This window comes from Lissotriton helveticus, chromosome 9 (genome assembly GCF_964261635.1).
Source record: "Lissotriton helveticus chromosome 9, aLisHel1.1, whole genome shotgun sequence".
In the NCBI taxonomy this organism is placed as follows: Eukaryota; Metazoa; Chordata; class Amphibia; order Caudata; family Salamandridae; genus Lissotriton; species Lissotriton helveticus.
Window position 1 is genome coordinate 535,467,794 of NC_136070.1, and position 65,014 is coordinate 535,532,807.

Sequence of the window (65,014 nt, forward strand, 5' to 3'; positions counted from 1 at the left end):
TGCTGCCGGGCGGTGATGTGGGGTGGGGCAGGGTGAGGGGTAGAAAACTATGGAATACGGCCAAATACAGGTAAGTAAACATAAAAATAAATAAAATGAATTTCATTGCACGCACTGCATCGCCAAATGCGATGCAGTGCGCACAACAAAATGTGTTTTATTTATTTTCATGTTCTTAAAATGTGTATTATGATGATGTAACAATTGAATTACTGCACAGTGAATATTTAAGATTGGCAGGTATTATCGGTCTTTATTGAGATAGAGGGTGAATCGAAGAAAAACAAGAAAATAAACTAAAAATCTACAAATAAGCTTACAAACCTGTCTACAATACACATACTCCCAATCCAAACCTAGGACATGGTAGACATATTCGGCCATCATCTGTTTTTACAGTACTGCAGACTTCTTTAGAAAGGCCGATCCTACCCCTTGACTGGATGTAGTAGAAGTGGGCCCCATATGCTTCAAACATCATCCCGGACAGGGACACCCCACCTGTGGCACCACTGGCCGGGGCCACTCTGCAGATAAGGGGGCGTGTTCTGCTTCACATCAGCATCACATCTCTTGCAAGGACATGCCAGGGCCACCACCGCCTCAAGGCCACTTGCTGAGAATGTGGCTACGATCTGCTTCGCAACAGCATTACTTGGAAGTACCACCCATCCATAGTACCTCTGCTTCGCAACAGCATCACTTGCAAGTACCACCCATCCATAGCACCTCTGCTTCGCAACAACATCACTTGTAAGTACCACCCATCCATAGTGCCTCTGCTTCGAAACAGCATCACTTGCAAGTACCACCCATCCATAGTACCTCTGCTTCTCAACAGCATCACTTGCAAGTACCACCCATCCATAGTACCTCTGCTTCTCAACAGCATCACTTGCAAGTACCACCCATCCATAGTACCTCTGCTTCTCAACAGCATCACTTGCAAGTACCACCCATCCATAGCGCCTCTGCTTCGCAACAGCATCACTTGCAAGTCCCACCCATCCATAGCACCTCTGCTTCTCAACAGCATCACTTGCAAGTACTACCCATCCATAGCACCTCTGCTTCTCAACAGCATCACTTGCAAGTACCACCCATCCATAGCGCCTCTGCTTCGCAACAGCATCACTTGTAAGTACCACCCATCCATAGTCCCTCTGCTTCGCAACAGCATCACTTGCAAGTACCACCCATCCATAGCACCTCTGCTTCTCAACAGCATCACTTGCAAGTACCACCCATCCATAGTACCTCTGCTTCTCAACAGCATCACTTGCAAGTACCACCCATCCATAGTACCTCTGCTTCGCAACAGCATCACTTGCAAGTACCACCCATCCATAGCGCCTCTGCTTCGCAACAGCATCACTTGCAAGTCCCACCCATCCATAGCACCTCTGCTTCGCAACAACATCACTTGCAAGTACCACCCATCCATAGTACCTCTGCTTCGCAACAGCATCACTTGCAAGTACCACCCATCCATAGCACCTCTTCTTCTCAACAGCATCACTTGCAAGTACCACCCATCCATAGTACCTCTGCTTCTCAACAGCATCACTTGCAAGTACCACCCATCCATAGTGCCTCTGCTTCGCAACAGCATCACTTGCAAGTACCACCCATCCATAGCACCTCTGCTTCTCAACAGCATCACTTGCAAGTACCACCCATCCATAGCACCTCTGCTTTGCAACAACATCACTTGCAAGTACCACCCATCCATAGTACCTCTGCTTCGCAACAGCATCACTTGCAAGTACCACCCATCCATAGCACCTCTTCTTCTCAACAGCATCACTTGCAAGTACCACCCATCCATAGTACCTCTGCTTCTCAACAGCATCACTTGCAAGCACCACCCATCCATAGTGCCTCTGCTTCGCAACAGCATCACTTGCAAGTACCACCCATCCATAGCGCCTCTGCTTCGCAACAGCATCACTTGCAAGTACCACCCATCCATAGCACCTCTGCTTCGCAACAGCATCACTTGCAAGTACCACCCATCCATAGTACCTCTGCTTCTCAACAGCATCACTTGCAAGTACCACCCATCCATAGTATCTCTGCTTCGCAACAGCATCACTTGCAAGTACCACCCATCCATAGCTCCTCTGCTTCGCAACAGCATCACTTGCAAGTAACACCCATCTATAGTACCACTGTCCGGCCCACTCAGCAGACACGGGGGCAGGTATGTGTGGCATCACTACCCCAAGCCCGCACAGCTGAACTGAGGCCTAGCACGCACCCCTGACCACCACCTCCATCACACTTGTGGTGTAAGGTGAGGACACACCAGGTGTTGCAAAACTTCACAGCCATAATTCTCAACGCAGGATCTCAGCTCTCACTTCACCATGTTACCCTACAGCCCACCCAGGAGTGCAGAAACCAAATCAAAGCACCTACATCCATCGATGCAAACATTGTGGGGAACCAGGGCCTAACATTTTATTTCCAACCAAGTAACACCCTTCAGTGGCAAGATTTGTTAAAAATAATAAAATCGGATTGATCATAGAACGGACCAGTCAAGCATTAAATTAAAGAGTTGCTTTCCCCTCGGCTGCTAGCACCTTCCTATTAGAAGTTGGGCCACTGTTGACAGCATCTGGTGACAGCCCCACCCCAGGCACCAACTGTAGGTGCTTCCATTCTCCCTACCTCAATGTGCCGCTTTCATAGCTAGCACGAGCACTGAAACCAGTGCCAAAACCCACTAGGAGCTATATCCGTGCTTACGCACATTCACAGCTCCTCTCCACCCCAACAATCCCTTCCAACCAATGAAGGGGCCATAGGACGCAATGAGCAGCACTATCGTGCACCCCTATTCACTGTGTCCAGTCAGGAAACTGACAATGCTTGTAAACCTGAAGTGTAATGGCGCACAGCGGCGGGTCGCATAAAGAATGACCGTACATTACCCACAGGACGCGAGTGTGGTGCTCTTCACAGAGCCCTCTAACATTTACCATTGCAATGTGTCTCCCCTCCTCACGTAGATCTGCGGTTTGAGCAACGCTCCAAGTACAGGCTGGATACAAGTAAGGACAGCTCCTAAGGAAAAAAAATCAGTTGAGGTGTTCCTCGAAAAGCTGTGTCCAAAATGCCCAGGGCAGGCGGGGCCTCACTTGAGAGAGTGTGAAGATGTGCACAGCAGGGGTAAAGGGATGGCCAGTGCAGGTGACGCTTTTCCTTTGTAAAGGAATTCCTGCTGGCGTCATATCTCCCTGCTGTGCACATCTTCACACTCCATGATGCACAGCACATCAAACGTGCTTAAGTGAAATCTCCTGCTTCAGGCAAGGAAATCACCTCGGTGGCACCCCTCTGAAAGAAAACAAAAGGTAGGGGGCAGGGAGGGTTGCTGAAACCGTCAGAGGATAGCTGCCTCCGGCTGGTTCTGGGCCTCTCTGAAGGGGTCATTAAAATCACAATCTCGGATTCTAAACCATCCGAGAATAAATGTGGAGCCTTAATGCAAATGAAAGTGGGAAAACGGTTTTCATACTTTCCTTATTTTACATCATTGTAAATCAGGAAAGTATGTTGTGCTGTCATCTGAACTTTGGCAGCCCGGGCTGGAGATTACGACGGGGGGGGCTGAAGCCCGCTCAGCCCAATGGGTGTTGCGCGCCTGTCCATAGCGGTGTACGTATTGGGCACGCGCAGGACATTCTGTGGCGTTGCCTATCCGAGATGCGTGGGTCTCGAGATGTATCATGTGTGTACACATGCTTGTTTGGGAGATTGCGCGCAGGATGCTTTTGCACCTGTTCGTGTCAGCATCCAGCATTCAGTTCCCGGTCACACCCCCCGTTGGTGGTTCACTCCTGGCGCCTCCCATCTCCTGGCTCACCCCGTCGCCCTTCCCTGTCTGCTGCAGTTAGACCCGGGTAGCCCCAGGTGGGCGATGGCCGTACCCGGCTGGCTCTGCTGACAGGACTGTATGCCTGAGTTGTGCATATCTGGGAGCCTCCAACGCAATATTTCTCACTTCCCACATACATACATATACATACATATGCATAGTATGTACATAAACGTAAAAAAAACACTAATAAAAGCAAAGCTAAAAGCGACCTAATTACAAACAGAATTGCTTAAGCTTAACTAAAGCCGAGACTGTTGCATTTCAAATGCTTGTTGAACATCCCTCTAAGTAGATCGAGTAACTGTTCCACCACTCAATTGGAAAGTGTGGTTTCCTTCTGTGACCCGGCCTGCTAAGATGGCCAATCCACCTATCTTCAAAGTAATTTAGAAGTGGGGCCAATTTGTCCTCATCTTGGGTAAACAAAAGATCGGATTTTATAATTGAGGTGTATAATTTGTCTACACATTCAGGGGGTACAAAATACAACGCAGTTAGTTTCTTAAGTTCATAGTGAAGTTTACTGCTTTGCATGTATTACTTAACTGAGAATGTTTTTTGATTTTCTCTCCATTATGCCTGGGCAAAGCGAACAATCATCCTAGAATTTGGGTATCTGAGTAAATTTTAATTAATAGTATTAGTAATTTGTCATAATGAGTCAATTATTATTTTTCTGGGATTTTTCATAATTGTTTTGGTTTTTATAACTGATAAAAATGTAGTATATGTTGAGGAATTTTGTATGACAGTAAGCTATATATTAAAGGGATGTTTGTGTTATTTATATTTGCATGAATATTATAAATGTAGACGAATGGATGGGGTGTTGATTTAAAAGATCTATCCTTCATCCAAATCTCACTATTCTCAAGCGTAACTGTATTGTGAAGCGTACTGAAAATTAGTATGCATTTGAGAGGATTTTCATTATCATCTAGTAGGAAAGGTTCTTGGTTGAGGGTTTTAGTAACTTCAGGAGGAATGTTAATATCTGAGTAGGTCCTGAGGGTTACTCTCATCGGATTACACTCCTGTTTTTTTTCGTTGTATCATTATTCTCAAATTGGAGATCGTGGGCATACTACTCGCTACATGCATGGGGATGTTCTGGGACACCTCCCTCAAAACTGAGCCACAGGGTACATTGGAGGTGGCAGCTAGAGTTTTGATGGAGAAGCGTGGCTCAGTGGTTAGAGGCGGCAGACCTGGAAGCTGAGATTGGCCGTGGACCAGGGTTCGATTCCCTGCCTCGGCGGGTCTTGGGCTCAAAAATTCCACAGACTTGACAATTCTCGCTCCGGTGCCTACTCGACTCACGGGGTCACACTCTGCACAATAGCTTGCTTAATCTCCACTACGGCCCCTCGCGGCGGGATGCCTGGCTTTCACCTTGTCCATACCCTGCCGGGGTATCTCACAGGGGAATACCAGGACAGGTTCCCTAAGCAAGCGCTTAGATACCGTGTCGGTGATTTGCGCTATATAAATACATTTACATTTACAATATGCTGTACATTTTCTCCAACCTCAATCTCCGTTGCAGAGGAAAAGTGGTTATATTCAGTGGTTCTTTCAACCATATTACCAAGGGTAACCATTCTAATTTTGTAACGGGATGAGAAATACTCAACAGACCCTCCAACGACTCCTGGGTTCAGTTAATCCCTCCTAAAATAAAGGTAACATTGTATTTCAAAAGTCAATTTCTTCACTGTTTCAGCACATATGCAGCTTGTCGTTTTTCCATTTTCTTAAAATAAAAAGTTTTAGTAAAATATTTTGTAAAGGTTTTACATTAGTTGCCTGGAACCTCTGCTGCACCTATGATTTAAAAAAATATATTTATTAGTTTCAAAAACATGTTTGAATTGAAATATCATAGTGTATTTGCTGGCAAAAAGCAAGTCTTCTGAACTTTAAAAAAAAGCGTTTTAAAGTTGATATTTTTACAAATAGTAATTACGTTTTTGAAATGAAGGTTTGGTCTATCCTGCTGAAGTTCTTTTTCCACTTTGATTGGTGATTTCGGTTCTTCAAGATGAGATGATTCCTCGAGGATCTGTTATGACTTAAACATGGAAAAAGAATGTTTAATTTTTAATAATGTATTAAATAAAAAAAGTATTTTCTTGTTGAGCTGTCAGGAATGATTTGGGTTAATTTGTTCCCGTGGGATTGAATAGTTATTACCTGTGAGAGTTTTGCTTTAAAGTTATTGTAAGCAGGTTTTTCACTAGTTTTTCTTTATCATGGAGGTTTTTTTTTCAACTAAATGAGAGAAATATATATGAATGGTATATTAATATAAGATCAAAAATGTATATTTTAATTTTGTTTCTTAAAGTTTTTATTTATGTTTTATGCATCCTGTAATACACGTAAATCTGCCCCCAGCCACTGTCCAGGACTTTCCCTGAGGTAAGTACTTGGCAGAGTTAGAATAGTAAGTCTGCCCCCCATTCACCGACAAGCACCTTCGCTGAGGTAACACATATTGGAGTTGGAACAGTAATTGGTTCACACAGTTACTTTATGGTTTCTTCTTGGATTACATTTTGTTTGCGGAAAAATAATAGAAAATTATGTTTTTTCCCTATTATATTGCAGGCTATTGTTTTGCTATTTGAAATGTAATTTCAAAATGTATTGAGACTTAGTTATTACAAATTTCTACATATTGACACATTTAAATGTTCCTACAAGCAGTAGGCTAAAATTCATTATCTATAGTATGTTTTTGTCCTTTAGCACCTACTAACATCTATATTTATACTCACTGTGACAGTTAAATGGCACTGTTTTGAACAGTGTCTCAGTAGTAGTCCTGCTTACTCTCGTGCGTGTCGTCACTTCAGAAGGCAGTGTACCACTGATAACAAAATGGCGAACACCTGTTTTTATATGTTTAGTAAGGTTTAACTACAATTTTCAGTAAAATAATTTTTATAATCTGTGTTTTTGGTGAACAAATATGCGACTAAAATTATAATTATTTTGTATGTTTTTTAATAAATATTTGACCATCCTCAGAGAGTTTGCCTGAAATTTTGGTTGGGAACAGAGCTTCACGCTGTGTAGAAATGGAAACCATATTACTTTTATTTGCATAATGTTGTGATGTTTTTTCTTGTTTTGAGTTGTGTTGTTTTCTGTTACACACATATGTGCAGCACAAGAGTACTTTTTATTTTTGTAAAAATATTTGTACATATATATAAATGCATTTGGCTGAGTATAAAAATAAAAATTCTACATCTAATTATCATTTTTACAATTTACATAAAGCGTGGTAAAGGTATGCGGTGTAAAGGCATTGTGTGGTAAAGGTATGCATGGTAAAGGTTATTTTAATGTTATCCTATGTAGGCTCATGGTAAAGATATGCGTGGTAAAGATATGCTAGTTATGGTATATGTGTTTTGTAAAGACTGTGTGGTAAAGGCATGTATGGTAAAGGCATGCGTTGTTCTATCATACATACATCAATCACAGTGCTGTATACCGTGCTGGATGGAAGCAAACTATCAATGGCAGTTAAACAGATCAATGGATGAGGAAGGCTTACACAAAGATGCTCGATTTCTTTTATAGGTAAGACATTTTATTTATGATTTTTTTACATAAAGCTGGCAAAACTGCACATACTGCCTCTAGGCCAGACCTAAAAACTATGATAAATGCTCATTGTCAGTCGCTGATAGATGGCCTTGGTTACTTGGAACCTCTGGGATCTCCGACATCTATCAGCTCAGAGTGTGTTCAATGCTGTCCATCTAATTTCCTAAGATCCCTCTCCAGCACAACGTTGACAGCTATGCGTCCACCTTACTAAAAAGAATTTAATCTCAAAGGTTGACAAAGGAGAAAACTTCACAAATCATCCTGTGGAGGTTAGCAGTTCGGGCTGGACTGTTCCCATGAGGAGCAGGGTCAAGATAGATTTGCACATAGCTGGGTCCAAACTGGGGTGGCGTGGTGAGCAAAAAGATGATGATTAAAGCCAGATCTTTGTGACTGAAGGTGAATGTTTGAATAATTCTGTCCATCATTTGCTCTTTTTGTTTTTGTCCCCCTAGTGGGAAGGGTATGCCCAGACGTGGGTCCCGTACTCACTGCGCAACTTGATTCAAGCTAGCCTGGCTGATAAGAGGTGTTACCCCGAAACCGGACCCAGTATGCTTGTTTCCAGTCCATGGAGGATCTGGCTTGGTAGTTTGTGCTAGACTGTTACTATGAGGTGCAGGGCAAGACTGATTTGCATATGGCCGGTTCCAAACTGTAGTGGTGTGGTGAGCAAAAAAAAGATGGATTAAACCCAGATCTTTGTGACTGGGGTGAATGTTTGCATTGTTCAGCATTCCATCCATCATTTTTTTTTTCTTTTTGATGTTAACATACTAACAACACTGCACAGAAATATTACTTTAATTTATTAGCAGTTGAGCTGAGTAATGTGTGTTCAGACTGGGCAGAGTTATGTGTGCTGCATAGTGAGTGGTTGCAGGAAAGTCAATCAGCAAAGCAGTGGCGGCTTCTACCGAATGTAGGTCGTGGTGTGGGGAGGGATGAAAAAAAATATATAGCAGTTACCTGGGAACTACCTCCGTCCTCTTCTCTTCTGACTCCCGGCAGCAGGAAAGCCCACAGGCTCCCATACTCCCCAAGTCAATTACGGCGCTGCTGTCACCAGCATGACAGGAGCGTTGTGATTGGTCTGAGAGGCCTAGTTCGGCGCGCAGACAGGGAGTGGTAGCCTGTGCATGTTGCTGAACCACCTGTGCAATACAGATGGGTGGAGAAATACTAAGGGCTCCATTAGGATGACGGGCGGACTTTGTCCGCCAGCCACCCTATCGGTAAGGGCGGGGGGTCCCGTGGGAGCAATTAGGATGCGCCCGCCACAGTGGCAGGTGCATCCAGCATTCCTGTTATTGTGGCGGGCGGTGCACTCAGCACCACCCGCCACAATGCCAGAAAGGCATGTTGTGCACTTCCATGCACAACATGGCAGGCACCGCGCAGTGCCTGCCATGTTGTGCATGGAACTGCTGGGGGGTACCATTGGTACCCCCCATGTGCACCCCCCACCCCCCAGAGTCCCTGGGGGCCCGCAACGGTGGCGAGCAGGGTAGGATCACGGGCGGATCGCCACCAGTACGGGCGGTGACGATCCGCCCGTGATCCTAATGGGTCCCTAAGTGTGCCTGACTCTTTGGCCCAAGACAGCCAGCCAAATTGTCATGCGCACTTAGAGAGTGCCCACCACTCCTCCCCCTGCTCTGGCCAGCATAGCTCCTAGTACCTAGAAGTAAACCAACTGAGCCAGTACGGAAAAATAAAATGATAATTACAATGCGGTATTATCATTTTATTTTTCCTTTTTGAACTGCTCAGAGAGCAGTGGGGCGACGCTCCTCTGCCTTTAGTGGAAGAGTCCCTTGCTGCAGCACAAGCCACTCCTTCACCCAGCCTCTCTTAAGAGAATCCCTCAAGCATGTGTGCACTCTTATGTGTACAAATATGCAAAAAGCATCTGTGGAAAAGTGTGAAAGTTCAACTATCTTGAAATCAGGATTCAGAAAGGGATGCTTGAGGTAGAATGGTCTTTTACATAGCGATTCACAAATTGTAGCTGAAGGGAGATATGCACATGTGGGACAGAGACCTAGGGCTTTAAATGGGGCGGGTCCTGCCAAGTCTCAGACCCGTAATGAAAAACTGACTTTGAAACGGGTCACCATCAGGCCTAATATTCATGGCCTTAAATTTACAGAGAAAAAACTTTATCTGATTTATCAAGAGATCCATGTCTGTAATCAGTGGTTAATTTGTAAAATAGTGCTGGTCTCTCATCAGGAGGCCGCTGGCACCAGCCCATTTCTCCTGTTAGTGCCGCCAAAACCAGAACTAGCTACTAACTATGCAAGTGGGGGGTAGGATGTGGCGTAATGGCCGGAGCTGCTGACCTTGGAACTGGGGAACCAGGTTTGAGTCACGCTTTTGGCTCAACATCCTGTGATTCTGGAAAAATCAAGTAATCTCCCCATAAATAAATGTGTACTTAACTGGTGCTCATGAAAAGCGCCAGTGTTGATGATTAAGTGCTGGTGCTGAAACCACTGGCTCAAATTAAGCACTGTCTGTAATTCATGTCATTGATGTCGTCCGTGCTTACATTTCACAGGTATTACCAAAGAGTATTTCGGTTTTTCCAGATGTGTTTCTGTAGTTTTTTTAAGCAAGATATTACTTGTATAGTGCATACAGTGAACCAAGTCATCTCCAGGTCTCTCAAGTAAATTCAGATTGAGATTGGGTGTTTATGACACTTCACAATTGAGAGCTCAGGAACTGAGGCAGAAGGCAGTTGAGTATATCAAAGTGGTTCTCAGTGGATCATAGAGGTATTCAGACTACATACACTTACAATCCTTGGCCTTTCTGCAGGGAATAAAGACCAATGGTCACATATATGCCATTTGTAATTGCGCTTCTATGGGATAGGGTGTGAAAGAGGTACAGATATCAGCAGCAGCAAAGGGAAAGAAAATGCAGTGCCTACAGGTGAGTGGGTGGGTTGCGTGTGTAGGGAGATGGTGAAGTGGAGGAGATAAAAGAAAGTATGTTCAGAAGAAGAAATGAATAGACAGTGCCAAAGAGGAAAAATAGGATCTCGAGAGTGAAAAGAAGAAAAGCTTACCTAAGTGAGAGACTTCAGAGTAGAATGTTGAGAAGAGAACAGGCGTGTCTTAGACACACCGAAGACCACTACCCGTTCCACAGACGTTAGAAATGTTTATTTTACAGTCTCCTTTTTTCACAATGGAAACATTTTCAGTTCTGTTTATTCACAACGAATTAATTATTGTTACTCATTTATTTGATACTACTAACCAGCATTAGCAAAGTAAACATGCCTGGCTTGTTTCAAGAGCACTGCAAAGACCCCACTTATTTCAATTAGCTTGTTGAGGAGAAATACTTGGAATACTGTTTGATTTTTTAAATTATTATTTTTGGCAGTGTCTAAGCAACTTTAAACTTTGTTCCTGTAGATTTTCCCTTTTTTATTACAAAAAAGTTAAAATATTTCACACATTTCATTTATTTTTTAGGCTCCTTTAACTGTGTATGCCAATCAGTAAGTGTTACACAAGTCCAAACGAATACAAACTAGGCATTCATCCACATTATTAAGGCAAATTTCCCTCATAAGTATATTATTTTAGTTTGTTCAAATATTATAAACATAAACTCACATGACTTATACAAAACTCATTAGCATACGTAGGGCCTAATTAGAGTTCAGTGGACGGGTTACTCCCTCATAAACGCAATGGATTCCATATCCCCTGTATTACATATAAGTGCATTATATCCAATGGTTTTTGTAATACGGCAGGCGGGATATCCATCAGCCAAACACTTAATCATGTCCTTACTATGCTGTGGTTGCATTACTGTATTGTATATATGGCCCAAAGACCAGTTGGTTCAGAAGCAGACTGGTAGCACCATTGTGTGCACTGACTTCTTCCTTGCTAGCCAACAAGCATTGGTACCAACAAATACATTTCATTTTATTCCTGAGCAACTGCTGTGTATTGTGTGTTTCTTTCATTGCTCCTGGGAGGATGTAAAACAAATTCCCTGACACTTACCTTCACATACGCACAGGCATTCATTCATTCATTTATTGTCTTTATTCGATCTTCCAATGGCAGATCATAAAAGATACACAAGCGATATCATGCAATAAAAACATTAAAATTCCAAATTCCTTCAATGAAAACCTTAGGTGACATACATACAAAAAATTTAAAATATGTAAAGCTTAATTTAGAGATCACACTTATGAAGGTGGTAACATTATTGTGCAACAATACCCGTGTCTCCCAGGAGCAGCATTGATTATTGTGCAACAATACCCGTGTCTCCCAGGAGCAGCATTGGAGGATTTAAAGTGCAAATGGCCAAGTGCAGCATCATAAAAAGAAAGATCAACAATTTATAATATAGGGGAGTATAAATATACATTATTATTAAAACTTCATGCTCCTTCTTTGTGCTAAAATGCACTTCAAAAAACTAGCAACTGAACAACATGTATCGCAATCATTGAGTTGCAGTAAAAAGAATAGAGCAGCTTAACTCTTCGAAAATGTATACCTGCGCACCAGCTGTAATAGAAACCTCCTTGTATACGGCTGATAATATTTGCAGAAAAATACAAAATGTAATAAAGTTTGTCTGGATTGCTCGTCACATGGGCAATTGCTAATGCAAGTGAAGGAGTATTGAAATAGATGGAAACATATGAGCCAACAGATGGAACCTAACCTAAATCTAGCCAATAAGGTTCTCTCATAAACGTGTGTCACATATAAAAGATATGGGGCAGTCTTTGGCACCATCTTAATAATGCAATAATCCCTAACCAGGCTTTTGGCCACTTAGGTTAATTCCCTGGTGGTCTGTCCATGCTTGACAAAACTATCCTGTACCCAGTATTTATTCTTTTTCAAGATAGTCTCGGGGTGCTCAAACAGATGGGCACAACCAAGGTCCTGGAAGCTGTCTTTGATTTATTTTAGCCAAGGAAATGCCAAACCACGGTCACAATGCAAACAATCTCTAATGACTGCCCAGTTGAGATGAGCTTTCTTATTTGCCCATATTGCACACTAGAGGGCCATAGGGGTAGCATTATTAGTATCTTGCACATAATCCATGCCTAACTTTTGAAGCAGGGAGAAATGTGGGGTCGAGGGGGGAACGCCCATTAACCAGTAACCGAATCTAGTTTCCTCCTTCTGCATAACCCACACATCCTTGCATGCCCAAATACCCATCTAATAAGTTAAAATTGACAAACATTTCCGATTATATATCTCAAAGATTGGTGCAATAGTTTTTTTACCAACAATCATGGAGAGCAAAGTGGTAGTGCCTATTGCTCGTCTATAGGGCAGGGGCGGCTGGTGACATTTGAAAGTGGTGGGCCGTAAACTAATTTGCATATTGCACCGCAGCGAGCACAGCGAGCGAGCCCGAACCACCTTGCATCCATCCATACATCATTCATGCATCCACCCATCCATCCATCCATCCACCCACCCATCCTACATCCATACATCATTCATTCATTCATGCATCCACCCATCCATCAATTCTGCATCCATCATTCATTCATGCATCCACCCATCCATCCATCCATCCTGCATCCATCATTCATTCATGCATCCACCCATCCATCCATCCATCCTGCATCCATTCATCCATTCACCCATCCATTCATCCATCCATCCATCCATCCATCCATCCTGCATCCATCATTCATTCATGCATCCACCCATCCATCCACCCATCCATCCTGCATCCATCATTCATTCATCCACCCATCCATCCACCCATCCATCATCCATCCTGCATCCATTCCTGCATCCATTCATCCATTCACCCATCCATCATCCATCCTGCATCCATTCATCCATTCACCCATCCATCCATCCATCCTGCATCCATCATTCATTCATGCATCCACCCATCCATCCACCCATCCATCATCCACCATTCATTCATGCATCCACCCATCCACCCATCCTGCATCCATCATCCATCCATCCACCCATCCATCCTGCATCCTTTCCTGCATCCATTCACCCATCCATTCATCCATCCATCCATCCATCCATCCTGCATCCATCATTCATTCATGCATCCACCCATCCATCCACCCATCCATCATCCACCATTCATTCATGCATCCACCCATCCACCCATCCTGCATCCATCATCCATCCATCATCCATCCATCCACCCATCCATCCTGCATCCTTTCCTGCATCCATTCACCCATCCATTCATCCATCCATCCATCCTGCATCATTCATTCATGCATCCACCCATCCATCCACCCATCCATCATCCACCATTCATTCATGCATCCACCCATCCACCCATCCTGCATCCATCATCCATCCATCATCCATCCATCCACCCATCCGTCCTGCATCCTTTCCTGCATCCATTCACCCATCCATTCATCCATCCATCCATCCTGCATCCATCATTCATTCATGCATCCACCCACCTGTATGCGTGTAGTTACACGCATACAGATGGGTGACGTAAATGCTACTATTTCCTCAGAAACCCACATTCTTTTTCTGTTTTATTTTAAGTTCCGTGATTTATTGAAGCGTAAATCTTTGCTCAAACTGAGCCCTATTTGTCTTGGTAAATCGGGCAGACTCCTGCTTATAAAGTCCAATAAGAGTAACAAGGTGAATGAATAAAATGGCTTTGACAAGAGTGTGAACATCCTTCCGACTACAGCGTGACAGTGATAACCGGCCTCAATTCATACGTCTGATTTCCACCTGAACTTCTTTTCTTGCTTTGCTCTCTGAAGCGTCTGCTCTCTGAAGCAGTTCACTGCCGACCACATTTTTAATCCCATTGAATGCTACTTTTCACGATGAAACAATAAAACTTCGAGTTTAAATATGTGCCAATTCTTCTGACACAAATCTATACATTCTCCTCCCATTTCACGATTATTTACAATAAGAGGCTCGAACCTGGTTTCCCAGCACCAAAGTCGGCCGCGCTAACCGTCAGGATTGGCTGGGGGGGCACCATGACTCCTCGCCCAGTCCCCCTGGTTAACCCCGGGGGCTGCGGCCCGCCCCCAGGTCCTCTCTCTAAAGGGAAATGCACAGGGAATCAATCTGCGCATGCGCGAACATGATTCTGCCCATAAATCAACTTGCGCACATGCAGCAGGCCCATCCGCCCCCCCCCCCCCGCACAGAAAAGTCGGGTTTCCCGGGCGGCAGGTAGCGAGCAAGATTACTTCAGTATTTGTTGTATTTGTATTTTCGTGACGACGCGGTGGGTCCATGGGGCTTAGTGGGGCTACGCCCCTACGCCCCAATGGACGCACCGCGCCTGCTATAGGGAGTCATCCTATTTTTGATGCAAGTTGACCAGTTACACCTATCATCAAACTCCCAGCCCAAATATGTAAACGAACTTACCCTATCTAATTTTGTGAACGTTTTAGCTAGATTAGTCTCCAAATCCAGATCTCTCATACAACAAACATAATTAAAGATCAGGCTCTTAAGGCTATTGGCCATCCTTGCCAGTATAACAGTGCAGGCATAGCTTTTTGCCCGACACAAGGGATGTCCACCTCAACGATAGCCAATGACCTGTCCAACCCGTTTGTGTATAACAGGAAGAGAATAGGGGCAAGGACACATCCCATGCGCATTCCACGCTCAACTCTAAAGGATTCTGTGCATTCACCAGCATTACCAAATCTTACTACTGCAGTAAAATTATAGTGTAGGAGTCTTAAGAATGAAACCAAGCCCCCTTCAACACCAATACTCTCTAAAATAGACCACAGCTTGGATCTACATACATAATCAAAGGCACTTGACAGGTCAATACACACCAGGTGTGTAGGGACACCCTTGGAGTATTTATATTTAGCCACCATTAGATGGAGGTTGAGACACTGTTTGATGGTCCCGAGACCCTTTCTGAACCCATATTGGGTTTGGGAGAGGATATTGTTTTTATGTATCCAAACTAAAAGACGATTCAAAACTATTCTCCCAATCAATTAGTCTGTAGTGTCTGGAAGGGATATCGGGCGGTAACACTTTACATCATGCACATTTCAATTTTTTTAAAATAGGGACAATTGTTGAGGTGCGCCACAATGTAGGAACACCCAAACTGCAAACAGCGTTAAACACACAGGTGAGCACAGGCATTCAGAACACCAGAATTTTCCCAAATAAATCAAGGGGACACCACCCAGGCCCAGCGCCTTCTTGCACCGACTATCAGTAATCGCCTTAAACACCTCTTCCTCTCTAAAGTCAAGTTTTAAACAAGAGGGATCGACCATGGGCGCTTCTTTAGCAACCCTATTATAAGTGTCATACATCCCTGAAAAATGTGCCAGCAAGGCCTCTGCGTTAATGTGGACTGTTACTTTATCTTGTGATGTCGGAGGAGATAAAACTGACGGCACAACCTTTCAAAAAGCTTGGGAATCTTTGAACCGGCAAGCTCTAACTACAGATTCCCATTTCTCCTCCTTCATGGCCACTTTCCTGTTTTTTTAGGTCTCGCTGAGCCAGCGCATGCGCTGCACCGAGACATTTAGTATCAGGGTTTTCAAAGTGCTTCCACAGCAGGTTTTTGGTGGCCTAGCGCTTGCGTTCACGCAAGCGTGCATGCGCGTAGCTGCCATCTGCCTCCTGCAGGTGCACATCACCGTCCTATCTCCTCAATTATAATATACTTTTTTTCTGTTGTGATGTCATGAATTGATGGGTCTTTCATGGTTTATGATGTTACGTAGCACGTATTACCGAAAGACATACAATCTTTAATTATTTATGCAACTTCAGTGATTGTTTTTGAGTGATTACTTGGTGGTTTTTGCTAATTGAGTTCTCAATAGCAATCTTGAGCGCCACCTGCTTTTGGGCATTGTCACATTGCACTCAGGCTTTCCCTCTATTACTGTTAATTAAATCCTGACCATACTCGCCCTAAAGAGCCTTTCATAGACTCTCTCCCAGACACTCTTCACAGACACTCTCTCACAGACACTCTCTCACAGACTCACTCTCACTCTCTCTCTCACTGAGTGACTCTCTCTCACTGAGTGACTCACTCTCACTGAGTGACTCACTCTCACTGACTGACTCACTCTCTCTCACTGATTCACTCTCACTGACTGACTCTCTCTCACTGACTGACTCTCTCTCTCTGACTGACTCTCTCTCACTGAATGACTCTCACTGAATAACTCTCTCTCACGGACTCTCTCTCTCTCACGGACTCTCTCTCTCACGGACTCTCTCACTGACTCTCTCTCACTAACTGACTCTCTCTCACTGACTGACTCTCTCTCACTGACTGACTCTCACTGACTGACTCTCTCTCACTGACTGACTCTTTTCACTGACTGACACTCTCTCTCACTGACTGACTCTCGCTAAAAGATTGACTTTTGCTAAAAGATTGACTCTCGCTTAAAGACTGACTCACTCACTGACTATCTCACTGACTCACTCTCTTTCACTCACTGACTGGCTCACTCTCTCACTCTCATTCACTGTCACTGACTGACTCTCACTCTCACTGACCGACTCTCTCACTCTCTCACTGACTCTCACTCTCGTTGTCTAACTAACTCTCTCACTCTCACTGACTGACTGACTGACCTTCACCCTCCTATTATTTATGCCCCCATAACAAAATAAAACACGACAAGCAACCATTGGGAAAGGCAGATACAAGTTGCCAGCATTGAAAGGACAAAAAACCTCAAGACATTATTTTTTATACTTTTTTAATATGGTCGTTTAGTTGTACATAATGCTTTTTTGGTCATATCTAAGGTAACTAAAATGCTTCTGACACTTCTTTATTATAACTTTTCAGCATGCTGCAAACTTATGTACAGCACAGCTTAAAGACATAGGTAAAGTCAATATCTCTGGCTAAACACTTATAAGTTCCCAAAGGCGAGACCTATTGGCTATGCCAATGCTTGTTAATGCCAGTTGATACGTCTTTCTGCAGGCTGCAATAACACACGGGTCTCTTGGGGATTGTTTCAATGCCCAATGCAAAGATTCATTCGCCGTTCTGCACTCTTTGTCAAACCAGGATTTGACATGAAAACATGGCAGTGTAATAAGTCTAGATAACAGCCCTTTGATCCACGTTAAGAGGACAATATAGTGACTTAGAGTAAGGGCTGGATCATGTATTTCTAAATTGCAGCAGTTAGTCAATGCCATGCAGTTGCAGTCAACCTGGGTCATAATATGCTTCAAATTTGCACTTCGCCAAGCCACTCTGCGCCCGCATCCTTTACAATGAGAACTTGTGGAGGGGTGGGCCTAGGCTTATGTCATCGTTGCAAGGCCGCAATTTGCACTGCAATAGTGTTATGGTCACTATATATCTGTGCAAGCACCCTGCTGCTGTTAATGGCTGAAGACATACCCTGAGATGTGAAGACGTACTCCTGGCACCTCTCCCGATAAAGATTGGGATTTCAGGGCCAGCATAATTAGAGACCTTATTAACTAGATCATGCGCGGCCAGTAGAAAGGATAGACTACAACCCCTGACACCCATTGCATTATACTCAGTATTTCGGGCGAGTGGATCAAAAATAGTTGGTGATAAAGGGGGCATATGACCTAATTTGGCATTAAAATCACCTGCCACCAGCAGGTTAAAGGGGCGCTCTGTACGAGCCTCCTTTTCAACTAACAGGTCGATTACAGAAAACACACTCTGGAAATTACAATCACCCTTGCTGGAAAAGTTGTTATCATAAAAGTTTATCATATATACCGTATGGTTACCATTCCAGCAGAGGCAAAAGACTTGAACCTCACCCTCGTCAGGAAGTACAGGACTAATAGAGCAACCAATGTTAACTTTAAACCACGCCGACAGCCCCCCTTTGGCTCGTCCAGCTGGCGATGCTACCGCTGGCAGGCTAAAACACATATATACATTAAAAGCTACCTCTTTCAGATCCCAGGGTTCCTGAATAAAAATAACATTATAGTCAAGGATAAAGGATTGCCAACCTTCAATTGAGATTTTTGAAGTTAGGCCGGTAACATTTCAATTTAGAAGATTGACATAGGAAGGATGTTCACCATCGTCTACCCCAGATACTCTCATATCAGGCCCTTCCTGTATATTTGGATGAAAGACATGGCTGCCACCCTATTCAGGTTACCATGACTTAATAGAGGGGGGGCAGTAGACAGGTGGGCTACAGATATCTCTCACTTAAGCCTATCTCCATTTTCCAAGGCGCCAGTTCGATCACGCTCCTTACTATGTAGTCAATCATTGTCTTCCAAACCTACCAACACCGAAAATCCATTTCTCAGGGGTACTGTCGGGTATAATAAAGGTCTAAAGAGGTATCTCTTTGGAGCCTTTGCCCCTTCTGGGCTAAGTGTAGAAGTCGCCAGATGCCTGTAAAAGAAACCAAGTGACAGGATTTTCACAGAACTGGATTTAACCATGCCAGGCCGAGCTAGGCTTAATATTTCATTTACAACACAGGGTTACGGAAGTTAATCACTTTATCATCACTATTGTACCGTTTGCCCATTCCTCCAACCCCCCCACAAGTCTTACCAGAAAGATCTCTTTAGAGAAGTCCCAAAAGATATACACATTAGTGTTCAGCCAGTGTATAGATTTGTTCTTGAGACCCTTGTGGTTTCCACATCATCAACTGGAGGGCTGGGCACATTAGTTAAAATATTTACATAGGGAGAGGATGCAGGTGGGAGGTCAATCACAAGAAGAGTGGCTGGACTGGGGTGTCGACTTAATACCTGCTTGATATTCTGCTTAGCTGTTGAGGGTTGCTCTTCATGAAGCCATAAAATTACATTTAATTCTAGACCATCATCAGAAACAGGGACTTGGTTGATAGCCACCCTCCCACCCTCCTTATCATGGACCTGAGTTGATGGAATCAACGGAAGGCACTGGATTTCTTGGGCCCTGACAGCAGATGACTTTGCCAGTGTAGCCTCGATGTGATCAAGGTGATCAAAAATAGGACGCAATTTGACGTCCAACAAGTCACCTATATGAATTCTCAGTTGCTTGCAGGATTCTTCTGAGATTGCAGATGGTGACGCTAGCACATCCTCCTTACAAGGCTTTTTGCGAGGTGCAGGTTTGCTCTTAGTTGCTGGAGGTTTGTCTTTTACAGGTTTCACAGATTTCCTCCTGCGCTTTGATTTTGGCCCAATTTCTAGGTCTGAGTCTTAGTCAGGTCCCAGCATACATGTAGGATTTAACTCAACTACTTGACCCTTTGCAGGAGCATGTGATTTATCCCTTATGCCTGCTAGTGTCTCGTTATTAATTAAGCCTTCAGCGACATAGGAAACTACAGCAATTGGGGCAACAAGGGGGCTTGACATAGGAATAAAAGATGACCTCGACGAAGAAGGCTCGGGGGCCACCTGAGACATTGGGAGTGACCTGAGTAATGGTTCGAGCTGGAGCGAATTCCTCAGTAGAGGGGGATAAGCGTTGCTCCACCAATCTAATTTCTTTGGAGACCATATCCACAATCCGCGTCAGATAATCATCAATTGCGAAGAACGTACATGGTGGAGGACGACAGGGACCTCAGTTGTGCCCTTCCTTTTACCCATAATCAAACAGTCAGCTTTGACACTATATGATGCAGCAAACATTAAAAGACCCACAAAAAAAATGCCACAAGCTGTCAAAAACAAACAAATCAGATGACCAGTACCTCTGTGTACAACCTCCTCTTCACAGCTGTCCCAATGCAAGGCTTCAGAGAGATTGACCAGCCCAGTCTAATCCGGGCTATGATGGGCTAAAACGGGCACGTCTTGGCCCGGTCTTCACCCAGGCAAAGCCCGGGCATACCCCGCATGCGTCCCGTGCTGCAGGACGCCTCCCGCGTTTTTATGGCGCTCCGGCACCTGCTGGCTGTGTCGCCCCACCCACCACCCAGGGCCAGCACGGCAGAAAAAAAGCTGGCGCGGCAGGCAAAGGAGGCTGCCATGCTGTCGGACGCCCCCGTGATTTTATGGTGCTCTGGCACCCACTGGTTGCATCGCGGCCCCTCCCCAGGGTCGGCAAGGCCGAAAAAAGCTGGTGTGGCAGGCAAAGGAGGCTCCCCATGCAAGTGCATTGTTCTGCAGTGAGCACAAAAAGATGGATTTAGGCCCAGATCTCTGTACTAGGGGGAATGTATGACATTGTTCTACATTCTATCCATCAATTGTTGTTTTTGTCCCATGCAAGTAAGACAGCTCAGTGCGTTCAGGGCTCTCTGCTGAGATCTGTGTGTAATGTGCAGTCACTGATTTCAATGCTAGCAGGGATGATTCAGCCCCTCATCCTTCAAAGGTCAATGTATGAAATACCAATGAGTTGGGTAAGTGAGCAGAGTGCTTAATTTGTAATTTAAAAAAATGCCAGGGCCAAGGTATTTCACAAGAGGACACTGCAGATTGTACACCATACCAGCGCTGCCAAGTGCCATTACTAGCGTTACCTTCTAACCATCGCACTCCAACAACTGTGACCATTTGGATTAGTGAATCTCACCAAAGCTGTAAAATACTCTGGATGAAGTATTGTAATCTTGATTTATATTGAATTTTAAAACACTCCTTTGATGTGCTTTTTTCAATAATATACAGCCAGCACCACCATATTGTGGGGCTGTCAGAAATAAGTGCCTGTGTCGACAAATTAGTCTAGGTGTCGGACACCGGCACAAATTGAGCACTGATGTGGTACCCCAATATCGATTCTGAAATATCGACCCGCAATAATATTGGCTGCAAGATAATTTATTGTACAATATCATCGCGATAAGCAGATGTGGAGTTGAAATAGTAAATCTAAAGACTCCTAAGTACGTGACGATATTATGCAAGTTGGATATTTTGCAGTCAATATTGTTGCAATTGGATGTGACTGTCAATATTATGGCATACAACCCTTGGTACTACTAGCGCATGTCATGCAAGGGAGCTTTGTTACCTGGTTCCTTAGTTAAGCACACCCTGCCAAGCTAGCTCCAAAGGTTGTTCACGAAGATCTCGTCCCTTGCAGAGATCTTATCCCAATTGACCCTCATAAAGATTCCTTCTCAGGGAAATTTCAAAAGAGGCTTGGTCATTATTCATCCTTCTCATCTTGCTCCCTTTAGCAAGATATATAGTTGCCCTAGTGCCTATGTTGCTACGACCAGGTGTATTGCTGCCACGGCAGCCGGGGAACAGTTAGTCTCTGAATTCGTCCCCGAGCCTTCAGCCTGGCTGTTTGCGTGTCTCTCCACACTGTATTGGGTTTATCATTTATGACCTCGCAGGTAAGTACATCAGGAGTCATTCATTCACAGCCACTACATCATCAATCACTATATCAGGAGTTCCTTTACATCACAACGTTGCAGATGATGGGCCCAGGGAGGCACCTAGTTACTTGGATATACAAAGCTATACGATCCCTTAAGCAACCCTCACTTGCATCCCTCAGGGAACAATGGGAAGACGACTTTTGCGGGCCATTACATGACAGGGAATGAGTCAAAGCACTAGCATACACCAAGAAGGTATCCCGCAACTACCGCTTCAAAAACATACAATTACATATCCTACATTGGGCATATCTTACTCCTGCAAAGCTCCAGAAGGTTTTCCCTGATGGTACCTTCGCCTGCCCAAGATGTCAGAAGCCCGCTGCCTCCTTTTTCCACATGTCGTGGGACTGTCCGTCCCTCCACAGCTATTGGTGTACCGTCCATACTACTCTTGGAACGGTCACTGGCCTCTGGGATGTTTACACGTGGGAAGCCAGCGCCCTTGGTATCGGTAAGCGTCACAAGCACATGAAAGTCGAAATGCGATTTGCTTCCCCAGTGCTCTTCCTGGCCAAATGATGCATCACAATGCACTGGAAGGCACCTGATGCCCCCCCTGGCGGCGTGGGTGGGTGCAGTAAAGAAGTGGGGTGCAGCGGAAGAGGGAATACTGCAGGGGGAGAAAGCCCAAGGAATCCGCAAACATCCAATCTCCATGCCATGGGCCATGCTACTTCACTCCTTTACACATGAAGCGGCGACAGTGGCAGAAACGCCGGGGGTGGTTCCCCTTGGCCCTCTATAGCCCCGGGGAATGCCCAAGTGGGAATGCAACGGGCCCAAGCAGTCCAAATAGCAGTCATCGACCCACCGCCACACTACCACGCAGATAGCTCCTAGCGTTGTCCCTCCTCCTTCTCCAGTCCGATTCAGCGCAAGTACATCATGGTATCCCACAATAGTGCAGCTCTCAGGCGTCCCCAAGCACGCAACTCCAGCATACGACACAGTTGCTACGCCAAGTTTATTTACAGTTTAAATAAGGCAGAAATTTCTAATCCCCTACGAGCTCGCGTGGGGGGGAGACAATGCACCAGACATCCCTTGTGTGACCTGGCAAGCAACATTTGCGTAGGCTACCTGCATATGGACACAGACTCCTGAGGGTCATTGCCAATTAATTAACTGAATGACAAGGCATAATAGCCTTCAACCCATATGTTGATGTGTCATAGTAGTCAGGCCCCATATGGGATCAATTGAAGGTCACAATCATCGAAAACGAAAGATATGATGTATGTTATAATGAAAAAACCAATAAAAATGTTTTACAAAAAAAATCACAACGTTGCAGATGTGTTTATATTTTTATATAGGTATATATATATATATATATGTATAACTTTATTTTTGTGTAAACATATATGTTTATTTTTAGCGTAATATTCAATTTAAATGAACATATATTTACATGAACATATATATATATATATATATATATATAATTTGTATATACTCTTTTATAAATGTAATGTTATATATATGATGTCCTAAAGCGTAAAACCAAACGTGTGTGTGTGTGTGTGTGTATATAAACATATATTTATACAGATGTGGCTAGATATATAGATACATATTCCTTCTTATAATCCCTATTATTTTTTTGCTTTATCCCTAGTTTTATTTGTTTTTTATTGTAGGATTGTCTGCAATAATATTATCATTATTATACACTTGTATTTTGATTATTTGTCTAATATTATTACATTTAAAAAGTTATATTTTTTAACATAACTTTTTATTATTTCTTTATGTAAATTATTTTAAATGCAGTACATATTTTAAATTCACTTAGTTTGAATAATGCTTTATGTTTTGCTAATAATTATGGTGCAGTTTTACGAATCTTCCTACAATTTCTCCCCAATAATTTAGTCCACCTTGGCTCCTTCATGCAAAGTTTTGCGCTAACCTCTCTGCCAGGAGAAATATTCTACTCTGACCAGTCTCCTGCTGATAGGATAATGAAACAAATAAACGTATGTATGCTGATTTTAATGATGCATTTTATTATTAAAATAAGTACAAAAGTAAGGCATACTTAAGCTTTGAAGCCTCCAGTCAGGCTGTTTCCTGTGCAGTTAAAGTAAAAATTATTTTGAAAAAAATTAGATTCACATGTTTGAAGAATTAAATGTTATTTCACTGACAAGTTCACCTGTAAAACAGCTTTTGAGGAACACTGAACACATATTAATGATTTTTGTATCACTTGTATCTTCAACAATTAAGCATCGGCCCACTAAACAGGCAAGGCAGATATGATGAGGAAAAGACAATGCCAAAAGAACTTTGGCTCTCTGAACTTATAGCAGATCTCATGACTGATGCTGAGCAGGTGCATGCTTCGTCTAGCATAAGTGGCAGCTGGATGGCATGACCCCATGCGGCAGCGGTTTGCTGAAGAGTCATCTCCGATGGTTCTAGATGGAGACAGCCGAGGTGATTGCCTTTCTTCAGATGACCACACCAGTGAAGCAGTACCTACTGGCAGTAAAAGTCCCACTGCTGTAAAGAAAATGAATAACAATTAAAATTGCGAACTGTAAATTGTGATATTGTTTTGTATGTTTATGCTATTTTGCATTTATCCTCTGGCACCATCTTCTAAGTAGGGCTTGGTGTGATATGGGAGCTTTCTGCGATGATTTGCAGGGCGTGTGGAGGGTGTAATTCCAGCCATGATGAGAGTTACAATAGAATGGGTTAACAAAATTTCCATGCTGACATAGGCTAGTACACATGAATAGTGAATAAACCATAAACTAGTGATAAAATACTATGTGCACAAAAGAAATATTCATTTTTGTGTTCAAATTATCAAGGGTTGTTCTTTGTATGATTCTTTGTACCCATCACGGGGTTTAATGTGTGTGTAAGTGTCTATATGTAAATGGGAATGTGTGTAGTTATGTGGGTGAAGGCGTGTGGGAGTAGATATGTGCTATAGGAGAGTGGGTGCAAGTATGTAAAATGTAGTTGTCCTTAAGGGTGCGGATGTAGGTGTTTTGGTATAGATGTGTGTGTTCTAGTTCAATTTTCAAGTTTATTTTTATTAGCGTAGTTACTTAAAACCATTGCTACAAAATATATCAATAAAAAGACATTTCATTGTACGTTATATTATAGGTAAAAATTAAAAAGAGTTTGGTTACAAAAGTTGCACGTTCATTTGCACTGTAGTTTATAATGAGCGATTCATTTGCTGAATGACCGTATCGTAATTATAGCATTTTCTTCCCTACCTGCCTCAGAAACATCACCAGGCGGCAGTTCAGCTGCGGGTCCTCTGGTGCAAAGCAGACCAGTCAAAACAACAGAAGAGTGTTGATTCTTTAGAAAGCCCTCACTCACCAACCTAGTTGGTGACATGCTTCATCATCGGGCCCCACCAGGAAGGCCAAGTGCCTCCCCGGTGTGCTTCAGCACCAGAATTGCTGCGGAGCAGGTTAGTGTTGTCTAAGTGACAAGTAAAAGTGATTGTGAAGTGAGTAAAGTGCCTAGATTGTGTCAAAAAATATTTTTATTTGTTGTCCAACCAGACACGAGTAAAAACAAAGTGAGCGATGTATGAGCTGGATAGATTGATCAGCTATGTCTCACTGTGTGTGGTCAACATGTTTCTGCCTATATAATGCTAATGGCTAGGCGTTCGTCAGGACTAAAGTGTGGACCTCGGCGGTATGAGGGCGCTAAGGCTCACCCTAACCAAGAGGTCCAAAGTGTGAAAAGGGAACAAAACTTTATAGTAACCTGCTGTTACTGAAGGATCCTTCTTATTTGTAGGAACCCAACATATATATGTGGTGTAACAATTAATCACACCATGGGTCTTGGGAGGGGAGTGGTGGCTAGTAGGCACACCGCCGGCAAAGCCAAGCACCTGCTCGGTACCTGGTGCTGCCCTCAAATGACCGGACCCCGTCTTGTCTCTGTGCACACATGCCTCTTTGGTTACAAAATGGTTTTAATAGTTGTTTTCGTTCAGCCTTCAGTTCCTTACAAGTGCTGAGTAGGTGCAACATGTCCTCCTGAGCTGTGCCATATAAGCAGCAGGTGGAGTCAATTTGGGCCTTCAGCCAATGTGGAAAGTGCTTTGTGCAGGGTAGCAGACCTAGTCGATACTTTAAGAATTGGATTTTGGTAGATCTAGCATACCCCAGGGCTAGATATTTTTGAGTGGCGGGAGTGGGATAGGTGCTCAGAGTCATCCAGCCATGTGACCTTTCTGATAGGGATGCTTTATCCACGACCCATGATAACATTTTTACTGTTTTCCATGTAAATTTTTTGAAAAGGTAGTGATTGGTTAGGGCCAGTGTGGTCTGGCTTGTTTGTCGATATTTTGCAGCTGATGATGATGCTTGCTGTTGTATCTCTAACTACAAGTGCCAGTTGAGAGTTCCTGGTCCAGATTTTCGTACCTTGTTCTAAAAAATGACATATGCTCCTTGTCTAGCCAGGGTCTGCTTTTGAACGCCAAACTCTATCCTGATCTGTGCAGGAGAAGTGTATTTAGGCAAGCCAAAAATTATTCGATACACTGTTACAACCGTGCTGTCCAGTAGTTTAAAGCCCCTGCCCCTTTGTGCCTCGCTGCTGTAGGTTATTGTCAGTAAGAGATTTGCCTGTATGACTTCGATCAATGGAAGGAGTGATGGGCCACTGAGTTTAGAGTTGAGATTTCTTATTGAAACTGCCAGGGCTGTGCCCTTTCTCCTAATTGAGTCCCTTTGAGCAGTGAAGTGGCGGCCTTTGTCGATAACCGCTCCTAAGTATTTATATTCTGATACGGAGTCAATGCGGGTGTACCCCCAGAACCAGGCCAGAAATTTATTTGGATTCTTTTTCATTACCATAGTCTTAGTTTTCTCCAGGTTTATGTTCAAACTGTTGGTTTTGGAGTATTCATATGTGGTATTAAGGAGATGCTGTAAACCCACCTTTGTCTGGTTAATTAAGACTTAGTCGTCTGCATAGAGTAGGCATGGTAGTGCTGAGTTCCCTAGCCTTGGGGTATGTGAATTGCTGGAAATTAGTAGCAGGACAAGGTCCAGATTGAAAAGGGCTGGTGCCAGCACACAACCTTGCTTAAGTCCTTTAGTTGTTGGTATCCGTCTTGAAAGGGCTGATCTGTCTTGCAGTTTTATTTGGATCCAGGTGTCAGTATGCAAGTTGGTTAACAAGTCAAGCAATGGCTGTGGTATGCCCCACTTGGCCAATTTTGCCCATAATCCTTTGCGGTTTACATGGTCAAAGGCAGCCCTATAATCGATGAAACATAAGTATAGTGGCATCTTTGTTTTTTCTGCCTTATCGATCAGCAGCGCCATAGTCATTATATTTGTTACTGTTCCAACAGATTTAGAGAAGCCAGTCTGATTTAGAGGAAGGATCAAATTGCCTTCGGCCCATAGCTGGAGTTCCTCCAGGAGAGTACCGGCAAAAACCTTTGCCTCGTTGTCCAAAAGCGCAACTAAGCGGTAGTTCTTTGGCAGGGCTTTGTCTCCTGACTTAAAAATTGACGAAATTATCAAGGCCCTCCAGGAGGGGAGTAGTTGGCAGGTTTGCAGTATTTCAGTGAAGAGAGGGGTGAGTGCTTTTTCCCCAATAATCTACATCTTGTTTGTAAAGCACAGGCGGGATTACAGTTGGGCCCAGTGCCCCTTCTTTTCTTCCCTTTCCTATTTGTTGTTTGATTACTTTGTAGTGATTTCTTGGGAGTAAAGCTCCTGGCGTTATGCCTTCTTCCCCTTGCAGTCCTATTGTGCTCCCCTCGACATGTCTGGTCTCAGTGGGGTTGTTCTCAGAGTTACAGTTGGCCTTGCTCCTGTAGGCAGTGAAATGACATCTTGATGGAAGTATTTTCCAAGATATGTTGCCCAATCCTCTTCTGATATAGTGGATGATAATTCCTCATGTGCAGGACGAATTAGTCGATTTATTGTCCCCCAGAATCTTGCACTGTCACTCTGTTTAATATCGGCGTGCAGTTTCACCCAGACAGCGTCTTCTGCTGCTCTCTTGGCTGCCCATGTTACTTGCTTTGGCTTAACTTTCTGCTGGCGTAATGCGGCTAAATATGTAAAGTCGTTTGGATTTCGTCTGAGGTACTGCAGCACGCGATTGATTATATTTTTTATGGATCTTATCTCGATTTTGTGTTTTTGTGAAGTTGGTTACGTTGCTATATCTAGGCTGCTCTCTTGATTTAATTGGGGTGGCAAAGGTCTCTCCCAGTAAAGTTGTAAAGTTGACCCATTTCTCTTTTTCGTTGATCCCTTCCTGTGCCTCAAATAAAAGTGCCACAGTTTGCAAGAAGCTCCTTTGTGATGCTTGCACAAATGTTATTTTCCTGTAATCAATTGTAAAGGCCACTCCTTGTAGGAGGTGTGATTTCTCGAACTTGGGCATGTTTGTATAGAGTGTAATTTCCTGGGGGCGATGGTCACTGTCCGCTTTGTCGCCCATGTTAAATGTGTAAATTTCATTAAGCAGGGGTAGGGACACGAATGTACAGTTTAATGTCGAGTTTTTAGTTGATGAGCAGTGAGTGATTGCCGGGGGGTTGTCGCCTGTGCTTTTGCCACTTACTGCTCTAACATTGAGGTGCTCGAGGTCCTCTAAGAGATGCTGGCCAGTTTTGGTAGGCTGTCCTGATGGGCTTTTCCCCTGTGGTCGAATGTTCCATATCCGGTTTTGTATAGACACTTCCTCCGCTGTCGATGAGCCAATTAGATGTAGATTGAGTATCATATCCAATGTATTAACCTAAATTATGCATGACTCTAAGAAATCAGTTAGTTGTTTAACTGCCTTGGTTTTTCTATTTGGGTGCATATAAGCATTTATTATTACAATGTCCTTACACCTTTCCCTGGTGGCACCCTCGGTGCAGATATTTTTATTGCAATAATGTCTGATGTTGTTGGGCCAACCGAACCTGCTGCGGTTGTACATGTGTTGGTGACATAAATTGCGAGGCCTCCCTGCCGGTGTCCGTATCTTGCCCCTTTAACTGCTGGTGTGAAAAAACAGAGATATCCTTGAAAATGTGGTGGATCAATCAACCAAGTCTCCTGCAGAGCGATGATGTGAAATGTCCTTTGATAGTTGATGAAATCCAAATCTGTTATCTTGCTGGCCAGACCATTTATGTTCCATTAGCATATCCGTAGCAGGTTGGTTTCTCCTGTTAGTAAGGGTTGGTGGCTGATTGGTTACTTATTTCTTGCTTAGTTATTTATTGTCCTTGAGAACCATCCCAGATCTTCAAACCGGTTCACTTGATTTGCAGGTTCTTGGCTTGTTCTGTGTGTCTCCTGTGAATGCCCATTTGTGAGAGGAGAGTGCCCGCTTGTGCCTTTTAATACAGATCTTGGGATGTTTTTCCGAACTGTCGGTGTTTTGTCTGAATACTCCATGGCCAATGGAAAAGGGAAGCCAGGAACGCTGATGGGGATGATCTTTATCCCCCAGCCTTTGAATGTGGAGCTTTCCAGGAGTATTTCTTGTGCGATAGTTGGCTGTCTCCATGTGGTCATTGTATCCTCTGGGCCTTTGCGATTGATGAATTCAACTGAATCCAGCTCTGCGGTAGTTACATCTTTCAGTGTTGGTATGTGCGACATTAGGCAGGGGATATTTCCTCAGTTTAATATATTGTGTGGGCCTCTTGATCTATATTCTGGTACAAACTTGAGGGTGTTTCCTTCCTCATTTAAGTTGCCAGCTGTGTAGGCCACATTCTGGTTGGTAGTAAGCCGATAGTTGTTATTTCCTGGGTTGTCCGATGTTAGCGGACCTTCGGTATCAAGCCTGCGCCAAACGCTCTGAGTTATGTTTGCGACCAATCCAGTGCTGGACAGATGATACCTTTTTTCCGCTAAGATGTTCCTAAAGCCGGACCACCCTAGCTTTGGCAGGATCAAGTTTGCTGGCTTCTCAGCCCTTGTTGTTGATTAATCGAGTTCAGTCGAGAGTTGGATTGCCATTTCCGGATGAAGCTCCCTTGGGACTAGATGAAGTGTTGAGGCAGAGACAGCCTGGGGAATCTTTGCACCTTGATAGACTGTTGTTGGAGTTGGTGAAAAATGGTTCAGAATTTTTGTTGCTTCCTTCGTTCTGCATGTCGTTTGGCCACATGCTTCTGCCTCCTTTCTGAAGTCGTTGTGATTGAATGAATGTTTGCCATCATCTCCAACCTGCGTTGGTTGCCATGGTGGTCTTGGGGTGGTAGATTGTTCGTTGAGTTTAGAAATTGTCCCCTTTTCTGCAGTCTTGGGGTTCTTATTCCGTGTCTCCGCTGAAGCTGGGAGGTTGTTGATTTGTGGGTGCAGACATCTCAGAAAGTGTCAACTTGAATAGGAGGGCAAAGTCTTTCTGGTTCGAGATGACCTATTGGTTCCGGCCCTTCCTCCTTTGGGCACGTCTTCGCATTGCGTTTGAGTTGTCATTTGATTTTATTACTTTAGTGTCTGGATCTGTTCTAGGCCCCCGATCAGGCCCAATTGCCTGTTCCAGTGCTGTTGCTTTATTACGTCCATCAATTTTGACTTCGTTTCTTGTTGCTGTTTTGAGAGAGAGAGGCTTTTGGACCGGACTCTCTGCGCAGTATGTTCTCATTCTGTTTTGTGCCTGTATAGGAGGAACTTCCTTTGGATGGGGCTTAATAGGACTCCGGGCTTCGTTTTTAATGTGCGTGCACAGGTTGCTCAACATTGAGGGAAGGAAGGTTAGTTTGTTGACTATTGGGCCACAGCCACAGCTTGGTTCCCTGTCTTGAGTTTACCCCATATGCTCTGGAGGAAGGTGTTTAGAGCTCCTAGTTTCCCATTGATCGCTACTACAAAGACTGCCAAGGTGTTTAGTACGGTTAACTGAGTGTCCATTTTGTCAGATTAGTACTGGAGGGCTTCCACCAGGAGTTGCACTGTTTTGAGTTGACTTGCCCATGTGCTTTCAGAGTTCAATTTTTGCTGGTGCTTTATTGGACTTTACAGTTCAGTCCCTAGTTCTAGGTCCTCTGTCCCCTGGTTCCCTCTTGCCTCCGGGTGCTCCAGAGCTTCGTAGCTTTGAGAACTGGTCTTAGATTCTGCTGATGGCTCTTGTATGTATATTGCTAGCAGTTCCTCCCATTCCTTTGCATTGAGGTAAGAGTGCTGTTCATAGTCTCCGGTCTCATGTCCCGATTCTGGTTCTAAATCTGATGCTGGTCGATGTTGGTGTTAACAGTGTGTGAAGCTTGGCGTTAGATTCTTTTGATGTCAAGATCAGGTTAGGCTTTGCTTCGTTGATGGAAGACCAGGCCGATTTCTGCGTCCTCTGGCTGCCTAGCTCTATTATTGACAGGTCCTTGTGTATGATACAATTACTTTGAATCTTGTTGTTATGGGCCCCCTCTCCCGGCGGCTCTGTCTCTCTTCTGACCTTCTCTGTTTTTGGTCCTTGTTCGCTGGTTGCTATTACTTCTGCTACTACTCCTGCCGTAGTCGTCTTAGCAGGCCACTGAGGGTCGTGTAACGAAAGTGTGGCTTGATTTTGTGAGCCTGGTCTTGAAGCTATTACACTAGGTAGGATGGGCTCGGGCACGGATTGTATTTCTGGTCTGGGTGTTGTACTTGGCCCAAGAGCCAGACCATTCCTACTGCTTCCATTATCTAGTAGGCCCTGGGCTGCAATTGTATTCTAAAGGAGAGCATCCCCCGCATTTTTCAAAAACTGAAATTTGGTGTAGGTCTTAGGCGGTGACAGTATAGGACAGCTCTGGGAGGTTTTCACCTCATGTTGTTGACCCCCCATGGCGATGCCCTTTCCTGAAGTAGAGTCGCCCGATTCTGAGCCTGGTCTGTTTTTAGGGTAGGGTTCAGCTCAACTGCCCTGCGGCGACAGAGATCTTCTTTTACGTTTCTTGTTTTTTGTCTTGAGCAGGCGACCCCCTCTCACCCTGCCTGATCTCACTTTCCCATTGTGCTAATTTCCCTTCTTCCCTTATTTCTCCGGCCTCCTCCACCGCCAATGGCGCCGCTATCTCCTCTGGCCCCCACTCTCTTCTGTGCTGTCTTGTCCTGTCCTGAACACTAGTCGCAGGTAGCGTGTTCTGATGGTTGACGTGGGCGAGTGGCGTTGCTGTAGCTAACAACCAGCTAGACAGACAGACTGGGGCAATCTGCAGCAGACTGGGGAGATGATTTAGTTCCACCCACTGCTTATTCTGGCTACTTCTGGCCAACCATAGTCTGCCTTCTGTATCCTTAGTCTGCAGCCCCTGGTGTCCCAATGTCCTAGGTGTCCCAATGTCCCTGGTCGGCCTCAGATGTACTTGGGCTGCACACAGCCAAAGCGGGATGGGAGCAAGATGGGGCTGAGGAGGTAGTCGTATTCAGTGGCAGTGACAGTGGTAGAAAGGGGAGAGGGGAAGAGAGAAGCCAGAGAGGCCAGGGAGATGCAGAGAGATGCAGAGGGTGTAGGTGGAGCTGGTTGGGGTGGGTGGGTCACCTTCCCTGTGCAGCCCAACCTCAGCTCCCAGTGCCTACTGCTCACTACTGCCCCCTGTTACTACTTTCTTCTGAGGTCGGCACTGAGGGGTTGTGGGGGCCAAGTGGGCAAGTGAGCAGGGCACACTGGTGAGACGCAAGCTGCGCACAACCTAGTTAGTCAACTTCTGCGGACTCACCGGGCTCGCACTCGGCGGCCGCTCCTAATAGCGGCCATGCTCACTACTCACTCACTCACTTCTCTCCATTGCTCCCCGCCTTACCCCTCCGTTTCAGTAGAGAGTTTGCGGGCTGCCTTGCTATGCGGTGTCACGGCCTTTTCGGAGGACCACCCGGTTTTCGGGTTTTACAGGCTTTTGCCGCTTTTGATTTTGCTGCGGCCCCTACAGCCACTCTGCTGTGCTTCGCAGCTTCGCTCTGGGCAGTGCTCTGTTGCGTCACGTCACTTCCGGATGCAAAACGCGTGTGTTCTGATAAATAGGCATAGGTAGGTCTGCGTATGCCTGTGTGTTTCTGGGTGTGTGGGTTTGCCGATTTTTAGGTTTATATGTGGGAGTGTTGAGTATTGTCACAGGTGTACACATGAAGAGCTGTGTGTTTGGTGTATATATGTGTGTACTATCATGTGTGTGTGTGTGTGTGTGTGTGTGTGTGTGTGTGTGTGTGTGTGTGTGTGTGCGTTCAGTGGTGAGTGTAGGGTTGAGTGTGGAAATATTTTGTAAAAGTGTGGGTCTGTATGTGATGTGGAGTAAGAATATATGTGTTGCGTTGTATGTGATTACACACACATGTGGATTGATAGTAATGTGTACAGGTAAGTGTGTATCTTAGTAAAGTTATATGTATATGTGTGTTTGTGTGTGCATGTGTGTGTCTGTGTGTAGAGCTAGAGATGTGTGCAGAGGTATATAAAGTAGTATGTGTGCAGCAACGTCTATGAATGTGAGCAGTTGTGTGTGTGTATGTAGAGGTGTGTGAGAAAGAGAGATGTGGGTGTTGTCTTTCTGATTGTTCCCTCTCGCCGTTGCCAATTATATAGTTTGCCATTTTTCCCACAAAGATTAGCACAATATGCATAATGCAATGCAGACACATGTTGTGTGTGTGTGTACAATGTTGACATTACTGTGCATTTCTATGTTCATACATGCATGTGCAGGTGAGTGTAGATGTGTGTGAAGATTTCTGTTGAACTTTTTGTCAGATTATAAAAGACGGTGTGAGTAAGACTGTACAAGGAAGTGTGCAGATGTTGATTTGGAAATGTGTGCATAGTGACAAATGCAATGTGTAGAGATAGGTGAGTGTATTAATAAAGGTAGTTGTATTAGTCTATATATATATATACATATATATGTGTTTGTTGGTGTGTGTTGGGGGTGTATGTGTACAGCAAGCACTGTGGGGGAAGTGTATAGGGGAGTGTGTGTTTATCAAAGTCTTTAAACAATTGTTATATGTGGGCATGTAGCGGTAGGTATTTTGTGTTTTATGTTAGGTTACTAACATTTGTATAATAGAGTGCAAAGATGGATGTACGATTGCATTTAGAGGTAGAGAAAGTGTTTGTATGAATGTGCATAGAGCTGTGTGTGGGTCTGCCTCTGAATGTTTATCCTTGATATCATCCACTGATGTAGCAACTTGTAACACTTGGAAACAACGGGTGTGTGGGGGGTCGAAGGGGGAATATTTACTGACCTTCCTGCTCGCTCCCCTATGCCTAGATACAAAACACAAAAAAGAGCAGGTAAGGTCTACACATGATGTGTATCTACAATAGTGACTGCGCGGCACTGTTGGTGCGCGTATGAGACACAGGGTCTGTCAAGACAGATTACTAAGGGTCACATAAAGGGCTAAAATAATTCCCATCAGACCACCCATGTGGTGGAGTTTGCGTCATATGGGAACAATTGGTCAGCCTATTGTAGATACACATCATGTGTAGACCTTACCTGCTCTTTTTTGTGTTTTGCAACTTGTAACACACCAGAAATGTCTTTCTGTGTTTTAAGTGCTATTTGTATCACATGGTCCAGTGACCAGCAGTCACAAAGTATTCTCAGTTGCTAGTGATCTCCTTGCCCCTTTCTATCTGTACTCTACAACTAGTGTGTGTGCTAAGTGACAATGTCACAGGCCTAAAGTGTGGTGACCCCATTGTTTCATTATCTCTTTACCATGTAGCTTGTTTTTGGCAATCTTGAGTCATTTTGCATTCCAACACGTGTGAGTGTTAGCTGAAGCTGTGCTGGAGCTCCAATAGCCCTTCTCTGTGTGTGGTGCACTTAAATATTTGCCTGTACTGCATGCAATGGTGGACCACATTTGATTCCCGGAAAAGAAGCACAGATGGTCACACCACCATTAAATCCAAACAAGAGGTCTTCATAGACAACCAAACATGAGGTCTTAATAGACAACCAAACAAGAGGTCTTCATACACAATCAAACAAGAGGTCTTCATAGACAACCAAACAAGAGGTCTTCATAGACAACCAAACATGAGGTCTTAATAGACAACCAAACAAGAGTTCTTCATAGACAATCAAACAAGAGGTCTTCATAGACAACAAAACAAGAGGTCTTCATACACAACCAAACAAGAGGTCTTCATAGACAACCAAACAAGAGGTCTTCATAGACAACCAAACAAGAGGTCTTCATACACAATCAAACAAGAGGTCTTCATAGACAACCAAACAAGAGGTCTTCATAGACAACCAAACATGAGGTCTTAATAGACAACCAAACAAGAGTTATTTATAAACAATCAAACAAGAGGTCTTCATAGACAACCAAACAAGAGGTCTTCCTACACAACCAAAGAAGAGGTCTTCATAGACAACCAAACAAGAGGTCTTCATAGACAACCAAACATGAGGTCTTAACCCCTTGGCCGCTGCGGTAATTCCGCCGCGGCGCGTGGGGGGAGGAGGGGCCGCGCGGCGCCGGCATGCTCGTGACGGAACCACTCCGTCACGAGCCACGGACGCGTTGTGCTTGTGACAGAGTGGTTCCGTCACGGCCCCGCCCGCTCAATAAAACCACCGTGCAGGCGTGGAATCGCGGCAGCATGGGTGGAGCGGGCGCGCCGTGACGGAACCACTCCGTCACCAGGACAGCGCGTCCGTGGCTCGTGACGGAGTGGTTCCGTCACGAGCGCTCAAAGGGTTAATAGACAACCAAACAAGAGTTCTTCATAAACAATCAAACAAGAGGTCTTCATAAACAATCAAACAAGAGGTCTTCATAGACAACCAAGCAAGAGGTCTTCATACACAATAAAACAAGAGGTCTTCACAGACAACCAAACATGAGGTCTTCATAAACAATCAAACAAGAGGTCTTCATAGACAACCAAACAAGAGGTCTTCATACACAATCAAACAAGAGGTCTTCATAGACAACCAAACATGAGGTCTTCATAAACAATCAAACAAGAGTTCTTCATAGACAACCAAACAAGAGGTCTTCATACACAATCAAACAAGAGGTCTTCATAGACAACCAAACATGAGGTCTTCATAAACAATCAAACAAGAGTTCTTCATAGACAACCAAACAAGAGTATTTATAGACAACCAAACAAGAGGTCTTCATACACAACCAAACAAGAGGTCTTCATACACAACCAAGCAAGAGGTCTTCATAGACAACCAAACACGAGGTCTTCATAGACAACCAAACAAGAGGTCTTCATAAACAACCAAACAAGAGGTTTTCATATACAACCAAGCAAGAGTTCTTCATAGACAATCAAACAAGAGGTCTTCATAGACAACCTAACAAGAGGTCTTCATACACAACCAAGCAAGAGTTCTTCATAGACAACCAAACAAGAGGTCTTCATAGACAACCAAACAAGAGGTCTTCATACACAATCAAACAAGAGGTCTTCATAGACAACCAAACAAGAGGTCTTCATAGACAACCAAACAAGAGGTCTTCATAGACAACCAAACATGAGGTCTTAATAGACAACCAAACATGAGGTCTTAATAGACAACCAAACAAGAGTTATTTATTTTTCATTGGCTTGTGTTATTGTCCACTGTAAACTGTGGCTTTTCCTTGGTCAGAAGGCTTAGTAGTCCCTCCTTAGTACAGCCCTGTCTCATATTGTAACATCCCATCGCAACACCCCCTGTTATGTGTGTTGTTGCTCGGTTGGCTTTAATTAGAGCCTCCGAGCACTATTTTCTCAAATAGCTTTATCATGTCTGCTGTTGCAAGCAGGACACGCTCTCTCCTAACACATTTTTATGGCATGCATTTGCAATGTAATAGGTCTCGCATTTGCGAGAGTTTAAGGTATTGGCATTGTAAATGACAATGCCTTTTATTTATATATTTTCAAAACAGCACATAAATAAAAGGCATTGTCATTTACATTGCAAATAGCTCAAACTCTCATAAATGCGAGACCTATTGTATTGCAAATGCTTGTTTACTTTGATCTCAGCAAATGTGTTTTTAAGTTGATGTGTTTTATTGTGAATGATTTTTATCAATACAATAAAGAAAGTAGGAAGATTTCCGAGGCACTCATAATTGGACCCTAAATGTCAAATCTGATTATTTCTGACACTCCACTAGATTCCAACAGAATTGGTGAGTTTCCATTTGTCACTTAGGTATAGAAAAGACTTGTACTTTGCCTTCTGCTTTGACCAATTGTAACTTTGTAGACGCTGGGCTCACCTTCTTACATGACATAAGAGTTCCCGATGAAATTTGCAGCAACTTTGTGTTTTAAGTATTTTGATGTAGAAGGTTTCCTAAAATGCTAAAAGTTGTATATTTTTAGGTCGAGCCTAGAACAGCGGGCATGCGCTGCTCTGCGAGGCCTTTAGTATCTCCTCTCTGGGATTAATCACGCCTCTTGTCCCCCATTCGTTCCTTTGCGTGCTTGTATGAATTTAATTGGATTCATTGGTCAATCATTACATTTGTCCCTCCTTTCTGGGGGTGGTTCCTCTCCCTGGTGACTGGCCCTGTTGCAAGTATTATTGTTCCTTTGTTATCGTGTTCAGTTTTTATGCACTTCTGTTTTTTCTTTTGAGTTTCCATCGGTAAAACCCGGCAGTGGGAGCTTTATGGATTGGGTTGTTTTTTTTGTTGCTGAATTTGTTTGATCTGCGAAAATATGGGGAACCTGACAGTGGGATGCGCCGCATTATTCCTTCATCAGCGCGGCACAGCGCTTTATCTTTAAACATGGTGGGCTCGCCATGACATACAGGACTGTGCACACTGCTGCAGATGAAAAAATACAACTCTCGGTGTTGGGGAGAGTCCTGGATAAATGGGTGTGTGTTCCATTCTACTCCTCCCTATTTATGTTTTTCTCGTCTTCAGTACTTTGTTTTGCTCGCGACAAAGTGTCACTTATAGTCGTTGAATGTCACCCATAATTACTCAGAAATTATTAAAATGTCACACATAAGCAATCTGAAACCTTGGCAGCTATGAGACTGGTTAGCTATAGCCTATTAAACTCAACTGTTTGGCTACAAACCGGTCTGAACTTTGGTCATAGGTTTTAGGTGAACTCTGACATGAACCAATTTGCTCCCAGAGTAGGTATGTGTAGTGTGCGTCAAGGGAGTCAACTCTCTCTACTTTGAGTAGATTCTACATAATTTACTCATTCAGCCTCCTGAGCATGGCCATTGCTCTGACTTTAATGACTTGCTATTGACTCCTGGTGCATTGCCTGTGCATTCTGTCAGTGGAGGGGAGGGAAGTTGCTGCCCTGTGGGATGCCCCTCAAATGAGCTCCCGTTTTGACCAGCCTCCTAATTTTTGTTGGGGTCTATGCTTGGCCTGATATTCAGTGCTATTTCTCTGTGCATGACCCCATTTTTAATTTGGCTTCTATTCTGTCTTCATTTGTTGTGTGTCAGAACTATGAGCTGGGTAAAGCAGTGTCTATCTTGAAAAAGAACGCCTTATTATTTTTGGGCCTTACAGAATTCCTGGGAGTATATCTTGAGTGTTGAAATAATATGGCACTGTGAGCATTATAGGTTTCAGGCAAGCATGTATTCCCGAATCACACTGTATGACCCAGTGTGTAGTAATTGCATAGCTCATCAATCCCTGGCGGGACAGCACCCAGGATAATGTGCTGCATGGCTAATCACTTACAAGGTCCCAAAGGCGAGACCTATTGGCTATGCCAATGCTTGTTAGTATTTGAGGTCTATGAACAACCAGTATTTCTGTGAATATATACAGGGGTTCTAACAACAGCTCTGAGGAGTTATGTGTGAGGCTAAGAGAATGTGAGTAGTTAGGGCTCTATCAGAATCAGCCTTCCTTACCAGCTCTTCCTTACGGCCCGGCTCCTCTCCATGCTTTGACTGGTCCTGTTGTTGAGGAAGGACTCGACATAAGCTAATCCTGGCACAGGCTAGTCATCTACGAACTTTTGTGGGTCAATGTCATTTCCATTAGCGCTGTTCTGAGATGATTTAGCCTCACTTCAGAAGAACTGTGATGGATGAATAGAAGTGTGAATGGTAAATCTTACCAGTGTCTGGTATCTTCAGGGTTCCACCCACAGGCTATGGATAGTGCAAGCACCTTATCAGAGCAGTTATAGTTCTATTTCCTGATGTAGTGCATACCTATCCCTGCACACGAGTTCCTGTGATTATATTTCCAGTTCTGATGCACAAAGGCTATCCAGGCAGGGATCTACAGCTCACATGTGTTGGAGTGCTACCCGGTGGTTAGACTTACTACAAGCAGCCTCCCATCATCTTTTTTTTTGTTTTATGAACCACCTTTAGAGGTATGGGTAAGTCTGGGCATAGGTCTCATGCTAACAGTGTCCCTGGGACCAAGCTGTACCTGGCTGATGAGCCCATAACTAGGGCGAAAACGGTCCTGGGTTGCTTATGTTCCAGTTCAGGGAGGACCTGGCTTGGCAGTTCAGGCTGGGCTGTTCCCATGAGGAGCAGGGTCAAGACCGATTTGCATATGGATGTGGCTAGGCTGAGGTGGCATGGTGGGAAAAAGAATGATAGGCTAGAGTGCTACTCCAAGATATTGCCAGTGTTCAGACTTATTGCAAGCAGCCTCCCATCACTGTTTGTGTGCTTTGACCTTTTGGACAAGTAACTCAACAGTAGCTAAGTTACCATTATGCTACACTTTTAATACATCTCTAACTTTTCTCCAACTACTTTTGTATAATATTTTAGGTTGTTAATGAAAAGGTCTTCACTGCCCACGTAGTGAGGCTCGTGCTAAGTAAATAAAATACATATGAAACTCAACCAACTGAGCTAACCTGGAATCCATCAAGAACAGAGCCCAGACACACCATTGTGAGCAGTGATCTAGAGATTTATATTTCAAGATGGGGAGTAAGTACCACCTGATCACATTCATGAGGGACATGTAAAAAGTGGATTCTACCATCTGTTTCTTGATTCCATCATAATTTACGAAGTATAAAGATATGCAGATTTTAATAATAATTTGGTACTTCAAAGAATACATTTTAAGAACAATGCCTAGGTAAAGAATGAAAAATACATTTTTTGTGAAATATTCTAAATTCAGAAACTTGAACAAAATGCTTCGAGTGCAAAATCTTTAAGAACCTATTTTTGAAAGGTGGTACTAGAAGGAATGCTCATATTTCATTTATTAGCGATCAAATAATTTCATATTTCCGCACGCGGAACCAAAATGTAAGAATGTTTTAGGTTCTAGAATGAAAGAAATGGACTTTATGAGAAAGGCAAGAACTGAGATAAAGGCAACGTAGCAACATAGAGCGGGACACACCTTCAGCAGGCTGTGCTGCTATGCTCCCTGAGAAGGACCTAAAGGCAGCGTAATCCGCTCCCTTATCTGCTCACTCCAGCTCTTACCCTACCATCAGCTTTGACTTTCGTAATTAAGAAATCATTCCTTGGCTCAGGCCTATGCACTTACATCAGTTTTGACCTCCACCTTCCCAGGCATCAGGTACTGGTCCTCGCGAACGATGCTGCTTGGGAAGTACCCCAGTCGTGCTGCTTGTTCACCATAGTATTCACCTTGAACCTGTGAAGATATAAAAAGTCAGAAAAGAGCAATGTGCATGTAGTAGGATTCTCCAAAGATAGCCAAAACCTTCATGTAGGTTGATATAGGTCACATAACCATATTTTGCGGCCCTTAAAGACTTGCCATAAGGCTTAGTCTGCTTTTGTAAAGATTTGAAACATTCTGTTTTGATGCACTTCAATCTTACCCCAGTACCATTACATTCAGTGATGATATTACATTGGAACAATGGTGTACCACTACAAGCTGTACATTGACGGTACCTCATACCTAGTGGGACACCCTAAGTGCGACTGGTCTGCCCAGACATGGCTCCTGTGTTCACTGTGCACGAAGACTCAAACTGCAACTCACTAATGAGGCCCAACAAGGCAGAAAGCAGCCTGGGTTGAGCATGTTCCAGAGAAGAGGCGAACTAGTCTGCTGTTTTGGCTGGACTGTTTATATTTTGGCAGGATGAAGACTGATCTGCATAAGGCTGGTCTCTGTCTGGAGTGTCATAGTAAGCAAAAATACTATGACGTGGAATGGTGCCTATATAATTACCAGTGATTGATTTTAATTTAAGCATTTTAGCCATACATTTTTTGTTTTTCTAATTGAAAGTGCTTCTTGGCACACAACCAGCTTGCTTTCTTTTTCCATCCTGGTAAGATTTGCAGTTAAAATCAAAACTAAACCATGGTCTTGCACAGTAGATGAATATTAATACAGAAATAATCATAATTTGTCCATTGAGGAGCCTGACTGGGTCTGTGAAATGGGAGTTGCCGATAGTGTTTCCAGGTGACTTGACCTACTATTCACACACCTTAACTACTAGATGGAAAAGTAAATACAGAAAGAAAAATTGTTCTCTTGCCCCAAAAGCAATTAGAAGGTGGTGGGAATGATCAAAATGCAGTGACCTCCCATCATAATCTATAGATAATGTTATGCGGTTCCTACAAAATAAGTAGGACTGTATATGGGCACAACATGAACTTCTGAATATGCGGACTCAGTCCACATATATCATCTGATAATGTTGACCCAATTCCTAGCTAGCTCACAGTGCCCCATCTGAAACCCTAACCTTACCAAGGTACCAGAAGGTATCAGCAACCTCGAACAAGACCACTCTTATTCCCCAAGGAAATTGTGAAAATAGATCTACCCTTCTGCTGTCACTTTTGCAAGCCCACGGTAAAACAAAAGAAAGATACAAATATGTTTTTTCAAACACTTAGTGAAACAATCATATTCCAGTTTAGAAAGCGTGAGCTTCAATTATTAGGCAGATGAATCAAGGCATTGTAGCCAGCATTTCAATAATAGTGAAAAAGATAAACAATTCAACCATGATAACAATACTATATTATTATAATACTATCTAATACTACCTATACTATCAAGAGCATAGTGGGAGTACCCTCTGCCAGATCCATTGGGATAGCCTAACCCTGCATACCTGGGATAGATGTGCCAGCAAACTGGTCTGTGTATAACAGGCCATCAACCTTAGAAGGATGGAAGTCAGAGTCAGCAGGGCTGCATCTCAGTCACAGATCACCGCATTCCAGGATAATCCCAGCAGAAATGCTCCTCTGCCGAATGTTGCACAGAGGCTGTTTATATGACTCTTGCTGCATTTGGAAACGAACGGAGGGTGTGTTCCTGATTATCCAGCTAAACCAGTCAGCCTGAGAAGGGAAACTGTTCGCCGGACCCACTCCGCGGGTCCCGCTTCACCTGGGCTTGATCTGTGTGCTGGGTGCGAGGCGTGCAGGGCTGCGAGCATGACGCGGGGGACTTCAGCAACCAGGAGTCCCCGCGAGGCCGATCAACACCACCTGGCCCGCTCTCCCTGCAGGCCACGCCCACAGCACACCGGACTTCTTAAAACCTGCCTTTCCTTTGGACCGGGTGTGACTCTTGCCGCATTTGGAAACGAACGGAGGGTGTGTTCCTGATTATCCAGCTAAACCAGTCAGCCTGAGAAGGGAAACTGTTCGCCGGACCCGCTCCGCGGGTCCCGCTTCACCTGGGCTTGATCTATGTGCTGGGTGCGAGGCGTGCAGGGCTGCGAGCGTGACGCGGGGGACTTCAGCAACCAGGAGTCCCCGCGAAGCCGATCAACACCACCTGGCCCGCTCTCCCTGCAGGGCACGCCCACAGCACACCGGACATCTTAAAACCTGCCTTTCCTTTGGACCGGGTGTGACTCTTGCCGCATTTGGAAACGAACGGAGGGTGTGTTCCTGATTATCCAGCTAAACCAGTCAGCCTGAGAAGGGAAACTGTTCGCCGGACCCGCTCCGCGGGTCCCGCTTCACCTGGGCTTGATCTATGTGCTGGGTGCGAGGCGTGCAGGGCTGCGAGCGTGACGCGGGGGACTCAGCAACCAGGAGTCCCCGCGAGGCCGATCAACACCACCTGGCCCGCTCTCCCTGCAGGGCACGCCCACAGCACACCGGACTTCTTAAAACCTGCCTTTCCTTTGGACCGGGTGTGACTCTTGCCGCATTTGGAAACGAACGGAGGGTGTGTTCCTGATTATCCAGCTAAACCAGTCAGCCTGAGAAGGGAAACTGTTCGCCGGACCCGCTCCGCGGGTCCCGCTTCACCTGGGCTTGATCTGTGTGCTGGGTGCGAGGCGTGCAGGGCTGCGAGCGTGACGCGGGGGACTTCAGCAACCAGGAGTCCCCGCGAGGCCGATCAACACCACCTGGCCCGCTCTCCCTACAGGACACGCCCACAGCACACACGTACATTACTAGAGCATTACCACCGCACACGCGAGACTTAGCCCGGGGCTAAGACCGGGCAAAGAGCGTGCCGTTTGAGGCCGTTCGAGGACGGCAGAGACCGGCCCGGGCCACCCCGCTATCGAGGACGGTACATCACCCCTCGCATATCACCATCAGGATTCTGCCAGCCCATACAAGTAGTCTTGCCACAATGAGTCAAATGGAGACTAGGAGTAAATCAAACTTGGTTACGGCTGGACCTTCCACGGCTGGAACGGCTCAAGGTAAAATCGACAACTATTTTCTTAGAGCGGGTTCTCTGCTGATCGATGACATTACTGTTTTGGAAAGACGCATTTCCCAGGAAATTGAGTGGGCTAGGAGATCATCCATGGGCACTCTAGCACTGGCCAAAACCCCCGAGGAAAGGCGGATCGTGAATGGCTCACTGGCTGGAGCTTGTGGGGGGGATCCATTACCTGTCAACCTAGATCTTTCTGAGGAAACCTTAAGCGACCTTGAAGATATGAGTTTATTGACCCTCCCACAGACCCAATTCACACAACCTCCAACTTCTATCACTGTGGAGGTTCCTACCGAACAAAATCTTATCTCACCCAGGGAGGAACCCCCATTGGTAACGCATATAGTAGACAATATAGATCCATAAAGCAGAGCTAGGGGAGCAAGGGAAGGGGCAACACAAAAAAGGAAGATGGGGGGACCAAGCAAAAGAGAAAGGAAGGCCAAAACACCGAGACTAGGCACAATACATGATAAGGGTAGCCTTGATAATACCAGATCGGAGACCCCATTATCAGGCAGAACGGAGCTTCCCGTATTAGTAAATGTTTCCATCGACCCTCCTCCTTCCACAGCAGATCGTACTATGGAGGTAGAAGAAGAGGATATTACACTCACAGACATAGGGAACCTGTTCAGGTCATTGCTCAGTTCTATAGAAGCTCGCTTGATCAAGATAGAGGCAAGGCTAACCAAATTTGAAAAATCTACCATCCAGTTTATGGATAGTTGGAAAGCCGCGAATAATTGCCCTTCAGTACCAAGCGCAGACCCAAAATCCAACAAGGGTCCTGAGCCCCAGACCACGATTAATAAAAAGGGCATAGAAAATGGGAAATCCTCAAATTCAACTGCAAAATCTAATCCGGCCACCCACCAGGCACCTAGCTTAAAGCAAAATAATCCCTCCTCCTGTTCACAGCAACCAACAACAACTGTAGTTGCAGCTCAATCACACCCCCCCCTGTACACAGCAAACATTAACAGCTACCGATGTACCATACCCACAGTTACCGACTACAACTGTATCCAAATCTTTACTAATTAATACTCAAAAACCTCAAAACCCTAACACAATACCACAAAAAACACAAAGAACAGTAACAGTAAACCTTCCACCAGAGGTAGCTGCATATACTGTTATTTTAGCCGGGGTACCGGAACTAAAACCAGCGACCAGTGAAACAGGGGCCTCATTAAAAAACAAAGTCATGAATTGGCTATCCACATTTAGGCCGCTCCCCAGAGGCATGACCGGCGACATTCGCATGATGAGAAGAGTCTCATGGGTAGGGAAGAGTCCCAAAACAATCAGTGGCGACTGTATACTGGTCAGTTTTAAAGAACCAGGAACAGTTTCCTATATTTGTGGCTGTTTTCCGGATGAGGGGGGGAACAATATCCAGCCACTTCACCTCTCATTTTTTTATCCATCAAACAGTCACATAGGCAATGATCAGAGATGGGAATATTTACATGAGCCACTGGGAAATTGGGGGGAAAATCAAGGAGGGAGGAGGAATCCCTATAATCAAATGCGAATGGCATCGGGCCATGCTTTGACACATGACGAGGCCCAGGGTTGGGAAACTGTCACTAGAAGAGGGGTGGGAAGGGGAGGCCGGGAGCGAGGAGCAATCTGGCCCCCGAGATACTATCAGCCCCCATTTCCCCCATTATTCAACCGTTTCGATTGTCTCGAAATGGTGGATTGACAGTACGACTCTGAAGGTCGGGCATACCCCCACCTATCAGGGCAAGCCGTACCCAACACCATCGGGGGAGGAGGGCATAAACTTCCCAAAATTAACCATGGGGGGGAACCCCCCTTCCGCATAAACTTAGAAGATCCCCCACAGAGAGCAGACAGGGAAACAGAACTAGTGGACGCCCACAGGGGACAAGATCCTATACGAGGGATGTCCCCAAGAGAGTACGCCAATCCAATGGTAAATCTAGGTACAAGGAGAAACAGCCAGCACGCTCCTTGTATACTAAAACTGCTGTCATGGAACGTGGCAGGATTTGCGAACAAAATATATTCTCAACCGTGGGCCGAATTAACTGATTCAAGAAGCGTCTGTCTCTTCCAAAAGCCTTGGGCAAGGGAGGAGTATACCTCTCGAGGTTTTGAGATATTCTCTATACCGGCAAGATGGGGAGGGAGAGGTCGTCCATCGGGGGGACTGGCAATCTGGGTGGCATCGCATTTGGGTTGTCTAGCTACACGTCAAAATGTAGACTCAGAAGATATATTGGCTGTCCTCCTTGAATGGCCTAGATCATTTAAATTACTTATAATAAATGTATATTCCAGACCAATCGCCATATCCAGCACCTCAAAAACGATTGAAGAACTGTCCTCTTTCTTGGAGACTCTTCCGGAGGGCACATCATATCTAGTGGGGGGGGGGGGATTTTAATTCCCATTTTGAGCCACTACCGGGCCTACTTGATGGACCCTCCCTAGAGGAGGATTCAAGTTGGCAGGTTCCTGCGACAGAGGCCCCCCCTCCGAGAGCATGGACACCCCTAGCCGTGCAGATAAATATGCTCACCCTCGCACACGGACTTAGGGCTTGCAATGGGCGTGTCAAATCTGACATCCCGTGCAAATGTACATACAATAAAACTGGGAGGGAATCTAGATTAGACTACCTACTGGTACAATTATCCGCTTGGAAAAGGGTGATAGATTTTAGAGTAACAGTCAGAGAAGACAGTGATCACAATGCCTTGGAATTGGAATACGCCATTCCCAACACTGAGGACAGGGCATCGAATGAACAAAAGCCCCGGGAAGGGTACCTCCTAGAAAACAACAGAAGGAGGATAAGATGGGAAAAGCTGTCCACTAGAGAAGACAAGTTAGCCATCCTCTATGCTAGGATTACACCAATCTTAGCAGAGGCATTCGCCTCATGAATCCCAGTGAGCACGCAGGAAAACAGAGAGCATCTCCTCTGCTTACATGATCAATTAATTAAAACTCTGGAATTGGACCTCTTTAGCAGTGGACCCTCCAGGACCCGGGGACCTCATAAAGATACCTGGTTTAATAGCTCATGCCCAAATGCTAAACATGACCTTCTACTTACTATTAAAGCTGGAGGATCAAGGGAGGAGATCCGTAGTAGAAGGCGGGCGTATAAGACACTTGTGGCAAACGCCAAGATAGAGTGGGATCTCCAACACTGGGAGAACCTCTCGGAGCAATTAGCAACGAGGGATTCCCGCAAATTTTGGCGCATAGTCAATCATGGTTCTGAAGACCTTCCCTCGGCAATCGAACCAAACATCGCCCCGAGTGTCTGGCAAAACCATTACCAGTCTTTATATTCCACGGAGGCCGGAGGGCTGGAATTCCCATTCTATAACATGAAAAATAATCAGGCACTGGACCCTTTCACTGAGAAAGAGGTGAGGATGGCGATAGCAGGGTTATCCTGCGGAAAGGCACCTGGCCTGGATGGGGTGCCGGGAGACTTATTTAAACAGGAACCAGGAATTTGGGCACCTTATCTTCTGCTGATGTTCAATGCAGTTCTTGAGGGGTGGAAATACCTGATACTTGGCTGGGGGCGGAGGTGGTCCTGATTTTTAAAAAGGGATCTCCCCTGCTCCCAGCCAACTATCGGCCAATTAGCCTCATTGACGTCTCGCAGAAGTTATTTGGCAGGCTGGTACTTAACAGGTTACTAGCCTGGTTGGAGGAGACTGACAACCTTAGCCCATTGCAGGCGGGATTTAGAAAAGGAGTCTCTACAGTCGACCAAATACTCCGATTAAACATCATTTACTGGAAGACAGTACTGATCGAGGGCGGCACTCTTTACGCGGTCTTCGTGGACCTTTGTGCCGCCTTCGATCTGGTCCCTAGGGCCAAACTGTGGGAGGTATTGGTAGAGCTGGACGTCCCGGGTGAAATCCTCCAAATTCTAATTAGACTGCACAAAGACAATTATGCCCGAGTTAGATGTGGGAAAGAAGGCAGGTTGACTGACAGGTTTCCCGTTCGCAGAGGGGTACGGCAGGGTTGCGTACTAGCGCCGACCCCGTTTTGCCTCTTTGTGAACGGGGTGATAGAACACCTGAGCAGGATCCCCAATATTGATGCACCAAAATTGAACAGCAGCAGGGTGCCCGCGATCATGTTTGCGGACGACACCCTGCTGCTCTCCAAATCACCCATGGGGCTACAGAGGGTCTTGGATGTTTTTTTGGGCTTCTGTAAGGAAAGGGGTCTTGAAATAAATCCCTCAAAAACAAAATTCATGATCCTTAACCCCAACCCCAAAAATTCCCCAAACCCCCGCCTGGGCACAACATCTCTGGAAAGGGTTTACACAATAGAATATTTGGGCATTACCCTAAACCAGAACCTATCATGGTCGGCCCATATAACGAAAGCGAGCACAAAACTAGCTCAGAGGGCGGGAGGAATCACAAGAATTGCCAGGAAATCCCCATTGCGTCCGCTGGCACCTGCTATCCATATTTATAAAGCTCAAGCCCGGGGGGGAGTTATCTATGGGAGCGAGCTCTGGGGACATACCCTGCCACACACTATCCAAGTCATAGAAAATAAATTTATCAGACAATTGGTCGCCCTCCCCCCGAGCACCCCACTCCTCCCATTAAGACTGGATTTGGGGGGCGGAGCCAGACCGGCGGCCAAGATGGTCGCCCGGGCTCCCGGCTCCGCCGGCTCTCCTCTCCCGCCGCCTGATTCCGTCCCCCACCCCGCACAGCTCCGGTGCTCCCGTGTGTCGGATGGGGCGCTAAGCAGATGCGTCCGACTCCGAGGGATTTCCGTGCCCTGAAAGCGAAGCACCGGACCTCCGTTATTTTGGCCTGCACGAGCCTTGAAGCCGGGACCCCGCGTGATCTCGCAGCCGCCTGAGAGTGCAACAACAACGGCCGCACGGACCCAGAAGGTACCGGTGAACCGCTATGCAGGTCAGCCCGCCCCCGAGAACTTGGCTTTAGCGCTGCCCCATAGAACATGAGGGCAAGACACTTGCTGTCCTTCAGCGCTGATTTGGTGTCCCCCCCCCCGATGAAGTTGGTCGTTTACCAACGGCTTTTACTACTCTGCTGGAACTTTGCTTGGCCCGCAATGCGCTGCCTACACTCCGCATCACAGTTACTTGGAGCTGGTTGCGGAGCTTTACCATTGTTGCACCATCCTGACTACGGGGGCCCGTATGAGCCCACACGCCACGAAGTGGGGGCGATGCCTCTATAGTGTACCAACGTTGGGGAACTGTTGACACCATCCCCCCTTTCTCAAACCTAGGGCGGGCGGCCCTGACACTGGTCGAGGCGGCGTCCTGTCGGGGGTCCCTCCTGTGAGTAGTGTTGTAATGTGGTGGTTCCGCAAATGGCGCTGGCAGCGTGCACAATAGATCTAGAGGAGAGGGATCATATACCTCCCGTGCGCTGGAAGGGCGGAATTGGATCCGGATCGCTACAGGGGTGAGCCCGGTATCACTGGAATGGGGACAACAACCTGCTGCCGGTATCCTTGTTGCGAGACATTGTTTATGTGGCCCCTGCTCAGCCTTGTTGTGCAGGCACTGTGGTGAGAACTTGCTTTGAATTATCGGCGGCGAGAGGGGGATTCGCTCCTTGAAGACTCCCTGTTTGTTTTTAATTGATTGCTTCATGGACATCCGATTCCAGGGGTACATCGTCTCATTGGAGCGACCACCGGCTATGTTTTATTCTTCTCCCTCTCGCGCGCATCTCCTGGTGACGAGTCTTGCTGTGGGGGCCGGAAAACTACAAGATGGCTGTCCTTGTTGTACTACCCATTGTTCTCCGGATCGTGGATGGCCAAAATGGCGGCGGATGAACTTTGACAGCGCAGTTACCTGGAACACTGCAAGACTTCCTATTCTTTTCTGATCTGGCCTCCTAATATTTGCGGCATACTTATGCTTTGGGCTACATGAGTCGTGTGCATCAATGACACTCTGTTCCTTTGTATCGGCATGGGGAGATTTCCATTTTGTTCGGGTAGCTTGAGGGGTTGGGCTGCAATTGTGATTCTGAACTTGTTGCTCCTTGACGCTGTATTATTCACTCTGGTATCATAGTAATGATGTGGGGCGGCGGGGGAGGGGGGGGCGGGGGCCTGTACTGGGGACCCTCCATGTCTTCATCTTTCCCTATCGTGGGGTTTTCTTTCCTTCTTTTATCTTTGTGTGGAATATTGTCTCTTTTTCTCTTCGTTGTCTCTCTTCTCTATATTTCGGGTTTAGACACGGGGCGACAGGCACGCTGCTAGGGGGGTAGGCCGTAGCCGTATGCAGAGGTGCAGGGTGGGGGGATATTTCTGTTTTTCATTTTTCTCCTTCTGTTCTATGGCCTTTATTTTTCTTTTTGCTTTTCTTTCTTTCTTCTTTTCTCTTTTTTGCGGGTCTGCTTAGAGGTGACTCTCCGTGCGTTTTCCTGGTTCAGATAAAGTGTGTATGTTTTTTAATGCTTTATTACACGGCGGGCGGACACGGTCTAGGTGGGGACATGTAATGTTTATTGAATATCCTGTTTCTACGTCCTGACATGAATATCCTGCCTACGATGGTCCTGCTGTGTATATCCTATTTCATGTGTAACACTGGCTTTGGAAAGGTCTAATTGTGCGGCATCAGATCCTGCTCTTCTTTAATTTAAAAAACAAACCTTCCCTAATCCTGTGACCATATTGGTACTGAGTTCTCCTGAGTTACAGCATAGATTTGTGAGGTGTGCCTTGGCATTGCTCCTGTTTTACATTGTCTGCTTACTCTACCTCTATACCTGTGTTCAGCCGGGACGGTTGGTAGACTCTGAATGTAACTGATTAATACTAATAAAGGTTTAAAAAAAAAAAAAAGACTGGATTTGGCACTGCGACCTATCACTGAAGAACTGGGCCTCAAACCTCTGATCTATTGGCGTCGCCTATGGAGTAGCCAGGATCTCGTCAATTACAGAAATGAGCTGCAGGAATTTCTAAAGTTACCCAACGCCACCAAGATACCCTGGCTAAGGTATATCAGGAGTATGTTCATGACTCTCGGAGTGCCAGAGCTATGGACAGATCCGGAATATGCGTCCGCAAGGATCTCCAGGAAAACACTTTCCAATTTATTTTACAATTTTATGCTCCCAAAAACACTGGACACCACCCGGGAAGGGTCTCTAACCGACCTCTTCATTAAGGTAAAAGACTCATACAGCCATGAGTGTGTATTAGATGGTATCTCACCGACGTTCACACGGAAGATCTTTTTGCAATGGAGGTACGGGTCTCTCCCCCTAAGGTCTTTCACAAAGTCCTGGGCTGGCCGACTGGAGACAGGGGCGTGTCCGGCCTGCGCAAACAAACTGGAGAGTGACTTGCACGTGGTATTGTTCTGTAAAGCCTATACTAGAATTAGAAGCCATTGGCTGGTGCCACTCCTAAAAAATCTGGGATTCAGAACATACGCCCCGGCTTACAGAGTCCTAAAGACAGACCTATCTGTGCCAACTGTGTTCGCAATGGCAAAATTCCTGACTGCAATGTGGCGAGTCCGCGCACAAATAATGAATGACACTGTAACTACATGAAACACTCCCCTCTTGCCCCCCTTGCATTTGGCCTAGTTGCGTTCTTCAAAATAACATTAAATTAGCATCTGTATAACTATTTTATTAAGAATTGTATTTTAAAAATAGTACACTTGTATAATGTTTGCTATCGTTTTTAATGTCTAAATAATTTGTATATCTTTTATGATCTTTCATGATCGAAATAAAGATTTTGAATGAAAAAAATATATATATATACTAAAAGAGCAGTTCAAATTGCACTGTGTCAAAGGTACAGAGCTGATGCGATGGTTTGTCTAGAGCCTTAGAGCTGTCTCCAACCGGACAAACAAATATACGGTCACATCGGTCTATGTGCCTAGTCTTGGACAGAGGTTACGCACAACATGATAGTAATACTTACTAAGAAATTAACTGCATGTACAATAGCTTCTCAGTACATTAATGTGCAAGTGTAAAACATGTAACAAGTCACCATTAGAAAAAGATGTCAAGTTAAAACTTGAAACTAAAATGGAGACTCAGTGCAGGCCCCAATTTACTTTACTACAATATGACAAGTTTATAATCACATAAGCTGACTTACACTGCCATACCAAAAGAGCCTCCCCTTTCCTTTCAGCTTGGAGAACACATAGAGGACTTGACCTCTAGCGACGCTGATAAACCTGCAGTCCTGAGCAATGTAGTCCTCCAGAGCGACGCCAATTGAAATCGGATCTAAAAGGGAGATTTAAAAAGATGATCATGAGGAAGTAGGAGATGACTTCCCGTACAACCAAGATGCCTATTTCAAAGCTCATGGTCTAATACGTTGAAATTCTTTCCACTTGGGCTTATTCCTTTATCTGTAGCAGATGTATACATGTTAGAGATTCACAAGGAATTCCACAAATGCTCCTGGAAATCTACAACTGTTTTGCCCTACCCCTCCTTATTTGTACTACTGGCAACAACAATCAAACAGTCAATCCTATAACAAAACAATATATTCTATATCAAAAATGTTTCACCCTTTCCACCATAACTCTTTCTTCTTATAGCAGTTTAATGACCTTATAAATTCCACAGCATTACGCTACTTCACCAACATCTTATTTGTGGTCTTAACTATCCCTTGGATCTTGAACAAGAGTTCCACAAAGTAGTGATGAAAGACGCTAATACATGACTATCTACTCAGCAACACACAACAAAGATAGCACAGCAGGCATAATCTTAGTGCTGATTGACACCATCTCCTTTGAAAATCATACAGAATCTTTTTCATCTGAGCTTCAATTTCTTGCATAGGAAACCAGTAGGTCTACTGTTAGAGCACACATTTTGCTCTTTCATTTGTAGGGGTGCATCATAATAATGGGTACTCCGCACCTACATATAATCCTTTATCTTATTAATCTAGGCCGTTAGAACATGAACTGTAATAACGTGAAAGGTAATGTGTTAGGGATATTTACGATGTAAACGTGAAATAATTAACGTTGCAACTACATGCGGTTAGTCACAAACCATTAATGTGCAGAATTCATACGTGTCGCTGACAAGTACTCACACAATTGATGTTCTTATGGAACGTGTTAACTTAGGGGCTGACTACGATGTCATTAGGATAGCCTTCCGGACGAGTCGGTTCCAGAAAGCTTTCCGTACGACTCCCACTCAGGGAGTTCCACCGACCGATTACGATGGGTCCATATGTCTACGGACTCGGTTCGGTCGGACTCTCATTGAATTCAATAGGAGTCTATCTACCCAATGTGAACACAGGCTCCCATTGAAAAAGGGGGGGGGAGCGTGCACCCTGTGGTGGGCACCCCATGGTGCACGCCACATAGTGCATGCATGGAAAGGGGGGACCCATTGGTGCCCCCGCTAACAATTTAGAGGGCCCTAGGTGAAGGGGGGCCTGCTACGGGCCCCCAAAACCTGATTCCCACAGCTGTTTCATCTTGGCAAAACCAAGTCAGCACGGCTGTCAGAATCGGTCATCGTACTCGCTCGTACAAAAACCATCCCCTGTACGATTCAGCTCCAAATGTGTCGGACTGCCTGAATCGCTTTTGGAACCGATTAGGTCAGCCCGGACGGCTTCCTCGCATCGTACTCGGTCGTCCAGAAAGGTGGACGATTCATTCGGAAACATAGGCTCCGACATAGGCTCCCACTCGGATTCACTTAATCCAAATCATTTTTTGTGTGTAATTTCATGAGGCCTTCTGCTGTTTCTCATGTTGACCGATTTCTGTAGGCCTGAATTGTCTTTTTCCCCTGGAAGCTCTCGCATTAGATTTATTGGTGAATTTCATGTGCATGTTGAATTTTTTCTTTCTCACGTTTCAGTTGCAGATGGAGAAATTCATCCTTGTTAGCTAGAATAATGTATTTGTTTTAGGAGTTAGGCTGAGGAAAGAGAGAATACATTGAACGGCATTACTGATAATAAAGAACTGTTGTATTTTTTTCATCGGAGTAAGCCTGGGAATTAAGGTCATCTCGCCAAGGCGCTGGAGCCTCGCTGCTGTGTGGAAAGTTACCTACAAGGAGGTGGTTTGAGTGGATAGTGTGATGCCGCAATGCATCTTGGGATACTACTTGCAAAGTGAAGTATCTAAGTCATGGACAGTCTCCGGGGACTTCTGCCTTGCCATGAGAAACATAGCATCTTAGAACGAGCTCTGTAGCTTTATGCTACTTGACCCATCCAAAGGTGAGGGGACTTTTTGGAAGACTTCATGTGCTGACACCTTTATGGGTCTTGTCTTGGGAAATGCTAAGTAGGGATATCATGTTAGTGGTAGAGTAGGGACAGACTAATGCTTTATATCCATGAACCTCCAATGAAGGGGAATCTCAACGTTGTTGCTATTATCTTCTGTATCCTGATTCTTGAACTGATTATTCTGAGTATGCTGCGCTGCCTAAACTTCGCCCGTAGGTTTGGCTTTGTATTAGTTCCAATGTATTTCTGCACCCTCATTTTGAGTTGCTTGTATGTCCAACTATTCTTAGCTTTGTAATAAACGAACTAAACTCAAGTGGGAGTCTGTGATTCTTTGGAGTCATAGTTCATTGGAACTGTAATGATTGATTTGTTAAAGATTTTCCTCCCCTCCACGCTTTCATGATGACAAAAAGAGACATTGGCTAGGGGTTCCAGAGTAGATCTATAACGTGGAACCCGGCACCTTCACTACCAACCAGATGACTGCCAATATACTCCCAACTTCTTATGAGATATTGCAATAACGTTTTCTTGATTAACCCTTCTTTGCATTGACAGTGACTGCAATGTATTTTGTGTTATCATCTTTAAAATGTACCTTACTTTTATGTACAAACCTTACCTTTTTATGTACATACATCTTTAAGCATTACCTTATTTTACATACAAACATCTTTAAACATTATTAATACTATCACCCCACTTTTAATATAATCAGTTAAATAAAAAGATGGCGCCTTAGATTCAGGAAAGTTGAATGCCTCTTAAGTTGTGCTAGACACCTAAGCAAGCAAGAAGAAAGCAATAAACTTCTAATCAGGGCCGGACTGGGAACAGCAACCAGCCCTGGTATATTGCTGCTCGACCGGCCCTGGGAGCAGGAGGTTGTGGGGTGGTGGGAAGGTCAGAGGGGATGCTAGAAAAAAGGCTGCTCCCGCTTTTGTGACAGGGGCAGATATTGCAGCATTTCTGCAAAACCGTCCCCCTGTGAAAAAACCAGCCCACATGGGAAATGCCCGGTGCTTGCTATGGCCAGTCCGGCCCTGCTTCTGATTTCATAGCAGCTCACTAAAAACCACAAAGCCTGATTCTCCACACTAAAACTGCCCGGCCTTACCCCAAATGCCTCCTGTGCTTCAGACAAACTTAATAAATTCCTTGGACAATTGCATCCACCCTCTCTCCACCACATATCCTGGCTTCTGTGTTTAAATGACTCCAGGGTCCAGATTTCCAGTGACCAGCAAATGGAGGCCTTCGAAGGATTCACCGCTCCTAACCATATCTCCCCTGTTTGCCGTGCAATATGTGTGTAAAGCTTGTTACGGCACGTGCCCTCATAAGTAGCTTAGTCAACGTCTTAACTGAATTGTCCTCCTCCGCTAGACATTTTCTAGCACATTGTAGCTGCAAAGCTATACAATACAGAGTCTGCACATACTCCATGCAAACATTTTACCACACAAAGAAAATGACTGCCTTAAGTGCAGGGAAATGCGTCTGAAAAGAGTACAGTGAAACAGTATCTACCTTCACATTTTGAACAAATGAGTGATTGAAGTTAATGCTGCTTTTGTTCAATTAACAAGTTGAATTTTGAATTTCAATATCTGTTCTTTTTAAGTTTAAAGAGAAGTTTATCGAAAACAGAAAGGATATACAAGATTGGAGAATGAAAAACAGAAGATCAATATCAATCAATTTAGAAATAAGGGAGAAGGAAGAAAATAGGTGAACTTAAGTAAATATGAAATAACAATATATACATGTCTGACTGTAAGCATCATAAATCATAAAAAAGCATGAAAATATGATTCGAAACAGTAATAGTGAGGTGATGAAACCAATACAAGTAAAAATGGAATCAGGAGGGTTTAGGTACTTCTTTAGTTGCAGGTGAGACTGTAGAAAATATTTTGGCCGTATCATCTTAAACATCTGTTCTTATTATGGTAGTCAACCACCTCTGGGTACCTCTGTGGGAGCTTCCACATAGAAGCAAATAACTGACCACGGTCAGGGGGTGAAGGTGACTGGAATGCATCACCCCTGTGCAGAACCAAACTCCCAGAAAGTCAAATTAAAAAAAATATTAATTTGTAATGGACTGAAAAAATGTGTTTTTTTTTCTGCCAGTTTGCACTAATTTGGCGCCAGTTGGCCTTACCTCATCTTTTGGAAGTGATGGCTCTGCAGGGAGTACACTCCGCTAAAAACACACAAAACAAAACCTTGGAAAATTTACCTAGCACGGAGGGCAGGAGCATGTCCACATCGGTATGGCGGAAGGATATTATGAGTGACTAGGCTCACATGGGAGTACCCTCCGCTGGAGCAAACCGCCTTGCCAGCCTTAAGAAGCAGTCCAAATGCTGTACGTAGAGCTATACGAAAACTGCGCAACATAATATATCATAACATAACTTCTCCCTAGATGCCAGCTGCCAACCCCCCTCGAAGTACAGATTTTGAGAGTCCGTTTATATATACATATAATACTCACGGCTGCATTCCTCGTCTGCACAAAGTTTCCTTTCTGCTAGTTTCCCCATCTTCCTGCCCCCATGTGCACTCACAAGAAGAGCTAAAAAGCCCGCCAACAGAAGAAGCCGCGCTGTGGCGCACATCCTCAGAAGAGCTCTATTTGGTAAAAGTATTACGAAAAAGCAACGCGGCGCCTCTACGAGCAGCCACAACCGACGCAGCCACGGATGCTTTGCTCTCCGTTAGAGAGCAATGTAGATGTTTGCTGAAGGAAAATTCTCCTGGCCTGCACCAGTGCCTCAGGAAAACACTTCTCTGTTTTCGGTCGCCTCCCACACCAGTTTTGGAATGTCTTGGTTCTTATCCTGGAAGAATGATGTCATATTTGACTTGGTTTCTGCTAAAAGGATAATTGAGGAAAGGTATTGTGTCATTACAATAAACAATAATATATATGTGTGTGTGTCTATGTGTCGGTGTGTGTGTGTGTGGGTATCTATCTATACACACACACACTCACACATACATATATATATATATATATATATATACACACACACACATGCGAACACATATATATTTAACCCCTTTTGGTTACACAAGCAGCACAGCTTCCATTGGTGCAGCAGATGTAGTGGCATCAGGCTCAGAGGCCTTAGGGGCCCACTAAACCCTGATTATTGGTGCATTTTATAATTCAAACATCATCCAAGGAGTCAATTTCATTTCTTGCACTAGGGCCCATGACTCACTGGCTACACTACTGCTTCAAAGGCTTCAAAAGAACACGATATGGTCTTGTACCCAGGAATTGATAGACTGAACATTGTACACACTTCTAACAAAGCATCCGTGTCCAATCACACAGTATGTGAATATACATAACTTCCATATGTGCACATTAAGCAGAATACTGTACATACATCAAACACAGTACATCTGCCATGATCATCACGGGTCAGATAATCCCGTTTTGGACACAAACTGATGTCTGTGTCCCAAATATTCTTACAATGTGGGTTAAAATTGTTTGAGCAAACAGCGCACATGATCCCATGGGTGCACAGACATAATATCGACTCCAAAATATCGTTTGGACATAATATCGACTCCAAAATATCGTTTGGAGAAAATATCAACAGGACAGAATATAGACAGCCAAAATATCGTTTTTAAGGTAAGTGAAGTAATATCGTTTTTAAGGTAAGTGAAGTAATATCGTTTTTATTTTTAGGGTTCAGGGTCAGTTTTGGGTTTTTGGGTAAAGGGGTATTTTTAGGGTTCAGGGTCAGTTTTGGGTTTTTGGGTAAAGGGGTATTTTTAGGGTTCAGGGTCAGTTTTCAGTTTTTGGGCAAAGGGGTATTTTTAGGGTTCAGGGTCAGTTTTCAGTTTTTGGGCAAAGGGGTATTTTTAGGGTTCAGGGTCAGTTTTCAGTTTTTGGGTAAAGGGGTATTTTTAGGGTTCAGGGTCAGTTTTCAGTTTTTGGGTAAAGGGGTATTTTTAGGGTTCAGGGTCAGTTTTCAGTTTTTGGGTATTATTTTATTATATTTTATTACTATATATATATGTTTAATAAATATGAAATAAAAAAAATATTTATTTAACTTTCATTAATTATTTAATTATTATAAGTTAATTTAAGTAATTTTAAGTATATTTTAGTAATTACTTATTAATAATAATTTAATTTAACACTGTTTTTAGTAAATACGATATTTTTTACAACTATATTTTTGTAAACGATATTTTTAACTCGATATTTTTGTACTTACCTGTTTGTAGATAGAAACTCGATATTTTGACTGTCGATATTTTCTCAACGATATTTTTGATGGTCGATATTCTGTCCGTCGATATTCTTTCAGTGATCCGATCCCATGCTCTATTATAATTGTGTTCTCCATTATGAAGTGCACAACTCATAATTGGGTGCAAATTGCACAGCCAGTAATTTGCGCACATCGTAGTATTACAAATTAGCTTGCTGCCCCATTGTGATCGAGCCAAATGCTAGGTATCAACACGTGCACAAAAGCAGGCTCCTCCAAATCACACACCACTCACATAACACTCCACAGGACACATCTGCCATAACATTACACACACATCCACAGGGGTGTAGCTTGGTCATTATGATTGGGGAGTGTGAGCTTCAGATTTCCCAACAATCACACTGGGAACACATTATATGAGAAGCAGGAAATGAGGGGGCTTAAGAGCAGTGGAAAAAGAGGAGTGAGGATTGTTAGGGGTACTTAAAATGCAATATTTTTCAAACAAAACATTTTTTAAAGCCTTCAAAACATAGACGAGAGAGTGTGTGTGTTGTTGTCTGGGTGGGCATGTAAAAATCCCAGGTGAAATCCGACAGCCAGTGCACATTACCTGACTAAAAGAACGTGTTACCAACTATGTACAAGAGAATACATTTTTTAGGGGTGGTGTAAGATCTCAAACGTACCCCCTGGTGCTACGTCCCTGCACATCTAGCAACTCAGGAATACACAATATAGTTTAGTATCACCTTGCTCACAACAGCATTGTATTCATCAAGGTATAACACAAAATATCTTTCAACAGAACACTTTAAGACAAAGTTCTTAACATGCATCCAAAGCAGTCTAAATATACAATTAACTGGCTATTAGGGTCGGATGTATGACATTACAACGCATGCTTTTACATCGCATGCCTTTACAACGCGGTTTTTACATCGCACACCTTTACAACGCATAGCGCTTTGGGGTGCTGGATAGTGAATAGTTTAATTTACTATTCCAACTCCAGTCCCCGTGGACACTAGGGAAGGTGTTGGATAGTAAATGAAAACTTATTCCCTATCCTAGAGCGCCCCCCAGCGCAATGCGTTGTAATGGTTTGCGTTGTAAAAGTTGCGTCGTAAAGGCACTGCGTGGTAAAAGTTGCGTTGTAAAGGATGTTTCCCATTAGGGTCTGTTGCGGCCAGCATTAATGGCGGGCAGGGGGGGGTGTCTCACGTCGGGAGGGGGTATGTTGGGAAATGTAATAATACATTTTAAAAACGTACCTGACCGCCGGCCGGCCGGGTCCCGCATTTTCTCGGCTCCTGCTCATGCTCTCCTGCCTCCGGCAGGAACAGGAAGCAGGCAGCCTCCCTCCCCTCCAATAAGCCAATAGTGTTGTGATTGGTCAGGACAGCATCCAGCCAGGCGCCTATGGGGAGGCCATTTTCTCCATGTAGGCTGCATTGCAGCCTGCATGGAGAAAGGGCAGAGTGAGCATGACTGGTTTTGGCGGCCCCAGAGGGCTGACCAAACCAGTCATGCTCATTCAGGAGTGGGCACACCACTCCTCTCCTACCCAGCCTTGCTCGTAGAGCAGCCCCGTCCGCCCGCCCGCCCGCAAGCAAACACTTCTGCTTTCTCGCAAACATAAAATGGTATTTTTACCATTTTATGTTTCTGCTTCTTGCACTGCGAGAAAGCAGGGGGCGACGCTCCTCCCGCCAGTGGAGGAGCCGCCCCTGAATAGGGCACCCAACAGCACTTGCTTCCAACTTCACCACTTGCTTTCTACCGATCTGTACCAACAAGAGGACACTTAAGCTAGCAAGTACAGCCCTCTGATCTCACTTACTAAATGAAATTATTAAAGCAGGCACATAGCCTCCACAGAGGTACCATTCCATTTACTTAACCATCTTCATATTTACACAGGCATTGGTGAAGCCAATATGGTTTGAATTTTTTACTTATTAGCTATGCCAATAATGCCTCAACATCATCTCCTACGCCGACGACACCCAGCTCATCCTCTCCCTCACCAAAGACCCGCACACCGCCCTCCACAAGGGTATGAAGGCCGTCGCCGAATGGATGAGGAGCAGCCGACTGAAGCTGAACTCAGACAAGACGGAGATCCTCATCCTCGGACCAGCCCCATCAGCCTGGAAGACTCCTGGTGGCCAACCACGCTAGGAGCAGCACTAACACCCACTGACCACGCACGCAACCTAGGAATCATCCTTGACTCCTCCCTCTCAATGTCGGAGCAGGTAAGCGCCGTCTCCTCCTCCTGCTACAACACCCTGCGCATGCTCCGCAGGATCTACAAGTGGATCCCCACCGAAACAAGAAGAACAGTGACACAGGCCCTCGTCAGTAGCAGACTAGACTACGGCCAAACTCCTACGACAACTACAACGCATTCAAAACACCTCCGCCTGTCTGATCCTCAACATTCCTCGCCGCAGCCACATCACCCCCCACCTGAGAGACCTATACTGGCTCCCCATCGACAAAAGGATCACCTTCAGACTCCTCATCCACGCACACAAAGCACTGCACAACACCGGACCAGGCTACCTTAACAGCAGACTTAGCTTCTACACCCCGCCCGCCAACTCCGCTCTGCCAGCCTCGCCCTTGCCGCAGTTCCTCGCATCCAACGAGCGACCTCTGGCGGCAGATCCTTCTCCTTCCTCGCCGCCAAGACCTGGAACACCCTTCCCACCCTCCTGCAGCAGACCCAAGACCTACTCACCTTCAGAAGACTCCTCAGCACCTGGCTCTTCCAAAAGTAGCAGAACCCCCCCACCCCCCCTCCCCCCCCACCCAACCCCTCCCAGCGACTTGAAACCCACACGGGTGAGTAGCGCGCTCTACAAGTAGACTGATTGATTGATTGATTGCCAATGATTTCTGCCGAAGCTGTGAAGCATCGGCAAAAGAAAAGAAAAAGGCACAACCTGCGAACACGAACATGATCTCCTATGCGTCATGATGCTGCTGGCGATATTGTCATTCCATAGATGCTTGCATGCGTGATGAGATTCACATGCCTCTGGAATTAAGTGGCAGTATTTTATTATTTTTTGTACTTACTGGTCCAAAATGTCAGACAGTGTCTGCAGCACGTTCCTACATTGTGTGGCATGCATGTCACACCATGCACAAACAAGGGTGCAATTTCCCCCTGCATGCATCCCTAGGCCCAGGAGCAGCATGGGTGCCCTGTTGGAGCCCGCTTTGTTGCCTTTCCATCACCCTTTTCAAGGCAGGCTCCCCGCCATGAAAGGAGCAACGGACAGGTAACTCGTAATATGCTCTGCAGTGCAGATGCAGCACTACCAGCACTTTGCAGCTCCCTGACCGCTGCACGACTGCCGCGGCATCCTGGATCCCCGGCAGCCGCAGCCGTCCTGTGGTGGTCCATCTGGCCAACTTGTAATACTGCTAGCGGGCCAGCAGTGCTGCAGTGGTCTGACCGCCACAGCGAGTACGGTGATCCTATGGATGCTGTACTCGTAATAAGGCCCTATGACTTTATTCAAAACCACACGACTACCAACAGTTCAACAATGCCACTGAATTGGCATCGGTTGCCCTGTAAAAAACACAACTCTTAGAATTAAAATTCTTACTTTGAAATATCCACTTTTTCTTAGACCTGGCCTAGGTACAGGTTTAGCTGGCTCGCCTTAGTTAATCCAAAAGATTCACAAATAAAACATATTTGGGCCAGCCTTCTTCATTCATTGGTCGGTTCAATTGTCTTTCACATTTTGCATCTACGTACCACAGCATACAGCTTTGTGGTGTTTAAACGCCGGAAGTAGTAACCACAAGCACACAGGTTAGACTGTTCCTTCTCCTGGCCACACCAGCAGTCTTTTATTACAAGATAAGCCCCACCCCTTAATAAACCAATTAGATCCCCACCCTATATAGCAAACAGGTGAATCAGCGCGATCCCTTTAGGAACCGCCAGTCGAGACGAGGTAAGAACAACGAACACATCACAAGCTTGATCAGCACACTTCAGATTTAGTCTCTCTTACACTGTGATTGATGGCGTGTCTTTTACCTGCTCACGTGCGCACATTCACCTAAAAGAGATGCACTTCTGTGCCAGGGTCGTGGGCCAATACTTTCCATTGCCAATGCTTTTTTCCCATTCTTTATACTTTCTGGATTACTTTTAGTCATCCTTGTGTGTTTACCCTGTGTCTCCAGGTTATAGTAATTCAAAGCCATATTTCCACTAATTTGTACCAATAAGAATCACATTTTCCTGTGATGCACATCAAGAGTTTCTATACTTGCATTAAGTACACTTGCACTTCTCTATTACAATGATGTCTGTTTCTTTATTTTTAATTTAAACTTTTCGTTGTAAGTATATGGCTACCATGTTGCTCACTTTGCCACTGGATTCAAGCAAGCCGGGCTGAAGATGGCTGAAATGCCAGAAACCGGTCCTCGGAAGCTTGTTTCCGGTCCAGGGAAGGCATGACTTGGCAGTTCGGGCTGGACTGTTCCCATGAGGCACAGGGTCAGACTGATTTGCATATGGCCATGTCTGAACTGGGGTGGCAGACTGGGCTAAAGAACGGTGATGGATTAAACCCAGATCTGTTGACTGGGTGTGAGTGTTTGATTGGTTCAGATGCTCCGTCCATCACCACCCCCCTTTTTGTACCGCTTTGTTCACCATAAGTTGGCAGGGTATGCTCAGACGTGAGTCCCTTGCTCACTTTGCCACTGGATTCAAGCAAGCCGGGCTGAAGACAGCTGAAATGCCAGAAACCGGTTCTCGGAAGCTTGTTTCCGGTCCAGTGAAGGCATGGCTTGGCAGTTCGGGCTGGACTGTTCCCATGAGGCACAGGGTCAGACTGATTTGCATATGGCCATGTCTGAACTGGGGTGGCAGAGTGGGCTAAAGAACGGTGATGGATTAAACCCAGATCTGTTGCCTGGGTGTGAGTATTTGATTGGTTCAGATGCTCCGTCCATCACCACCCCCCTTTTGTACCGCTTTGTTCGCCATAAGTTGGCAGGGTATGCTCAGACGTGAGTCCCTTGCTCACTTTGCCACTGGATTCAAGCAAGCCGGGCTGAAGACGGCTGAAATGCCAGAAACCGGTCTTCGGAAGCTTGTTTCCGGTCCAGGGAAGGCATGGCTTGGCAGTTCGGGCTGGACTGTTCCAATGAGGCACAGGGTCAGACTGATTTGCATATGCCCATGTCTGAACTGGAGTGGCAGAGTGGGATAAAGAACGGTGATGGATTAAACCCAGATCTGTTGACTGGGTGTGAGTGTTTGATTGGTTCAGATGCTCCGTCCATCACCACCACCCCCCTTTTGTACCGCTTTGCCATGTTTAGGCAGCATTTTCCTTCTTACTGTTATTGTGACATATGTTTGCAAAAAAAAGTACAAATATAGCCATCACATCAGTTTCCAAAGACAAACATATTAGCTTTGCCAGTGTTGTCAGTGTTTGTCAAAGTTTAAAAGAAAACAATTATGCAGATTAGTAAATGTTTAGAAAAGATGCAATTATCCACAACCCCATCCAGAGGCTCTGCATTTTCACTGCCGTCACATTCATTAATTGCATTCATTCAGACCTCCCATCCATCCATTAATGAAAGACCCTAAACTGTGGCTCTCAGACCAAGTCTCCAGCAGGGTGGGCACATTTGTCTTCTGATGTCTAAGTTAAGAAAAGATGCTTTACATATAACCCGAGCATGATTCCAATAAATCCTCCAAATATTGTCGGTTCAATTTATTTATTTTAAGGTTTTATAGAGCGCAAACCAGACCCATGAGGGTATCAGAGCGCTTTACAGGATTGAAGGGTGGTATACAAAGGACTTAGGAGGGGAGGATATCAATGGGATACAAAGGGTTATGTACATTGTGCCGGAAAAACAAGCAGTCTCAAAATCCGGATACATTTGGGATAAAGACAGGTAGAATCGTTATACAAGAAAATAAGTAGTCCCGGGTGGGATGCCCAGAAGGGCCGGGAAGGTATCATCCGGAAAAAGTCAAGGATAATGCTGTAATGGTGGGTGGTACAAGGTCGTAGAGGAGATTGTAATGCGATCGTTAACATTGGCTGCTAGCACAACACTGACATTTCAAAGACAAAGGAGAATGACAGCCACTTTTCGCCCTGTTTGAAGATCTAGGGTGTGATGGGCATGTGTTAGAAATGCAAAGAAAGAAACATGCTCCGAGGACTATTAATCCAAAATAATCAAATAGAAAAATAAAAAAGCAAAATACACTTATTATTGGGGTTTGTCAAAAAAGATCTTACAAATCACACCGATTTACCCGGATTTCATACAACATTGAGAATTTGTTGTTTGCATCTGACCATCTTTCTACGCTCACACGTAAACTTCTAAAATTGCCAGTTCTCAAATAACCGAAGGTGCCCTGGGATTTGAAAGCACAGACCTCTCACTGTACACAGAATTTACGATTGCTTAATTAAAATGCAAAAATGTGAATGTGAAAACATTCCACGAGCTTTTGGAAGCTATACTGGAAATGATGTTAGTTGTATTTTAAACTTGGATCTGTTATTAGTGGGGCAAATAAACAACATTTTGGATAAACACAGGCAGGGACTCTGGGGCGGATGTGGATGAAGCTTACACACTTCACTCTGGGTGAGCTTTGCACCTACAAAGAAAAAACCTTTGACAGCAAATTTCACCACCAAATCAGAGCTTAATTTGTACGAATAAAAAAGAAATGTTAATGCCTACAGAGGCACAGCCAGTGTGTTTTGGGCCCTAGTGAAAGGAGGAAATGGGTCCCTTAACCATTATTTGAGCATTGAAATACAGCACCTGTTGCACCAATGTAAGCTATGCCCTTGAATGCCCAAAGTTATTCTTCAGACCTGGCGAGAGTGCTGGCGAAAGCCGGCTTTGTTGAATT

General features: G+C 44.8%; 1 protein-coding gene across 1 annotated transcript; it reads right to left on the bottom strand.

Moving 5' to 3' along the window:
- Positions 1-23,891: 23,891 nt before the first annotated feature.
- On the bottom strand, positions 23,892-56,577 carry MIA (MIA SH3 domain containing). Its single transcript, XM_078662100.1, has 4 exons — positions 56,310-56,577; positions 51,668-51,801; positions 40,355-40,465; positions 23,892-24,407 (listed from the first exon to the last, which is right to left on the bottom strand). Exons 1-4 carry the CDS (start codon positions 56,431-56,433, stop codon positions 24,384-24,386), a joined length of 393 nt encoding a protein of 130 aa, XP_078518226.1. The 5' UTR covers positions 56,434-56,577; the 3' UTR covers positions 23,892-24,383.
- Positions 56,578-65,014: the final 8,437 nt, after the last annotated feature.

Coding starts and splice junctions, on each gene's coding strand:
- MIA (XM_078662100.1), bottom strand. CDS start 56,433: ATGTGCGCCACAGCGCGGCTTCTTCTGTTGGCGGGCTTTTTAGCTCTT. Junction 40,466..51,667: donor GGCTCTTTTGGTATGGCAGT/GTAAGTCAGCTT, acceptor ATATCTTCACAG/GTTCAAGGTGAATACTATGG. Junction 24,408..40,354: donor AGGTGGAGGTCAAAACTGAT/GTAAGTGCATAG, acceptor TTTTCTTTACAG/CAGTGGGACTTTTACTGCCA.